General features: G+C 46.5%; 1 protein-coding gene across 6 annotated transcripts; it reads left to right on the top strand.

The window, feature by feature from the left end:
• The first annotated feature begins 40,661 nt into the window (after nt 1-40,661).
• Nucleotides 40,662-68,529, top strand: IWS1 (interacts with SUPT6H, CTD assembly factor 1). 6 transcript variants are annotated; one of them, XM_044289805.1, is made up of 15 exons: nt 40,662-40,869; nt 42,358-42,470; nt 42,571-42,919; nt 42,959-44,650; nt 45,358-45,550; nt 47,955-48,012; nt 48,810-48,910; nt 51,758-51,908; nt 52,421-52,503; nt 53,985-54,114; nt 54,202-54,319; nt 56,888-56,999; nt 65,627-65,683; nt 67,215-67,326; nt 68,092-68,529. In XM_044289805.1, the coding sequence occupies exons 1-15, from the start codon at nt 40,836-40,838 to the stop codon at nt 68,215-68,217; spliced, it is 3,429 nt and encodes a 1,142-aa protein (XP_044145740.1). In that variant the 5' UTR covers nt 40,662-40,835; the 3' UTR covers nt 68,218-68,529. The 6 variants fall into 6 exon arrangements, with proteins under 6 accessions (XP_044145740.1, XP_044145743.1, XP_044145742.1 ...); XM_044289808.1 differs by having other exon boundaries at nt 42,571-43,075; nt 43,514-44,650; XM_044289807.1 differs by having other exon boundaries at nt 42,571-43,114; nt 43,514-44,650.
• Nucleotides 68,530-72,089: the final 3,560 nt, after the last annotated feature.

Raw genomic sequence — 72,089 nt, 5'->3', positions numbered from 1 at the left:
AAAAAGATTTGATTTAAAAAAAAAGTCTAAGTAATTATTACTATTGATTTTTCAAAAATATGTTTTAATTTTAAAAGTGTCACTTACCCTAAGGGCCGGATGCGTTCAGAGTGCGTTCAGTGAAACTCGCACTATTTTGCAAGCAAGTTCAGTCAGTTTTGTCTGCGATTGCGTTTAGTTGTTTGTTTTTTTCCGCGTGGGTGCAATGCGTTTTGATGCGTTTTTCACGCGCGTGATAAAAAACTGAAGGCTCGTGTACACAGACCTATTGAAATGATTGGGTCAGGATTCAGTGTGGGTGCTATGCGTTCACGTCACACATTGCACCCGCACGGAAAACTCGCTCGTGTGAAAGGGACCTAAAGGGAATATTTCAGCTCCTTATGCTGCCTGAGTGAAGACAGCATATGGTAGAGAGGACTCCTACTCTAATGACCCCGGTTGGCAGAAGTAACAATCTGGGCTGTTTTACCCCTTAGGTGCCACTGTCAATAGCAAATGTGGCATCTAAGTGATTACAGAGGAGGCAGACTCCTGTGCATGATTTCTGCATCCAATCACTGTCCCCAGTCGTAGGCCAGTGCAGTATGTTGAAAAGCAGCGTCAGGAGGACTGGACCAACACTGCAGAGAATGGTGCTGGAGAAAGTATGGGAGCTCACAAGATGTTTGTCACCTTATCTTTTGATATAACTCTATGTTGTGCCATTCCGCTATTATTCCTGCTAGCATTTTATGAAAGAATTGCCAATAGAGCGTTACTAGTTGGTGTTGTGTCCCTGCACTGACACTGTCCAGGGACACACTACTAACTGGTAACAGCCAGTTAGCAATTCAGTAAAAAAACGTCTATTAGGAATAATAGTGGAATTGCACAATGGGTTTAATATATTACTAATTTCCGTTTAAATGGCATTTACAGCACAACACACCTACATATCTAAAGTGTTAAATTACCATCTAATGCAGAGTTCAGTGTAAATAGTTACGTAACTGCACTTTGACATGTGTAACATACTTGTGTAACATTGAGAAAAAAAGAGACAATGCAACAGCACCCTGCATACCAGATAAAGTACAATAATGCCATAGTCACAAAAAATATTATAGTGCTAATACTATGCTTATTTATAAAGTGAGATGCTTGGCAAATGCATTTTGTACAAAACTATCTGAGCCCGTCTGCCGAACGTCAAGGCGATCTCTGTAAGATGGGTCCTAACACTAAATACTATCTGTTATGCGCCATAATGGCCGCCATAAAGTTCAGGAAGTGTTGGATCCACATGCATGCTGGGTCCACTCTGCCTTTTACCATTTTTGGTGCCATAATGGCCTCCGTTACTTACAAGGGATGCAGGTACATGCCGAGCCCACTCCACACCTTTCCTTGTGCCAGACAGCTTCCAATGAATGTAGTGAGAGCAGGCCACAGCTTTAGGCCTCATGCACACGACCGTTGATTGGGTCGGCGGCTTGGATTCACTTCAATGGGGCCGCAAAAGATGAGGACAGCACTCCGTGTGCTGTCCGCATCCGTGGCTCCGTTCAGCGGCCCCGCTAAAAAAATATAACATGTCCTATTCTTGTCCGCGCTTTGCGGACAAGAATAGGCATTTATATTGCCGCCGCCTGTTCCGTTCCGCAAATTGCGGAAGGCAATACAGGTGGCTTCTGTTTTTTGCGGACCTACGGACCGCAAAAAACGGCACGGTTGTGTGCATGAGGCCTTATACTGAGACTAATTAAAATCAGCCTATGGGGCAGACATTGTAAATCACACGGCCTAGCACAGTTATAGCTGTAAATATATTCTGTCTAACATAGGCCTCTTGCACACGACCATACAGCTTTTTCAGTATTTTGCGGTCCGCAAAAATTGGATCTGCAAAAAATACGAATGACGTCCGTGTGCATTCCGTTTTTTAAGGAACGGAACAGCTGGCCCCTGATAGAACATTACTATCCTTGTCTGTTATGCGGACAATAAGGACATATTCTATACTTGAATGGAACGGAAAAACGGAAATACGGAAATGGAAGGCATACAGAGTACCTTCCGTTTTTTTGCGGATTTATTGAAATGAATGGTTCCGTATACGGAATGCAAATAACGGAACATAAACGGAAAAAAGAAATGTTCGTGTGCAACATTTTCTGGAATGTAAAAAAAACTCCATGAAATTCATACACATATGCCTTTGGCCTCATGCACACGACCGTTGTGTGCATCCATGGCCGTTGTGCCGTTTTCCGTTTTTTTTCGCGGACCCATTGACTTTCAATGGGTCCGTGGAAAAATCGGAAAATGCACCGTTTTGCAGCCGAGGCCGTGATCCGTGTATCCTGTCCGTCAAAAAAATATGACCTGTCCTATTTTTTTGACGGACAACGGTTCACGGACCCATTCAAGTCAATGGGTCCGTGAAAGAACACGGATGCACACAAGATTGGCATCCGTGTCCGTGATCCGTGGCCGTAGGTTGCTTTCATACAGACGGATCCGAAGATCCGTCTGCATAAAAGCTTTTTCTGATCTAAGTTTTCACTTCGTGAAAACTCATTTCCGACAGTATATTCTAACACAGAAGCGTTCCCATGGTGATGGGGACGCTTCTAGTTAGAATACACTGCAAACTTTGTACAAGACTGCCCCCTACTGCCTGGCAGCACCCGATCTCTTACAGGGGGATATGATAGCACAATTAACCCCTTCAGGCACCTAAAGGGGTTAATTGTACTATCATATTCCCCTGTAAGAGATCAGGGCTGCCAGGCAGCAGGGGGCAGACCACCCCCCCTCCCCAGTTTGAATATCGTTGGTGGCACAGTGTGCCAACCACCATCGGCCCCCCTCCCTCCCTCTATTGTATTAAATCGTTGGTGGCACAGTGTGCCAACCACCATCGCCCCCCCCCTCCCTCCCCCCCTCTATAGCAGTAACATTGGTGGCAGTGTGCGTTCTCAACAGTAGAAGATTCATACTTACCTGCTTGCTGCTGCGATGTCTGTGTCCGGCCGGGAGCTCCTCCTACTGGTAAGTGACAGTTCTTTAGCAATGCACCGCACAGACCTTTCACTTACCAGTAGGAGGAGCTCCCGGCCGGACACAGACATCGCAGCAGCAAGCAGGTAAAGTATGAATCTTCTACTGTTGAGACCGCACACTGCCACCAATGTTACTGCTATAGAGGGGGGGGGGGCGATGGTGGTTGGCACACTGTGCCACCAACGATTTAATACAATAGAGGGAGGGAGGGGGGCCGATGGTGGTTGGCACACTGTGCCACCAACGATTTAATACAATAGAGGGAGGGAGGGGGGCCGATGGTGGTTGGCACACTGTGCCACCAACGATATTCAAACTGGGGAGGGGGGGGGCTGCCCCCTGCTGCCTGGCAGCCCTGATCTCTTACAGGGGAATATGCCGCACCTAAAGGGGTTAATTGTGCTATCATATCCCCCAGTAAGAGATCGGGTGCTGCCAGGCAGCAGGGGGCAGTCTTGTACAAAGTTTGTAGTGTATTCTAACCTGAAGCGTCCCCATCACCATGGGAACGCCTCTGTGTTAGAATATACTGTCGGATCTGAGGTTCACGAAGTAGCTCATATCCGACAGTATATTCTAACATAGAGGCGTTCCCATGGTGATGGGGACGCTTCAAGTTAAAATATACCATCGGATTGGAGAAAACTCCAATCCGATGGTATAAAAGAACTCCAGACTTTACATTGAAAGTCAATGGGGACGGATCCGTTTGAAATGGCACCATATTGTGTCAACATCAAACGGATCCGTCCCCATTGACTTGCATTGAAATTCAGGACGGATCCGTTTGGCTCCGCACGGCCAGGCGGACACCAAAACGACTTTTTTTTCATGTCCGTGGATCCTCCAAAAATCAAGGAAGACCCATGGACGAAAAAACGGTCACGGATCACGGACCCACGGACCCCGTTTTTGCGAACCGTGAAAAAAAACGGTCGTGTGCATGAGGCCTTTTTGACATGTTTTAAGACATTTATATTCTATAGAGGAAAAATACCAACGAAATACATTTTTTGTACCATGTTTCATATTTTCCTACTGAATTTCATCAAATATCTAGCTGCAGAGTTGTTTTTTATTTTAGTTTTTTTTTTCAAAAAATGAAAAATATGAAAAGATGCTGAATAAATGCAGTGTTTTAGCTAATAACATTATGGCCCACATCTACTGAGCTCTGCGCCCCTGTGATAAGTGTGGTAGAGGTGCAGAGGCATGGACCCCGAAGCTCACAGAAGAGCTAATGTGTGTGTCTCCGCGGGCTTCCAATCCGTGCCTCCGCTCCACAAAATATAGGACATGTCTTATCTTTTGCCGTATATTGACCCATTTAAGTCAAAGGGCCCACACTGCATTACAGAGTTCACACAGGCAGTGCCCATGTTTGCAGTCCGAAAAATGGGGCCTTAAAGGGATTTTTCATAATGAAATTTTTTCGGAGGGAACTTTAAGATGAGTATTGTTTTTTCAATATTTTAAGCCACTGTTAGCCTGCAGCCACCAATTTATTTCATGATGGAAAACCTCTTTAGGCCTTATGCAGCCGGCCGTGTGCACCACGCATCACGGACCCATTCACTTTAATGGGTCCGCAATTCCGGAGATGCGGAACGGAGTCACAGAACACCGGAAGCACTACGGAATATCTTTCTGTTGTTCCGCACCGCAAATAAATATGACATGTCATATTTTTTTGTGGTGCGGATAGACCACGGACCCATTCAAGTTGAATGGGTCCGGCCCGCTGCACGGATGTTGCTCGTGCATTGGGGCCTGCAATTGCGGTCCCCAATGCACGGAATGGCCGCACAATGGCTGTGTGCATGAGGCCTTAAAAGAAGTGCTAGATAGGAGACCTAATAGACATATTTAAGCATATCTATGTGCATGTTTTTTTCAGCATCATCAATAAAGAATTTTAATAGATTTTGTCTCATTGACAAGGATTATGTCCTGCCTGCATTTTGTCCCTACGGAAAAGTTTCAGTAACTAAACAAAACAAATAATTATGCAATTATTTGTTACCTTAACGGGTGTTCCTGGTAATCAGCTGTAATCTGTGTGGAAATCTGGCAGTAAATGCTCAATATAGCTGCAGCACCACCACAGGGAAAGTTAAGCATTGCACAGCACCCATAGAAACATACACTTCAGTGGGTTTCTGTGTATTGCAGGGCATGACTCCAGAGTGAGAGACAATCTTGCGCTCTATTCTGGCCAAGAGAGTAGGATCCTGAAAAGAAGTACCCCTCTAGTAACTCAGAATTCCCTAAGGCCTCTTTCACACGGGCGTCGCGGGAAAATGGGCGATTTTTCCGCACGAGTGCAAAGTGTTTTTTTTTTTGCATGCGCGTGAGAAAAATCGGCATGTTTGGTACCCAGACCCGAACCCGGACTTCTTCACAGAAGTTCGGGTTTGGTGTTCTGTAGATTTTATTATTTTCCCTTATAACATGGTTATAAGGGAAAATAATAGCATTCTTAATACAGAATGTTTAGTAAAATGTCCATTGAGGGGTTAAAAATAATAAACAAATTTAACTCACCCCATCCACTTGGTCACGTAGCTGATCTGTTCTTTCTTCAGGACCTGGCTAAAGGACCTTTAATGATGTCACTGCCCTCATCACATGGTCCATCACTAAGGTGATGGAGAATGTGATGGATCATTTGATGGACCATGTGATGAGTGCAGTGACATCATCAAAGGTCCTTTAGCCAGGTCCTGAAGAAAGAAGAGGAGATCAGCTATGTGACCAAGTGGATAGGGTGAGTTAAATTTGTTTATTATAGGAGCCACTGGCGCTATATACTGGTCACAGCTGCAGTGCCACCGCACTCCCGTAAGGTGCTCTAAATCTCTATGCACATACTAAAATAATACCAAGGGCACCACGCTTAAACTCACCTAACACAAAGCCCCTTTCCTACTAACCTTAACTACAAAACACTGTGATTATTCCTGTGTCATACAAGCCTACCTTACTCTAGGCACTGGGATCGCTGCACTGGATGTTTCGGTGGTCCGGTGTGCTATACACGCAGTTGTAGGCGCTGGTGCATAGGATGCTTTCTGCGCAGGGGATCTGTGTCTTCAGGTAAGCTGTTAGTCCTGGAGTCTGCCCCGGCCGGTAGCAGAACTTCCAAAAAAGTTCCTTCGCTCACACTCACAACTTAGCGTGTGACGTCACCACTTCAGAGCTACGGATTGCCGTTAGTCCCACAATACTGTGGGACTAATACTGTGGGACTAACGGCAATCCGTAGCTCTGAAGTGGTGACGTCACCCGCTCAGTTGCGGTGTTTCGTAGTTAAGGTTAGTAGGAAAGGGGCTTTGTGTTAGGTGAGTTTAAGCGCGGTGCCCCTGGTATTATTTTAGTATGTAAATTTGTTTATTATTTTTTAACCCCTCCATCCCTAATTTACTTAGCATTCTGTATTAAGAATGCTATTATTTTCTCTTGCTTGCGGATGCTTGCGATTTTCACGCAGCCCCATTCACTTCTATGGGGCCTGTGTTGCGTGAAAAACGCACAATATAGAGCATGCTGCAATTTTCACGCAACGCAAAAGTGATGCGTGAAATTCACCACTCGTGCACAGCCCCATAGAAATGAATGGGTCCGGATTCAGTGCAGGTGCAATGCGTTCACCTCATGCATTGAAACCGCGCGGCCGAAAACTCGCCCTTGTGAAAGAGGCCTAATAGTCTGTATAAAAATGTTTTATTTTTAAATTGGAAAACTCCTTTAGGAAATAGGTCAAAGGGCAAAAAGATCAGTAATGCACCTGGGAGACACAAGCAAATAAGTAGAGACACGTTCTACACCTTTGGGGATATTTGTTTCTAAAATGAATGAATTTTACCTAATATATTTTTGTAATAGGGTTTTGTTGCTTTGTTTGGCTTTTGCAGCTTCTATGTATCACAGTACATAAGTAGCAGAATGCTGTTTACAGTCAAACCCATCAGTCTAATGGCTCATGTGGTCATAAATCATATTAGAAGATTGTACAGGAGAGGAGAAAGCGGGCCTGGATACCAGAATATCAAAAATCTGGTGGAAGCCAAATGAAAGCAAAATTTGTAATAAAACCTCATTACAAAAATGATGTTTAGGCAACAATTATTGCAACAAAAATGCCTCCAAAGATATCCATAGCCTTTCACTATAGTTTTGAGCATTAAAATATTGATTATGCTGTTGTACTTGCCATATAGAAGCTCCATGGTGGTAGTGGAATCAGTTCTACTGTAGCAATCTCTGTTAATTCACCTATAAATGACATAAAAAAACATTAGCAATGCAAAGTAAAGCTAATACATGGCAATGATAATAAAAAAAGGTTCGGGACTATTGTTCTACATCTATTGACATCATAAGCAAGTGGATATGACCAGGTTACAACAGAATTTAATGACCTTGTGATATCTTCTCTGCAACTCCAAAGTTTTATTCTAGTTGCAAAAATGTACCAAACTATTTATATCATTGTTTGTTAAAGCGGACCTGTCACCACTCTTGACATGCCTATTTTGGCAGCTACAGTACGTGCATTCCTAATGTAATACCAATTCTGGAGCATCTATTCTTTTGACTTTTATGTTGTACAATTCCTGTGTTATTTCTACTGGAAGTTATGAATGAATTGCTAGCAGCCTGAAGTAAGGGTACAGAGGGGTGGTAACCAGTGTGGGGGAGGGGGGGGGGGGTGTACCTGCACAGTATGAGAATGGCAGCACTGATTGGATAGAGTGAGACTGTGCAGAAACCCCCCCCCCCCCCCCAACTGGTTACCACCACTCTGTACCCTTACTGCAGACTGCTAGCATTTAATTTATAACTTCTAGCAGAAATAACACAGCAATGGTACATATAGGAACATATAGCCATAAGACTAGATGCTCCAGAATTACATAAGACTAGATGCTCCATCATTACATGAGGAATGCATGAAGATAGTAAAACAAGCATGACAGGAGTGGTGACAGGTCCTATCTAAAGCGGTTTTCCTCTTATCCCCCGCCAATCAGCTTTTTGAGAAGGCAGCGGTGCTCCTATCAGTGCTGCAGCCTTCTCTCTGCTTTTCCTAGTGACGTCATATTCATCGATCACATGGCCTACGAGCAGATCAGCTGATCAAGTGAATGGGGCTGAGCTACAATACCAAGCACTGCCACTATACAATATACGTTGCTGTGCTTGGTGAGCTGCGAGAAGGCATTGGCCCTCACGGGAGTGCAACTGCCTTCTCAAAAAAGCTGATCAGCAGGGGTCCCGGGTGTCTGACTCCTACCAGATACTGAGGACCTATCTAGAGGATAGACCATCGGTAAAAAAAAATCTTGGAAAACCCTTTTAATTTCTGAAATTCAAGGGGCTTGTGCTCTTATTGCAATCAGTCACTCTAAAGCTATTCTCAGTGTCCCTAAGCAACCCTATTAACACTCCAGCCATAATATAGACGCTTGCAACAAAGGCTTTGTTAGGATTAGGGCTTCCAGTCTTAACAGCGCCATCCCAGCTATGGCAGATCTGTTTTGAACAGATCTCAACGAATTTTATAAGTAATGCTAATGTCACTCAGGTTTTTCCGATATTTTTGATGGCAAGAGTACTGCTGCTGTCATCACTATTCTTGCCATCAAAAAGGCCGGGAAAACACTTATTTGTACCTCTTCCAGGCTACTATAGCAGTGTGCATTTTTTGGAGATCCGGTGACGTACCTGGCTCTCCATGGGGCTGCCAGGAAGCCTGGTGACGTCACTGGCACTGATGGGTGAGATTTAGCACTGCCCTAGACAGTAAAACGGCTAGGGCAGCGCTAAAGCCCGCCCATCAGAGCCGGTGACGTCACCGAACATACTGCCGGGCAGAAGCTTCCGCCTGGCAGTGTGTTATGATAAATAAAAGATTGCTTGCCCTGCACAATCCAGCGCACGGCAAGGGAGCGCATCAGAACATGAGATGCTAACATCAGGAGGGCTGCCTGGGTAAAAATAAGGGTATGTCCGGGTTCAGCTCTGAACCCGGACAACCCCTTAATAGCAGTTTAATGTGAGAGGTTATCAGAGGCCATTTAGAGAAACTTCTGACTTCTTTGCCAAAACCATGAAAGGATGAATTCTGCCCCGCAGGAGTGATCTTTGACAGATTACTTGTTTTCTGCAGAAGCTGTGGTAATACAATTATATAGCAGGACTTGAGTACACCATGAGGCAGCAAGCCCTAAAATCTGCACAGTTTTTAATCACGTAGTATAAGGAAGAAATTTGCTCCACATATCACACCTTGATAAAGTTTCGGGATACAAAGTCTTTCACAACAGAAAGTGACTGTGGTACTAGATCATACATGAGCCTTATGACAAAACATTAGTGACTTGTGGTATCATTTCATCAAAGAAGTGTCAACTTTACATGTTGCAGAATACGGTAAGTCTTCCAATTGTTGAGCTATTGGTAAAAATCACTGAGAATTGCTAGTTACCAGTGTGACATGTAGATTAAACACCCCAAGTGGAGACAGTTCTGAGTAACACAATAAGCAACCAACCTTTTCATTCGGAAAACCTTCTGTTCTATGTGAAGGAGTTATTCTACCATGATTAGACTCTCAGATGTAAACCTACAACCGCTTACATGTCTGAAAAAAATGTCCATTATTTGTCAGAATACCAAATCTGAATTCTGGAATGAGGTACTACAATTATATATCAGAAAAAAATAAATGAAAAAATACACTATTTTATATTGTAAGTATATTTCATACTTACTGGATTATACTGATGCCATCTGTTAAAAAAATTCAGAAGAAAGAAACTATGTACAATCATGTAGCACATAACTGGGAAAGTCCATTGATATTTTCGTTCTTGCAGTTCTTGATAAAAGGTCTTAGTAATTTCCAGGGTAACTGAGGCTTCTTGACACTCGAGATGAAAACAGGTCAGTGTTCCCTACTGAGCAATCCCATTATGTTCTCACATACTTACAGCACTTCACCCCTCCCAGTGTCTGCTAGAAAGGGATTAGCTACTGCGCTGACACATATTTATGGTTGTGATTAGAATTTGCCTTAGTTTTGGGTTTACTAAATATAAGATTGGGATAAACATGAACTATTTTCCTGAACACTGAACACTTTGCATCTCTCAGAGCTGGGAGAAATCTCACATGCACCAAAAATTCCCAAATTATAGAATAAAAGGTCATATTATACCGCCATACACATATATGTTATAAAAAGGGGACATGTGGCACGTTGTCAATGCGCATTCACACAGGTTTGCATTAAGCATTCATTAAAAAAAATGCATGAAATAAATAATTGTAACAAATCAGAGCCAAGCAGTGCTTTAGTGATAAACGGCATTTATTTATATCTTAAAGGAAACCTGTCACCTGGATTTTGTGTATAGATCTGAGGACATGGGCTGCTAGATGGCCTCTAGCACATCTGCACTACCCAGTCCCCATAGCGCTGTGTGCTTTTATTGTGTAAAAAAACCCGATTTGATCCATATGCAAATTAGGCCTCATGCACACAAAAGTTTTTTTTCTTCCGTTTACTGTCCGTTTTTGCGTTCCGTATACGGTCCATATACGGAACCATTCATTTCAATGGTTCCGCATAAAAAAGGGAATGTACTCCGTATGCATTCTGTTTCCGTATTTCCATTCCGTTGAAAGATAGAACATGTCCTATTATTGCCCGCAAATCACGTTCCGTGGCTTCATTCAAGTCAATGGGTCCGCAAATAAAAGGAACACATACGGAAATGCATCTGTATGTCTTCTGTATCCGTTCTGTTTTTGCGGAACCATTTATTGAGAATTGTAAGCCAGCCCAATTTTTGCTATGTAATTACTGTATACTGTATATGCCATACGGAAAAACGGAACGTTTCCGTTCTGTTTTTCCGTATGGCATATACAGTATACAGTAATTACACAGAAAAAATTGGGCTGGGCATAACATTTTCAATAGATGGTTCCGCAAAAAAAAGGAAATACGGAAACGGAATGCATACGGAGTACATTCAGTTTTTTTGGGCGGAACCATTGAAATGATTGGTTCCGTAAAACGGACAAAACGGTAGTGTGAAAAAGGCCTGATATGAGTCCTGTCCCTGAGATGAGTCCAGCTTGAAGGAGCCCAGCACCGCCCCGCATCCTCAGAATCTCATTCTTGCTCCCCGACGTCAGAAAGCCAGAGCGCCGTAATCTCGCGATGTGCGAGCTAGCGCATGTGCAGTTCCTTTCCTGAGGCTGATACCAGCACAGGGAAGGAACACTATGACGACACTGTGCATGCGCTAGCTCGGTGACAGGTTCCATTTAAAGGCTTTGGACACCTTTTTTTTTATATTATTGCATTCTATTTTTATTTTTTGGGGGGGAAGTTTCGTATTTATTTTTTTATTTAATATTATCAGTCCTTTTCTCTGTACAGCTGCCAATTTACAGTGAGTCCCATCAAACAGCAGCTCTGAATTAGGATTGTTACATTTTTTAAAACTTTTTTCTAAATTTTGTAGGCCCCCAAGAGCCTAACAACATGCAATTGTCAGACTGACTGCCACTTCTGGTTAGCAATCAAATTAAAGAGGAGCTTTGACCTGGATATTTATAATCTAATTATTATACTACCTTATAGTGTGTCCCCCAGTGATGTCTTGGCATATTTTCTTTTTTGTATAGAACCCCCCCCCCCTCGTTTGTCTGCTGTGGTCTCCATATCTTTTGGCGCCTCATATGCTAATGAGGCGACTTGGTTATACTAGGCGTGGACTTGAAGTTCTCCTGGGCGCGGTCATCTTCTCCCTGGCTGCGAGCGCATCCAATCAGAGGGCCCCGAGAGATTCTCGTGAGAACTTCAGCTCCTTCTCCCTGGCTAAGAGCAGGGCGCTCTGATTGGATGCGCTCGCAGCCAGGGAGAAGATAACCGCGCCCAGGAGAACTTCAAGTCCACGCCTAGTATAACCAAGTTGCCTCATTAGCATATGAGCCGCCAAAAGATACAGGGACCACAGCGGATTCTTTAGAAAAAAATAAATGTCAAGACATCCCTGGGGGACGCACTATAAGGTAGTATAATTAGATTATAGATGTCCAGGTGAAAGGTCCTCTTTAAATGCGTTGATAACTAGAAGATTCAGTATATTCCAATGTCGTGCTGCCACCTGCAGGCCTACACTGGAATATACCTATGAATGCATCTGAGCCTCAAGCAGGCTCCTGTTTTTCACAACAAATGGCTCCCCCAATTGCCACGTGGGGAAGCTGTTAGAAGCCCGAAAGCACAGTGCAGCTTTTTTTTCCACAGCATTTTCCACTGCAGAATCAGTTTCCCATTGAATTGAATGGAGAGATTGTCATGCAGGAAATCCATTCAAGTCAATGGGTCCACAAAAAAAAGGAACACATACGGAAATGCATCCGCATGTCTTCCGTTTCCGTTCCGTTTTTTCTGAACCATCTATTGAAAATGTTATGCCCAGCCCCATTTTTTCTATGTAATTACTGTATACTGTATATGCCATACGGAAAAACGGAACGGAACAACGGAACGGAAACGGAACCACAACGGAAGCAAAAAAACGGAACAACGGATCCGTGAAAAACAGACCGCAAAACACTGAAATGGACATACTGTAGTGTGAAAGAGGCCTAAGGCTCCATTCACACGTCCGCAACCTGTTTTGCGGATACACGGAGCCACGGATCCGCAAAACACGGAAAGCGGAAATGTGGGTTCCGCATTTTGCGGACCGCACATTGCTGACACTAATAGAATATGCCTGTTCTTGTCCTCAATTGCGAACAAGAATAGGACATGTTCTATTTTTTTGCGGAAACGGAAGCACGGATGCGGAAGTGCAGATCCGCAAATGTAGATGCGGACAGCACATTCCGGCCCTATTAAAAATGAATGGGTCTGCACCAGTTCCGCAAAATTGCGGAACAGATGCGGATCCATTTTGCGGACGTGTGACTGGACCCTAAGCCTCATTCACACGTCCGCGTCCGTGCTCAAATCAGTGAGCAGGTGGTCAGTGATGCATCCGTGAAGCTGTACGTGAAGGATCCGTGTTGGCTCCGTGTGTCAGTTTTTTGTTGTCCGTGTGCCATCCGTGTTTCTCTGACAGTGAACAGCTGAAAAATAATTTTCAAAGCATCTCTTCCTAATGATCCGTGAAACACGGATGAAACATGGATAGAATCCGCGTTGCATCTGTGGCTTTCACAGACCCATAGACTGTAATGAACGTGATCGATCCGTGAACACGGACAAAATAGAGCATGCATCCATGCTAAAAACAGGGATCCACAGACCGTGCTAAAACACTGATGTCTGAATACACACATTAAAATCGATGGGGATGCGTGCTGCCCACGGAGAACACGTACAGCACATGTCGGTAGGACACTGACATGTGAATGAGGCTTAAAGGGGTTATCCAATATTATACAACAGCCCCACCATGTGCCGGGCCCCTCAGAGGGAATATACTTACCCCACTCCCTGCGCTGCTCCTGGTCCCCGCACCGCTGCTGTTGCTTCTCCCTGTACACCGATGAAAACAACCGGCGATACGAGGGAGGCTCCCCCCCGACCCCGCCTGCCATTGGCTGCTCCCCCCGACACCAGATGTTTTTATCCATGTACAGGGAGAAGCAGCAGCGGCGGTGCGGGGACCAGGAGCGGCGCAGGAAGCGGGGAGTGGGGAAAGTATATTCCCTCTGAGGGGCCCGGCACATGGGGGGCTGTTTATGACATTGGATAACCCCTTTAACACATCACAAGAATGGACAATCTTCAGCCCCATAGTATAACATGGGAAAATCTTGAGGTTGTGGACTTTCTGGCAGAAAATTCTGCCACATGTGAGTGCACCCTTATTGCAAGTGTTTTAGGCTACATGCACACGACCGTGACGTGACGGTGCACTTTTAAAAAATGTCATTTGGAGGGTTTGCTGCCAGCATTGTGCCTCTGGATTATTTACATGGTTCTGTACTGCACAGTACAAAACTTTTACTAGTGGCCATGTTGGGTATTATAGCTCTGTCTCCTTTAGACTCCCTGCAGACGTTACGGATTATGTGAGGTTTTACCATCTGGATTTTTGTGCAGAAAAAAACGTAATGTAATACAGTACCAGCAAAGTGTATGAGATTAGACATCATTCGCTCTGTGGATGTTTTCCGTAAAGAAAAAAAGACCTGCAGTGCAGATTTCCAATTCCACAGCATGTCAATTCTGTTTTGCGGTTTTAGCTGTGGATTTCACTCTTTTCAATGGTGAGATCTGAGGCAAGACCGCATCTAAGGCTGGGTTCACATCACGTTTTTGCCATCCGTTTAATGTATACAAAAAACGTATATGTTAAACGGATGCCATACCCTGGCAACTGGCACTATAGAGTTCCATTGTAAAAAAAAAAAAAAAGTAACATCTATCTTTTTTTTTAACGGAGTCTGCAGGCTGGAGAAGCCTGGTGTGCTACACTTTTGTATCCCTTTTGTTTCCCAATGTATACAGCAATCGGATGGCAAAAACGTGATGTCCACACACTCTCATCTGCAGAAGCGACACGTATCGCAACACAAAAATATGTGCGACTTGCTTGCACAACTGTTTTAAAACTGTGATTTGGCTGTGAAAACACAGGCAAGTAACATGTGAGATCTGTGTGTCGCAGGCGACTTCCATTAAAGTCCATGATGAAAAAGATGCACATGGCGTGCAACACAAAATCAGGCATATCTGGATTTTTTTCAACTGTTGCAGTTACAGCATGTCTGCCGCGTGTGGCATTGGCACACTATTGATAAGCATTACATGAAATGTCGGATGACACGTCATAGAATCTAATTGGTTGCTATGGGCAACTAAGCCAGTTTTTTATTTACTGCCCCCATAGCTTCATGGGACAATATTTTCACCTGAGTAAAACTATACAAGCCGTTGTCAGCTTTTTTACTTCTTGTCCACATCACCCTCCACAGAGCACTGTCATCTTCTGTCCCCTCCTCTAATAGAAGCCCATGAGACTTTCTGACTCCTTGCCCCCACAGAGCCCCTGCCACCTGCTTCAATACTCCCTCATCTAAGGCATACCAACATTCAAAGGGAGTTTATGTTTAAAGGGAGTCTGTCACCTACATAACATGTTTTAAAGGGAACCAGTCACCAGGATTTTGGGTATAGAGCTGAGGACATGGGTTGCTAGATGGCCGCTAGCACATCAGCAATACCCAGTCCCCATAGCTCTGTGTGCTTTTATTGTGTAAAAAAAACTATTTGATACATATGCAAATTAACATAAAAGAGTCATATCTTACTTGTGTGACCAGAGAAGAGTCATATTTTTCAAGCTCTGACTCATCTCAGGTTAATTTGCATATGTATCAAATAGTTTTTTACACAATAAAAGCACACAGAGCTATGGGGACTGGGTATTGCGGATGTGCTAGCGGCCATCTAGCAACCCATGTCCTCAGTGCTATACCCAAAATCCAGATGACAGGTTCCCTTTAAACTGATGATATAGCTCTGTGGGAGGCAGATCCATAACACAGATGGTAGCCATGTTTAGTCTTTCAGAGCCTCCAAAGTACCTAAAATGAAGTTTTAAAAATATGCAAATCACCTATCGCAAATGCCGAGGGGCAGAGAGTGTGCTGCAAGTGCCCAGTGCTCCCCGCCTTACTTGCTCCTGACTTCTCCCCTCTGTATCATCCGGCCAGCCCTGTATCCTTGTGGCTCCATTCATAATCTTGTGCCTGTTCGCTTCACCGCCGGGCATGAGCAGTACATTGCCCACTGTGGGCAGAGGCATACTAATATGCCGTGCGCATGCTCCAGTTACGTACACCACGAAAATGACCCGGCAAGGATACAGGGCTGGCCGGACGATACAGAGGGGAGGAGTCAGGAGCAAGTAAGGCGGGGAGCACTGGGCACTTGCAGCACACTCTCCGCCCCTGGGCACTTGCGATAGGTAATTTGCATATTTTTAAAACATCATTTTAGGTACTTTATGGACTCTGAAAAACTAAACATGGCTACCATCAGTGTTATGGATCTGCCTCCCACAGAGCTATATCATCAGTTTAAAACATGTTATGTAGGTGACAGACTCCCTTTAATAAACCAATAACAGCGGCAGTTAGGGGATTTAACCCTTTCAGCCCTGGAGGTTTTCCGTTTTTTTGCGTTTATGTTTTTCACTCCCTGCCTTTCTGGGGCCATAACTTTTTTATTTTTCCATTCACATAGCCGTATGAGGGCTTGTATTTTTGCAGGATAAGTTGCACTTTCTAATTCTACCATTTAATATTGCAAACAATGTAGTGGGGAGCTGGAAAAAAATTCCAAATGGGGTAAAATTAAGAAAAAAAAAAAAGCAATTCCACAACCGGTTTATGGGTTTTGTTTTTACGGCGTTCCCTATACGGTAAAACTGACCAGTTATTTTCATTCTCCAGATCAGTATTAGGCTATATGCACACGACCGTTGTGTGTTTTGCGGTCCACAAAACACGGATGGCGTCCATGTGCGTTCCGCAATTTGCGGAACGGCACGGACAGCCTTTAATATAACTGCCTATACTTGACAAGAATAGGACATGTTATATATTTTTTTGCGGGAGGAAAAGCGACCAAAAAATGGCGAATCATCCATTTTGACATTTTCTGTATGGGTTAAATGTTTTTATATTTTAATAGTACGTATTTTTTTATGATTAGAATTTTTATTTTTTTACTTTTAAAAGTACCCATATGGAACTATAACAACAATTATTGGACTTTCATAGACTTCAATGCACTGATCACGGCATCTGAAGGGTTAAAAGTCGGCAGCCAGCATTATCGCCGGTCGTGGACATTTGCCACTGGTATCTTCTGTATGAAACAGCAAGAGTAGGCGCCATCTTTAAAGTCTCGGCCAGCAATGTACATGTAAGACGCTAGTCGGGAAGGGGTTAAAGAGGACCTGTCAGCATGAAATGCAGTGTAATCTGCAGGCAGCATGTTATAGAACAGAAGGAGCTGAGCAGATTGATATAGAGTTTTATGGGAAAAGGTTCAGTAAAACTTGTAATTTATACATTTAATTCTCTGCTCTTTCTGAGCTCAGTCGTACAGTGGGCCGTCTTATCAGTCACTATATTTCATAGTGATAGGTTCTCTTTAAACACACGTAGAAACATATAGGGTCATTTATCGAACTGGCTCAGTTGCCCATCGCAACCAATCAGATTTCAGCTTTCATTTTCCAAAGGAGCTGTCAAAAAGGAAAGGTGGAATCTGATTGGTTGCTATGGGCAACTAAGCCAGTTCTACTTTACACCAGTTTGATAAATGACCCCAATTAGGCTACTTTCACACTAGCGTTCGGGCGGATCCGTTCTGAACGGATCCGCTCATATTAATGCAGACGGAGGCTCCGTTCAGTACGGATCCGTCTGCATTAATAACTTTAAAAAAATTCGCAAGTGCGCAAGTAGCCTGCGCGGATCCGTTCAGACTTTCAATTTAAAGTCAATGGGGGACGGATCCGCTTGAAGATTGAGTCAATTGGTGACATCTTCAAGCGGATCCGTTCCCATTGACTTACATTGTAAGTCTGAACGGATCCGCACGCCTCCGCACGGCCAGGCGGACACCCGAACGCTGCAAGCAGCGTTCAGCTGTCCGCCTGTCCGTGCGGAGGCGAGCGGAGCGGAGGCTGAACGCCGCCAGACTGATGCAGTCTGAGCAGATCCGCTCCATTCAGACTGCATCAGGGCTGGACGGCTGCGTTCGGGTCCGCTCGTGAGCTCCTTCAAACGGAGCTCACGAGCGGACCGACGAACGCTAGTGTGAAAGTAGCCTAATGTGAACATAGTGGTATTTTTTCCTCCACTAAATTGAGATCCACTTCTGAAGGAGCATGTTATTTCTTAGAAGTGGATTGATAGTGGATTTTGTATTGAAGTCAATGGGGAAGCAGAAAAAAACGCAAGCAGTTTTAGAAGCATTTTGTAGGCTACTTTCACACTGGCATTTTGGCTTTTCGTTTGTGAGATCCGTTCAGGGCTCTCACAAGTGGTCCAAAACGGATCAGTTTTGCCCTAATGCATTCTGAATGGATAAGGATCCGCTCAGAAAGCATCAGTTTGCCTCCGGTCCGTCTCCATTCCGCTTTGGAGGCAGACACCAAAACTCTGCTTGCAGCATTTTGGGGTCCGTCTGACGAAACTGAGCCAAACAGATCCGTTCACAATGCAAGTCAATGGGTATAGATCCGTTTTCTATGAAACAATCTGACACAATAGAAAACGGATCCGTCCTCCATTGACTTTCAATGGTGTTCAAGACGGATCCGTCTTGGCTATGTTACAGATAATACAAACGGATCCATTCTGAACGGATGCAGACGGTTGTATTATTGTAACAGATCTGTCTGTGCAGATCCATGACGGATCCGCACTAAACCCGAGTGTGAAAGTAGCCGTAGTCCGCTGTCAAAAAGGCTTCTGCATTATCCCAACCAAGAGAAATACGGATATGAAAAACAGATAACGGATAATGGATAAGAAAAACGCTGGCAAAACCACTTCTAAATACTCACACGAACGTATTTTCTTTCTGCTTCCGTTCAGTTTTTTTTGCGGACCGTATGCGGAATCATTCAATTCAATGGGTCCGCAAAAACAAAGGTACTCCGTGTGCATTCCGTTTCCGTATTTCCGTTCTGCAAAAAAGTAGGGCATGTCCTATTATTGTCCGCAAATCACAGTCCGAGGCCCTATTCAAGTCAATGGGTCCGCAAAAAATGCGGAACGCACGCGGAACACATCTGTGACGAAACCAACCTCGCCACGGTGTTTTGGAGGGGGCTGGTTGCTAGCTTCTTGCCTCAGGATTATGGCCCATACTAACTTTAAAGAAAACAGGCCGGCCGCACAGCTTAAATCTGTCTTTGGAATTGTGTTTTATGTTATTATGCGTTCAGTTAAATTGTATGTTATGTGAGGGCACCCAGATAGCTAATATTATTGTATTCGTGTATTCTGAGTGCCATTCACCTAATGATATGCACTCAGACTTGAGCTATCTGGGGATATGTTAAATGTCTGTGTTTGCTGTGGGGGTGTGACATTGTGTGTTTGGGTGGTGATTCCTGTCCTGTTGTTCCCACATGTGTATTGGTGTTTTCCCTTTGTCCTGAGACATAATTGGATTGCTCCTCGGGTGTCGCCAGGCAGAGAGGAGGAAACCATGATGCATTGTGGGGATATGTTGTGTCTGTGTATCCTGAATTTCTGCATATCTGTACTGTGTCGCAGTCTCCATTCTGGTCCCCTGGGGGCGTGGCCACCAGATGGGGACCTGCATAAATACGGGCGGGTAGCCCTCAATAAAGTGTTCCTGTTTTATCCTTCATCATGCTGAGACTGGTGTTTGGATAACTGATCAAACTGGGGGATTGCTATACGCTGAAGATTTGCTATACTCCCCTGGCATAACTACTAGCTCTTGTAAGAGCTGTTCCTGCTCTCTGGCGGTAGGAGAGGTTCACCCACTGGAGCCTGGAGCCTTGTCGTAGGTCCAGCGTGGGTGGAGGACGGTGAGACCCCAACCAAGCTGCGGTGGTTCGTGGGGTCTGCAGGGCGTACGGTGTCAAGTGGAGTGCTTGGAGTCCTCGGAAAGCACTAGGAGCATCTATCGACGGAGGTACCCGGTCGGGGTGCTAGGAAATCCGTTACATTGGTGGCAAGCAGTGGGATGGCGTCCTAGTGTGAGGAGAAGCAGCTCGGAGACACCGTTCGTGGAGTATATTGAGGGCAACGCTAGTATCCGTACAGCGCCCCTGGCTACAGCAGGATGGAATCGGCTAGTCTTCGAACAGCGTTCCACTACGAGGAGGATGATGACCCGGACTGGAGGGATGCAGTCCGGAAAGGCGTCTGGCACGAGGCCCTGGAAGATGTACAGCGTCGGCGGGGCGAGTGTCTCCCCAGTGAGGAGCAGCAGTTGCGGATGCGAGTGGCCCTGCGAATGCCCCTTCTGGGAGAGGAGCCCCTGAATGAGTGGGTGACAGAACTGGAGAGCCTGGTATGGAAGGAGCTTTGGCTAGATGACGCCTACCAGGCACTCTGGTGGTATGTGATTCGGCACTCTCCCTGGATGGCTGAGCACGACAGACCCGAGGGTGAGGATTATGATGGCCCTGGCCTGTTGTTTGAGGCCTTCGCAGAACCGGAGTTCGGAGATGCTGGAGGGTCCCGGTTCTGGGATATCTATGACTACAGAGAGGCTATGCATGATTGGGCTACAGCGAGAGAGGTGAGACAAGACCTGGCATCTCTAGTCACAAAGGAGTGGGAGCTGGAGCAGGACTACCAATACTTCTTCAGCTCAATTCGGTCCCAATATACACTGCCAGAGAGCTGGGTGGCAGTCCCAGACCTACAACCCTACAGCTGGGAAGACCCGACTGAAGTATCCCCTGCTTCAGTACCAGCTACAGAGGTAGGGGTCCTCATAGACTGGTCCTGTGAGGAACCACAACAGGCAGGTGGAGAAGGGACCGAGGGCTCTCCACCGGGATGCTGGGATGCTGGCCCAGACCCTCAGCGGCAGCCGGAGTTGCCAGGTGTGGACGCAGGTGATCCTGACTCGCAAATGTTGAGGGACCTCACAGACTGGTCCTGGGAGGACCCACAGATGGCAGGTGGAGATGGGACCGAGGTCTCTCTACTGGCCCTACAGGGATGCTGGGCCGCCTGCCCAGATCTCCAGCGGCAGTACATATCACAGGGAGAGGAGACAACCGGTCTCTCTTCCCAGCGGCAACCTGAGTTCCAGGGGGAGGAGATGCGGGGTCCCTCTGCCTTACAGCAACCAGAGTCCTGGGGAGGAGAGGCAACCGGCCTCACCTTCCACCAACAGCCGGAGATACCAGGAAAAGGGGAACACAAGCCCCTCTGCATGGGCGCAGAAGAGACCGCGGGCTCGGTGCCAGTCCTACAGGGATGCTGGACAGTCGGTCCAGATCCCCATCCATCTCCGCAGGGATACCAGGAGGAGGAGGTAAGCGAGCCCTCCCCTTCCCAGCTACTTCCCAACAGAGTTCTGGGGGCAGGGGATGAGCCTGTGCTACCCACTGATTTCTTCCCAGTGGAAGAGCTGGCATCAGGGCAGAGCGCCGTCGGCCTCTGCCCTCCTCTATCCTCTTCTTCAGAGCCGGACTCCCCACAAGCGACCCCAGCGGAAGAGCTGGCATCTGGGCAGAGCGCAGTCGGCCTCTGCCCACCAAGTACCTACAGCTCCAAGCTGGAGAACCACAAGGCAGCAAGGAGTCGCAGATGCCCGCTCAACAGCTGGGGACATACGGAACAGAGCCAGGCCCCAAAATTCAACAGGTCCAGTATGGGGTTGTGGTTGGACTGCCAGACTAACTCAGGTACTGACCGTGAGGTCAGGTATCTGGTTAGTCTTCCCTGGAAGGGGGAGATGTGTGACGAAACCAACCTCGCCACGGTGTTTTGGAGGGGGCTGGTTGCTAGCTTCTTGCCTCAGGATTATGGCCCATACTAACTTTAAAGAAAACAGGCCGGCCGCACAGCTTAAATCTGTCTTTGGAATTGTGTTTTATGTTATTATGCGTTCAGTTAAATTGTATGTTATGTGAGGGCACCCAGATAGCTAATATTATTGTATTCGTGTATTCTGAGTGCCATTCACCTAATGATATGCACTCAGACTTGAGCTATCTGGGGATATGTTAAATGTCTGTGTTTGCTGTGGGGGTGTGACATTGTGTGTTTGGGTGGTGATTCCTGTCCTGTTGTTCCCACATGTGTATTGGTGTTTTCCCTTTGTCCTGAGACATAATTGGATTGCTCCTCGGGTGTCGCCAGGCAGAGAGGAGGAAACCATGATGCATTGTGGGGATATGTTGTGTCTGTGTATCCTGAATTTCTGCATATCTGTACTGTGTCGCAGTCTCCATTCTGGTCCCCTGGGGGCGTGGCCACCAGATGGGGACCTGCATAAATACGGGCGGGTAGCCCTCAATAAAGTGTTCCTGTTTTATCCTTCATCATGCTGAGACTGGTGTTTGGATAACTGATCAAACTGGGGGATTGCTATACGCTGAAGATTTGCTATACTCCCCTGGCATAACTACTAGCTCTTGTAAGAGCTGTTCCTGCTCTCTGGCGGTAGGAGAGGTTCACCCACTGGAGCCTGGAGCCTTGTCGTAGGTCCAGCGTGGGTGGAGGACGGTGAGACCCCAACCAAGCTGCGGTGGTTCGTGGGGTCTGCAGGGCGTACGGTGTCAAGTGGAGTGCTTGGAGTCCTCGGAAAGCACTAGGAGCATCTATCGACGGAGGTACCCGGTCGGGGTGCTAGGAAATCCGTTACATACATCCGTATGTCATCTGTATTTCGCTGATCCATACTGTAGAAATGCTATGCCCAGCCCATATTGCTCATGTGTTTGGTGATTAATAAGTTACTGTTTCCGTTTCCGATCCGAAAAAAACTGATCACATACGAAAACCATACATATATAAAGCAATGGTCGTGTGCATGAGCCCAAACACTCTTCTAAGACTACTTTCACACCAGCCAGTGGCATACCTACCATATAGGTTGACTACGCAGCTGCTATGGGGCCCGTGAGGAAGAGGGGCCCGCAGTGGAGGAGAGGCCCCGCCCCCTAATTGCTCTTGTCTATCTTTCTAAAGCTAAAGGACCTTTGATGATATTATCACAAGTTCTGTAAGGGAACTGCACAGTGTAAAGTGTAGTTCCCAGGTTAGAACAGTGCATCTGCCAGGACCTATGATGACATCATCTTCAACATCACAGGTCCTGCCGGATCTAGCAAAGGAACTGCACAAAAAATGGTGGAGTTCCTAGGTTTGAAAGGTACATCTGCCAGGACCTGTGATGACATCATCACAGGTCCTATAGCCCCTAACAGCTGGTTCATACAGACTGGAATGGAGTGGTAAGAGGAGGTCCTCCACTTCTCATCCTTTACCCCCGCCCGCACCCTGTTTTTACTCATTGCTCACTCATGTATAATAATTCAGACAGTTACAGTGACCACTACCTCATGTACCTGACACACAGTGACCATAATATATAACTGACCACATATGTCTGTAAACACTGCATCTACAGTATTATACCTTGTATGTCTCACATCAATACACTGCTGTCTGTGTGTGTGTATATATATATATATATATATATATACACATACATACACACTGCATATATTACACAGTATTATAGATGCAATATGTACAGATATATTGTATATACAGCAGTGTACCTCACATATCAGTACACTGCTGTATATACTATATACCTATACACACTGCATATATTATACCTCGTACCTCACATATCAGTACTCTGCTGTATATATTATAAATATATACACACTGCATCTATTATACCTCGCACCTCACAAAACAGTACACTCCTGTATATACTATACATCTGTACACACTGCATCTATATACCTGTTTTGTGTGACAGGGCTGTTTTGTAATCCCAATCCAGCCCTGATGGCATAAATTATAAAACGCAGCAGCAAGCATAGTTCATGGAACAAAGAGAGAGGCCTGGAATCGGTAGTGGGAGGGGCTATAAAAGGGAAATGGGGGCCCAATTTAGATTCTTGCTATGGGGCCCAGTGATTTCTATGTACGCTCCTGACACCAGCGTTTTTGCTGGATCCGTCATGGATCAGCAAAAACGCTTCTGTTCTGATAATACAACCATCTGTAATGAACGGATCCGGTTGTATTATATTTAACATGACCAAGACGGATCCGTCATGAACTCCATTAAAAGTGAATGGGGGACGGATCAGTTTTCTATTGTGTCAGAGAAAACGGATCCGTCCTCATTGACTTACATTGTGAGTCAGAATGGATCCGTCTTGCTCCGCACCATATTGCGGACAGAAAAATACTGCTTGCACCGTTATTCTGTCCGCGATGGGGACGCAACCAAACGGAACAGAATGCATTGTGGTGCACTCCATTTTGTCCCTATTGACATTGAATGGGGACAAAACGGAAGCGTTTTCCTCCGCTATTGATATCCTATGACAGGTCTCAATAGCGTTAAGAGAAAGCGCAAGTGTGAAAGTAGCCTAAGGCTAGGGCTACACAACGGCATGTGGTGCGACACATAGGGCACAACTACACGTGTCGTGCGAAATTTTTTATAATGATAGTCTATGGTGTCACACTGCGACACGACAGTAGCAAAAAATCCATCCCAGATGCGCGACACATGTTGCAGTGTAGTTGTGCCCTATGTGTCGCACGTTGTTGTGTAGCCCTAGCCTTAAAGGGTTTCTACCACTTCGGTGTCACATATTTAGCTGTCAGACACTAGCGATCCGCTAGTGTCTGCTCTGCCCAACCATCCTAATATAATTGCTTTTGGGGCAGCCGTTTTGCTAAAAAAAGAACTTTTATTAATATGCTAATGAGCCTCTAGGTGCTATGGGGGCGTCATTAGCACCTAGAGGCTCCGTCTACCTTCAGAAACTGCCGCCGCCCAGCGCGTCCCTCCAGCCCGCCCATCTCCTCCTGAATGCGATCCTCCTTGTGAGCGCCTGTATTCAGCGCATGCGCAGTGAATGTCTGACAGCTTCCCTGCTCAGACATCTCCACTGCGCCTGTTCCTCGGAGCACTATGGCGTCATCGCGCAGGCGCAGTGGAGATGTCTGAGCAAGGAAGCGGTCAGACATTCACTGCGCATGCGCAGAATACATACGCTAACAAGGAGGATCGCATTCAGGAGGAGATGGGCGGGCTGGAGGGACGCGCTCGGCGGCGGCAGTTTCTGAAGGTAGACGGAGCCTCTAGGTGCTAATGACGCCCCCATAGCACCTAGAGGCTCATTAGCATATTAATACAAGTTCTTTTTTTTAGCAAAACGGCTGCCCCAAAAGCAATTATATTAGGATGGTTGGGCAGAGCAGACACTAGCGGATCGCTAGTGTCTGACAGCTAAATATGTGCAACGAAGTGGTAGAAACCCTTTAACCCCTTAAGGACACAGGGCGTACCGGTACGCCCTATTTCCCGAGTCCTTAAGGACCAAGGGCGTACCGGTACGTCCTGACTTAAAATCGGCATTCCGGCGCCGCGGGGGTTAATCGGAACGGGATTTCGGCTGAAATCATTCAGCCGGCATCCCGTAACAACGCAGGGGGGGGTCATTTGACCCCCCCGTATCGGCGATCGCAGAAAACCGCAGGTCAATTCAGACCTGCGGTTTTCTGCGTTTCCGGTCCATTCGGGTGTCCGGTGACCCGATGAACCGGAAAAAGACTGCGATCGGTGGCGTAATTATACACCACCAATCGCAGTCCGAGGATTTGAGGAGGCGGTGCTGGCCCTGGTGCTGAACACTGCTGTCCAGGGTGCTGATTGGAGCAGGGGAGAGAGGCGCGAGATTCAAACTTCCTGCGCTCCTCTCTCCCCTCCTCTTCCTGTTCTGCACGAGCACCCGGCAGCATCGTCCAGCACCAGCTCCTGTGTCCCCCTAATCGCCATCCATCACCCTCCTGCACCCATCGCCACCCAGGTAGGTTAGGGTCAGTGAGGGAGAGGCATCGTTAGGCAGGGAAAGAAGGGAAAAGTTAGTTAGGAAAAAAAAAAAAAAAAAAAAACTTTTAACTTTTACACAAAACTTTTTTTGATCCATCTAACAGACCCCAGACCCCCCCCTGCCACTTGCCCCCCCCTACCAGCCCCCCACCACCACCAGCCCCCCCTCCACCCATCCCCCCACCACTCCCCCCAACCCCCCCCCCCCACCACCACCACTAGCCCCCTCACCACCACTTTTTTTCTGCGTTCGCTGACTGGTCGGCACTTTTTAGCGTCCGTCCACTGTTAGCGCATCGCCTGCCCCACCGCTGATCAGCGTTGTACCGCTAATCAGCAACTTTTTTTTTTTCCTAACACTTGCCCTTTTTTCCTTTTTTTAGTACGCGAACACCCGTTGCCCCCACACACACGCACATATAATAAAGTTTTACACACACGCACACCTACACGCACACACACCCATGGCCCGCCGGGTGTTCTCGGCCGAGGAGGCATATGCCCAGATTGCCTCCGACTCCGAGAGCCCCAGTGAGGATGAGGATGACCCCACATTCCTCTTATCATCAGCATCCTCCTCATCATCATCGGATGACGATGAGCCACCAAGGCGGCGGAGACGCCGCCAGGCGGAGCCAGGGGCCGCACATGCTAGGGATCCTGTGGCCCACCCTAGTACGAGCCGCCCTGGGGTTCGTACTGGTTTCCCGGCCCACCAAATAAGTTCACCGGAGACCCCTGCCGATGAACTTAGCTGGTGTCCCCCAGTGGACTTTGAGCCTGAGATTCCGGATTTCGCTGGCAATCCTGGAATCCAGATTCCCACAGTGGGGTTTACTGAAATTGACTATTTTAGTTTTTTTTTCAGTAACCCACTGGTGAATTTGATGGTGGAGCAGACGAATCTGTACGCCCAACAGTTCGTCGCTCAAAACCCAGGCTCAGTTTTGGCTAGACCCGGTGGCTGGACGCCGGTCAGTGCAGCCGAAATGAGGACATTTTGGGGCCTCGTGCTGCATATGGGTCTAGTCCAAAAACCCAGTGTCAGGCAATACTGGAGTGGGGACGTCCTGTACCAGACCCCACTGTACAGTATGGTCATGACACGCTCCCGGTTTGAGGCCATCCGGAAATGTCTGCATTATTCCGATAATGCAGCATGTCCACCCCGAGGTGATCCTGCCTATGACCGGCTGTATAAGATACGGCCTGTCATCGATCACTTTGGGGCCACATTTCAGCAGGCCTACGTACCTGGAAGGGAGGTCGCGGTTGATGAGTCGCTCATTGCGTTCAAGGGGAGACTCAGTTTCCGCCAATATATTCCCACAAAGCGAGCGAGGTATGGCGTGAAGCTATACAAAATTTGTGAGAGTACCTCAGGGTACACTTACAAATTTCGTGTGTACGAGGGGCGAGATTCCCGTATTCAACCCCCAGAATGTCCCCCCACTCTGGGTGTTAGCGGGAAACTCGTGTGGGACCTTATGTACCCACTGCTGGATAATGGTTACCACTAGAGTTGAGCGAACACCTGGATGTTCGGGTTCGAGAAGTTCGGCCGAACATCCCGGAAATGTTCGGGTTCGGGATCCGAACCCGATCCGAACTTCGTCCCGAACCCGAACCCCATTGAAGTCAATGGGGACCCGAACTTTTCGGCACTAAAAAGGCTGTAAAACAGCCCAGGAAAGAGCTAGAGGGCTGCAAAAGGCAGCAACATGTAGGTAAATCCCCTGCAAACAAATGTGGATAGGGAAATGAATTAAATTAAAAATTAAATAAATAAAAATTAACCAAAATCAATTGGAGAGAGGTTCCATAGCAGAGAATCTGGCTTCCCGTCACCCACCACTGGAACAGTCCATTCTCAGATATTTAGGCCCCGGCACCCAGGCAGAGGAGAGAGGTCCCGTAACAGAGAATCTGTCTTCATGTCAGCAGAGAATTAGTCTGCATGTCATAGCAGAGAATGAGGCTTCACGTCAGCCACCACTGCAACAGTCCATTGGCATATATTTAGGCCCAGCACCCAGGCAGAGGAGGGAGGTCCCGTAACAGAGAATCTGTCTTCATGTCAGCAGAGAATTAGTCTGCATGTCATAGCAGAGAATGAGGCTTCACGTCAGCCACCACTGCAACAGTCCATTGGCATATATTTAGGCCCAGCACACACACAGGCAGAGGAGAGAGGTCCCGTAACAGAGAATCTGGCTTCATGTCAGCAGAGAATCAGTCTGCATGTCATAGCAGAGAATGAGGCTTCACGTCAGCCACCACTGCAACAGTCCATTGGCATATATTTAGGCCCAGCACACACACAGGCAGAGGAGAGAGGTCCCGTAACAGAGGATCTGGCTTCATGTCAGCAGAGAATCAGTCTGCATGTCATAGCAGAGAATCAGGCTTCACGTCAGCCACCACTGCAACAGTCCATTGTCATAAATTTAGGCCCAGCACCCAGGCAGAGGAGAGAGGTCCCGTAACAGACAATCTGGCTTCATGTCAGCAGAGAATTAGTCTGCATGTCATAGCAGAGAATGAGGCTTCACGTCAGCCACCACTGCAACAGTCCATTGGCATATATTTAGGCCCAGCACACACACAGGCAGAGGAGAGAGGTCCCGTAACAGAGAATCTGTCTTCATGTCAGCAGAGAATTAGTCTGCATGTCATAGCAGAGAATCAGGCTTCACGTCAGCCACCACTGCAACAGTCCATTGGCATATATTTAGGCCCAGCACCCAGGCAGAGGAGGGAGGTCCCGTAACAGAGAATCTGTCTTCATGTCAGCAGAGAATTAGTCTGCATGTCATAGCAGAGAATGAGGCTTCACGTCAGCCACCACTGCAACAGTCCATTGGCATATATTTAGGCCTAGCACACAGGCAGAGGAGAGGTTCATTCAACTTTGGGTAGCATCGCAATATAATGGTAAAATGAAAATAAAAATAGGATTGAATGAGGAAGTGCCCTGGAGTCCAATAATATATGGTTATGGGGAGGTAGTTAATGTCTAATCTGGACAAGGGACGGACAGGTCCTGTGGGATCCATGCCTGGTTCATTTTTATGAACGTCAGCTTGTCCACATTGGCTGTAGACAGGCGGCTGCGTTTGTCTGTAATGACGCCCCCTGCCGTGCTGAATACACGTTCAGACAAAACGCTGGCTGCCGGGCAGGCCAGCACCTCCAAGGCATAAAAGGCTAGCTCTGGCCACGTGGACAATTTAGAGACCCAGAAGTTGAATGGGGCCGAACCATCAGTCAGTACGTGGAGGGGTGTGCACACGTACTGTTCCACCATGTTAGTGAAATGTTGCCTCCTGCTAACACGTTGCGTATCAGGTGGTGGTGCAGTTAGCTGTGGCGTGTTGACAAAAGTTTTCCACATCTCTGCCATGCTAACCCTGCCCTCAGAGGAGCTGGCCGTGACACAGCTGCCTTGGCGACCTCTTGCTCCTCCTCTGCCTTGGCCTTGGGCTTCCACTTGTTCCCCTGTGACATTTGGGAATGCTCTCAGTAGCGCGTCTACCAACGTGCGCTTGTACTCGCGCATCTTCCTATCACGCTCCAGTGCAGGAAGTAAGGTGGGCACATTGTCTTTGTAGCGTGGATCCAGCAGGGTGGCAACCCAGTAGTCCGCACAGGTTAAAATGTGGGCAACTCTGCTGTCGTTGCGCAGGCACTGCAGCATGTAGTCGCTCATGTGTGCCAGGCTGCCCAGGGATAAGGACAAGCTGTCCTCTGTGGGAGGCGTATCGTCATCGTCCTGCCTTTCCCCCCAGCCACGCACCAGTGATGGACCCGAGCTGCGTTGGGTGCCACCCCGCTGTGACCATGCTTCATCCTCATCCTCCTCCACCTCCTCCTCATCCTCGTCCTCCTCGTCCTCCAGTAGTGGGCCCTGGCTGGCCACATTTGTACCTGGCCTCTGCTGTTGCCAAAAACCTCCCTCTGAGTCACTTCGAAGAGACTGGCCTGAAAGTGCTAAAAATGACCCCTCTTCCTCCTCCTCCTCCTCCTCCTCCTGGGCCACCTCCTCTTCCATCATCGCCCTAAGTGTTTTCTCAAGGAGACATAGAAGTGGTATTGTAACGCTGATAACGGTGTCATCGCCACTGGCCATGTTGGTGGAGTACTCGAAACAGCGCAACAGGGCACACAGGTCTCGCATGGAGGCCCAGTCATTGGTGGTGAAGTGGTGCTGTTCTGTAGTGCGACTGACCCGTGCGTGCTGCAGCTGAAACTCCACTATGGCCTGCTGCTGCTCGCACAGTCTGTCCAGCATGTGCAAGGTGGAGTTCCACCTGGTGGGCACGTCGCATATGAGGCGGTGAGCGGGAAGGCCGAAGTTACGCTGTAGCGCAGACAGGCGAGCAGCAGCAGGATGTGAACGCCGGAAGCGCGAACAGACGGCCCGCACTTTATGCAGCAGCTCTGACATGTCGGGGTAGTTGTGAATGAACTTCTGCACCACCAAATTCAGCACATGCGCCAAGCAAGGGATGTGCGTCAAATTGGCTAGTCCCAGAGCTGCAACGAGATTTCGCCCATTATCACACACCACCAGGCCGGGCTTGAGGCTCACCGGCAGCAACCACTCGTCGGTCTGTTGTTCTATACCCCGCCACAACTCCTGTGCGGTGTGGGGCCTGTCCCCCAAACATATGAGTTTCAGAATGGCCTGCTGACGTTTACCCCGGGCTGTGCTGAAGTTGGTGGTGAAGGTGTGTGGCTGACTGGATGAGCAGGTGGAAGAAGAGGAGGAGGAAGCCGAGAAGGAGGAGGTGGCAACAGGAGGCAAAGAATGTTGCCCTGCGATCCTTGGCGGCGGAAGGACGTGCGCCAAACAGCTCTCCGCCTGGGGCCCAGCTGCCACTACATTTACCCAGTGTGCAGTTAGGGAGATATAGCGTCCCTGGCCGTGCTTACTGGTCCACGTATCTGTGGTTAGGTGGACCTTGCCACAGATGGCGTTGCGCAGTGCACACTTGATTTTATCGGATACTTGGTTGTGCAGGGAAGGCACGGCTCTCTTGGAGAAGTAGTGCCGGCTGGGAACAACATACTGTGGGACAGCAAGCGACATGAGCTGTTTGAAGCTGTCTGTGTCCACCAGCCTAAATGACAGCATTTCATAGGCCAGTAGTTTAGAAATGCTGGCATTCAGGGCCAGGGATCGAGGGTGGCTAGGTGGGAATTTACGCTTTCTATCAAATGTTTGTGAGATGGAGAGCTGAACGCTGGCGTGTGACATGGTTGAGACGCTTGGTGACGGAGGTGGTGGTGGTGGTGTTGGTGGTACATCCCCTGTTTGCTGGGCGGCAGGTGCCAACGTTCCTCCAGAGGCGGAGGAAGAGGCCGAGGCGGCAGCAGCAGAAGAGGCCGAGGCGGCAGCAGCAGAAGAGGTAGCAGGGGGAGCCTGAGTTACTTCCTTGGTTTTAAGGTGTTTACTCCATTGCAGTTCATGCTTTGCATGCAGGTGCCTGGTCATGCAGGTTGTGCTCAGGTTCAGAACGTTAATGCCTCGCTTCAGGCTCTGATGGCACAGCGTGCAAACCACTCGGGTCTTGTCGTCAGCACATTGTTTGAAGAAGTGCCATGCCAGGGAACTCCTTGAAGCTGCCTTTGGGGTGCTCGGTCCCAGATGGCGGCGGTCAGTAGCAGGCGGAGTCTCTTGGCGGCGGGTGTTCTGCTTTTGCCCACTGCTCCCTCTTTTGCTACGCTGTTGGCTCGGTCTCACCACTGCCTCTTCCTCCGAACTGTGAAAGTCAGTGGCACGACCTTCATTCCATGTGGGGTCTAGGACCTCATCGTCCCCTGCATCGTCTTCCACCCAGTCTTGATCCCTGACCTCCTGTTCAGTCTGCACACTGCAGAAAGACGCAGCAGTTGGCACCTGTGTTTCGTCATCATCAGAGACATGCTGAGGTGGTATTCCCATGTCCTCATCATCAGGAAACATAAGTGGTTGTGCGTCAGTGCATTCTATGTCTTTCACCGCTGGGGAAGGGCTAGGTGGATGCCCTTGGGAAACCCTGCCAGCGGAGTCTTCAAACAGCATAAGAGACTGCTGCATAACTTGAGGCTGAGACAGTTTCCCTGGTATGCATGGGGGTGATGTGACAGACTGATGGGGTTGGTTTTCAGGCGCCATCTGTGCGCTTTCTGCAGAAGACTGGGTGGGAGATAATGTGAACGTGCTGGATCCACTGTCGGCCACCCAATTGACTAATGCCTGTACCTGCTCAGGCCTTACCATCCTTAGAACGGCATTGGGCCCCACCATATATCGCTGTAAATTCTGGCGGCTACTGGGACCTGAGGTAGTTGGTACACTAGGACGTGTGGATGTGGCAGAACGGCCACGTCCTCTCCCAGCACCAGAGGGTCCACTAACACCACCACGACCATGTCCACGTCCGCGTCCCTTACTAGATGTTTTTCTCATTGTTATGGTTCACCACAACAACAAATATATTATTTGGCCCAATGTATTGTATTCAAATTCAGCGGGATATAAATTTGAGGCCTAGTATTTAGGCGCTGGGTGACCGGTATGGATTTAGTGACAGAATTAGACTTGGAAATGCACAGAAGCGTGTGTGTGAAGTTATTCTGAATGACCCTATGTGCACCTTGAATATTATATACCCTTTTAGGGATAGATTTCAAATAGCTCTGATATAGCAGAAACCACTAAATTATGAAATTGCTAAATTGGGAATTGTATTTCAACCCAGAACAAAAAATGTGCTTTGACGGACACTAAATAACTTTCCCAGCCACAACAGGACAGCGTTAACGAGAGATTTAGCAGGATATAAATTTGAGGCCTAGTATTTAGGCGCTGGGTGACAGGTATGGGTTTAGTGACAGAATTAGACTTGGAAATACACAGTAGCGGGTGTGTGTGAAGTTATTCTGAATGACCCAATGTGCACCTTGAATATTATATACCCTTTTAGGGATAGATTTCAAATAGCTCTGATATAGCAGAAACCACTAAATTATGAAATTGCTAAATTGGGAATTGTATTTCAACCCAGAACAAGAAATGTGCTTGAACGGACACTAAATAACTCGCCCAGCTACAGCACTAAGGACAGATTTAGCGGGATATAAATTTGAGGCCTAGTATTTAGGCGCTGGGTGACAGGTATGGGTTTAGTGCCAGAATTAGACTTGGAAATACACAGTAGCGGGTGTGTGTGAAGTTATTCTGAATGACCCAATGTGCACCTTGAATATTATATACCCTTTTAGGGATAGATTTCAAATAGCTCTGATATAGCAGAAACCACTAAATTATGAAATTGCTAAATTGGGAATTGTATTTCAACCCAGAACAAGAAATGTGCTTGAACGGACACTAAATAACTCGCCCAGCTACAGCACTAAGGACAGATTTAGCGGGATATAAATTTGAGGCCTAGTATTTAGGCGCTGGGTGACAGGTATGGGTTTAGTGCCAGAATTAGACTTGGAAATACACAGTAGCGGGTGTGTGTGAAGTTATTCTGAATGACCCAATGTGCACCTTGAATATTATATACCCTTTTAGGGATAGATTTCAAATAGCTCTGATATAGCAGAAACCACTAAATTATGAAATTGCTAAATTGGGAATTGTATTTCAACCCAGAACAAGAAATGTGCTTGAACGGACACTAAATAACTTGCCCAGCTACAGCACTAAGGACAGATTTAGCGGGATATAAATTTGAGGCCTAGTATTTAGGCGCTGGGTGACAGGTATGGGTTTAGTGCCAGAATTAGACTTGGAAATACACAGTAGCGGGTGTGTGTGAAGTTATTCTGAATGACCCAATGTGCACCTTGAATATTATATACCCTTTTAGGGATAGATTTCAAATAGCTCTGATATAGCAGAAACCACTAAATTATGAAATTGCTAAATTGGGAATTGTATTTCAACCCAGAACAAGAAATGTGCTTGAACGGACACTAAATAACTTGCCCAGCTACAGCACTAAGGACAGATTTAGCGGGATATAAATTTGAGGCCTAGTATTTAGGCGCTGGGTGACAGGTATGGGTTTAGTGCCAGAATTAGACTTGGAAATACACAGTAGCGGGTGTGTGTGAAGTTATTCTGAATGACCCAATGTGCACCTTGAATATTATATACCCTTTTAGGGATAGATTTCAAATAGCTCTGATATAGCAGAAACCACTAAATTATGAAATTGCTAAATTGGGAATTGTATTTCAACCCAGAACAAGAAATGTGCTTGAACGGACACTAAATAACTCGCCCAGCTACAGCACTAAGGACAGATTTAGCGGGATATAAATTTGAGGCCTAGTATTTAGGCGCTGGGTGACAGGTATGGGTTTAGTGCCAGAATTAGACTTGGAAATACACAGTAGCGGGTGTGTGTGAAGTTATTCTGAATGACCCAATGTGCACCTTGAATATTATATACCCTTTTAGGGATAGATTTCAAATAGCTCTGATATAGCAGAAACCACTAAATTATGAAATTGCTAAATTGGGAATTGTATTTCAACCCAGAACAAGAAATGTGCTTGAACGGACACTAAATAACTCGCCCAGCTACAGCACTAGGGACAGATTTAGCTGGATATAAATTTGAGGCCTAGTATTTAGGCGCTGCGTGACAGGTATGGGTTTAGTGACAGAATTAGACTTGGAAATACACAGTAGCGGGTGTGTGTGAAGTTATTCTGAATGACCCAATGTGCACCTTGAATATTATATACCCTTTTAGGGATAGATTTCAAATAGCTCTGATATAGCAGAAACCACTAAATTATGAAATTGCTAAATTGGGAATTGTATTTCAACCCAGAACAAGAAATGTGCTTGAACGGACACTAAATAACTCGCCCAGCTACAGCACTAGGGACAGATTTAGCTGGATATAAATTTGAGGCCTAGTATTTAGGCGCTGGGTGACCGGTATGGATTTAGTGACAGAATTAGACTGGGATATGGCCAAAAAATAAACAGACTATTGCTGGTTAAATGCACTTGGTGTGACAGCTTCACCCTGATGTAGGCTTTAGCCAAAAAACAACCACACCATTGAGGGTTAAATGCACTTGGTGACAGGCGCAGCTTGCCCCTGATTTAGTATATGGCCAAAAAATGAACAGACTATTGCTGGTTAAATGCACTTGGTGTGACAGCTTCACCCTGATGTAGGCTTTAGCCAAAAAACAACCACACCATTGAGGGTTAAATGCACTTGGTGACAGGCGCAGCTTGCCCCTGATTTTGTATATGGCCAAAAAATGAACAGACTATTGCTGGTTAAATGCACTTGGTGTGACAGCTTCACCCTGATGTAGGCTTTAGCCAAAAAACAACCACACCATTGAGGGTTAAATGCACTTGGTCGCAGCTTGTGCTGGCGCACCACAAGACACAAAATGGCCGCCGATCACCCCAGAAAAATGTGACTGACAAACGGTCTGTGCAGCCTAAAAACAGTGAGCAATTGAGGATCAGCAGCTCAATGATCCACAGCTGCAGATCGATCAGTTAATCAAGTCCTTTGGAGGAGTTAATCTGCCTAATCTCGCCCTACTGTCGCAGCCGCAACCTCTCCCTACGCTAATCAGAGCAGAGTGACGGGCGGCGCTATGTGACTCCAGCTTAAATAGAGGCTGGGTCACATGGTGCTCTGGCAAATCACAGCCATGCCAATAGTAGGCATGGCTGTGATGGCCTCTTGGGGCAAGTAGTATGACGCTTGTTGATTGGCTGCTTTGCAGCCTTTCAAAAAGCGCCAAGAAAGCGTCACAAAAGCGCGAAGAAAGCGACGAGCACCGAACCCGAACCCGGACTTTTACGAAAATGTCCGGGTTCGGGTCCGTGTCACGGACACCCCAAAATTCGGTACGAACCCGAACTATACAGTTCGAGTTCGCTCATCCCTAGTTACCACTTGTACGTGGATAACTTTTATACCAGCATTCCCTTGTTCAGGTCCCTTGCCGCCAGATCTACGTTCGCTTGTGGGACCGTGCGGAAAAATCAGCGCGGCCTCCCTGCCTACCCCCTCCAGGTACCTATCCCCAGGGGTGAGACCCGTGCACTTACCAGTGGAAACCTGTTGCTGGTCAGGTATAAGGACAAGAGGGATGTCCTTATGCTGTCCACAATCCACGGTAACGGCACCACCCCAGTCCCTGTGCGAGGTACCGCGGCAACGGTCCTCAAGCCCGATTGTATCGTCGACTACAATCGGTATATGGGAGGAGTTGATCTCTCGGATCAAGTCCTCACGCCATATAACGCCATGCGCAAAACCCGGGCATGGTACAAAAAAGTTGCGGTCTACTTGGTGCAGGTTGCCATGTACAACTCTTTTGTACTATCCCGAAGCGCTGGCAGCACAGGGACATTCCTCCAATTCTATGAGGCAGTCCTCAAGGACCTGATCTTTTCGGACCGGGAAAGAGCAGGCCGGAGTACCTCGGGAACTGGAGGCGCCCGGATCGTCCCTGGCCAACACTTTCCAGGTGTGGTCCCCCATACTGGAAAGAAGGGACGAACCCAAAAAAAGTGCAGAGTGTGTCGCAGGAGGGGGATACGGAAGGACACCACCACTCAGTGCGACACGTGCCCCGATCATCCGGGCCTCTGCGTTATCGATTGCTTCAGGGAGTATCACACTTCCATGGAGTACTAAATTTTTATAATCCCCAACAGTTCACTAGAGAACATAAAACACTATGGCTCTCAGACTTTGGAGACACGAAAACTATTTTTCTTTCCCCCAAAAATATTAGTTTTAGTGCAGGCATCCTCAAACTGCGGCCCTCCAGATGTTGTAAAACTATAACTCCCAGCATGCCCAGACAACCTACAGCCATCAGCAGGGCATGGTGGGAATTGTAGTTTTACAACATCTGGAGGGCCGCAGTTTTAGGATGCCTGCTTAGTGTCTCCAAAGTCTGAGAGCCATACATATTGGGCATCGTCGCGTGCGTAAAAGTCGTCGCTATAAAAATAACTTTTGACCAAACGCCTCGGATGAACGGTGTTAAAAATATAAAATAAAAACGGTGCCAAAACACCTATTTTTGGGCAAAATTTCAATTTAAATCCATTTTGCCGGTAATAAAGCAAGGGTTAACAGCCAAACAAAACTAAATATTTATTGCCCCGATTCTGTCGTTTGCAGAAACACCCCATATGTGGTCGTAAATGGCTATATAGCCGCACGGCAGGGCATAGAACGAAGGGAACGCCATACGGTTTCTGGAAGGCAGATTTTGATGGACAGTTTTTTTTTTGACACCATGTCCCATTAGAAGCCCCCCCTGATGTAGCCCAGACTAGAAACTCCAAAAAAGTGACCCCATCTAAGAAACTACACCCCTCAAGGTATTCAAAAGTTACTTTACAAACTATGTTAACCCTTTAGGTGTTCCACAAAACTAAATAGCGAATGTAGAAACAATTTTAGATTTTAATTTTTTTGTTACATTGCCTCAAAAAAGAGTAATATAGAGCAACCAAATATCAAATTTACCCCAAAAATAGTCCCAAAACAACAACCACCTTATCCCGTAGTTTCCTAGATGGGGTCACTTTTATGGAGTTTCTACTCTAGGGGTGCATCAGGGGGCTTGAAAGGGTACATGGTGTAAATAAACCAGTCCAGCAAAATCTGCCTTCCAAAAACCATATGGCGTTCCCCTTCTTCTATGTCCTGCCGTTTAGCCAAATAGTAGTTTACCACCACATATGGGGTGTTTCTGCAAACTACAGAATCAGGGCAACCCATTTTGAGTGTTGTTTGGCAGTTAACCCTTGTTTTACTCCTAGAAAAAATTGATTATATTGGAAAATTTTCCAAAAAATTGAAATTTCATAATTGTTTCTCCATCTGCCATTAACTCTTGTGGAACACCTAAAGGGTTAACAAAGTTTGTAAACCCAGTTTTGAATACCTTGAGGGGTGTACTTTCTTAGATGGAGTCACTTTTTTGAAATTTCTATTCTAGGGGTGCAACAGGGGGCTTCAAATGGGACATGGTATAAACAAAACCAGTCCTGCAAAATCTGCCTTCCAAAACCCATATGGTGTTCCCCTCCTTCTATGTGCTACCGTTCGGCCAAACAGTAGTTTACGACCACATATGGGGTGTTTTTGCAAACTACAGAATCAGGGCAACCCATTTTGAGTGTTGTTTGGCAGTTAACCCTTGTTTTACTCCTAGAAAAAATTGATTATATTGGAAAATTTTCCAAAAAATTGAAATTTCATAATTGTTTCTCCATCTGCCATTAACTCTTGTGGAACACCTAAAGGGTTAACAAAGTTTGTAAACCCAGTTTTGAATACCTTGAGGGGTGTACTTTCTTAGATGGAGTCACTTTTTTGAAATTTCTATTCTAGGGGTGCAACAGGGGGCTTCAAATGGGACATGGTATAAACAAAACCAGTCCTGCAAAATCTGCCTTCCAAAACCCATATGGTGTTCCCCTCCTTCTATGTGCTACCGTTCGGCCAAACAGTAGTTTACGACCACATATGGGGTGTTTTTGCAAACTACAGAATCAGGGCAACCCATTTTGAGTGTTGTTTGGCAGTTAACCCTTGTTTTACTCCTAGAAAAAATTGATTATATTGGAAAATTTTCCAAAAAATTGAAATTTCATAATTGTTTCTCCATCTGCCATTAACTCTTGTGGAACACCTAAAGGGTTAACAAAGTTTGTAAACCCAGTTTTGAATACCTTGAGGGGTGTACTTTCTTAGATGGAGTCACTTTTTTGAAATTTCTATTCTAGGGGTGCAACAGGGGGCTTCAAATGGGACATGGTATAAACAAAACCAGTCCTGCAAAATCTGCCTTCCAAAACCCATATGGTGTTCCCCTCCTTCTATGTGCTACCGTTCGGCCAAACAGTAGTTTACGACCACATATGGGGTGTTTTTGCAAACTACAGAATCAGGGCAACCCATTTTGAGTGTTGTTTGGCAGTTAACCCTTGTTTTACTCCTAGAGAAAATTGATTATATTGGAAAATTTTCCAAAAAATTGAAATTTCATAATTGTTTCTCCATCTGCCATTAACTCTTGTGGAACACCTAAAGGGTTAACAAAGTTTGTAAACCCAGTTTTGAATACCTTGAGGGGTGTACTTTCTTAGATGGAGTCACTTTTTTGAAATTTCTATTCTAGGGGTGCAACAGGGGGCTTCAAATGGGACATGGTATAAACAAAACCAGTCCTGCAAAATCTGCCTTCCAAAACCCATATGGTGTTCCCCTCCTTCTATGTGCTACCGTTCGGCCAAACAGTAGTTTACGACCACATATGGGGTGTTTTTGCAAACTACAGAATCAGGGCAACCCATTTTGAGTGTTGTTTGGCAGTTAACCCTTGTTTTACTCCTAGAAAAAATTGATTATATTGGAAAATTTTCCAAAAAATTGAAATTTCATAATTGTTTCTCCATCTGCCATTAACTCTTGTGGAACACCTAAAGGGTTAACAAAGTTTGTAAACCCAGTTTTGAATACCTTGAGGGGTGTACTTTCTTAGATGGAGTCACTTTTTTGAAATTTCTATTCTAGGGGTGCAACAGGGGGCTTCAAATGGGACATGGTATAAACAAAACCAGTCCTGCAAAATCTGCCTTCCAAAACCCATATGGTGTTCCCCTCCTTCTATGTGCTACCGTTCGGCCAAACAGTAGTTTACGACCACATATGGGGTGTTTTTGGAAACTACAGAATCAGGGCAACCCATTTTGAGTGTTGTTTGGCAGTTAACCCTTATTTTACTCCTGGAAAAAATTTATTATATTGGAAAATTTTCCAAAAAATAGAAATTTCAAAATTGTTTCTCCATCTGCCATTAACTCTTGTGGAACACCTAAAGGGTTAATAAAGTTTGAAAAAACAGTTTTGAATACCTTGAGGGGTGTAGTTTCTAGAATGGGGTCATTTTTGGGAGGTTTCTATTATCTAAGCCTCACAATATGACTTCAAACCTGAACTGGTCCATAAAAAGTGGGATTTTGAAGATTTCTCAAAAATTTCAAAATTTGCTTCTAAACTTCTAAGCCTTGTAACATCCCCAAAAAATAAAATATCATTCCCAAAATGCTACAAACATGAAGTAGACATATGGGGAATGTAAAGTCATCACAATTTTTGGGGGTATTACTATGTATTACAGAAGTAGAGAAACTGAAACTTTGAAATTTGCTAATTTTTCAAAATTTTTGGTAAAAAATGTATTTTTTTATGCAAAAAAAATAACTTTTTTGACCCAATTTTAGCAGTGTCATGAAGTACAATATGTGACGAAAAAACAATCTCAGAACGGCCTGGGTAAGTCAAAGCGTTTGAAAGTTATGAGCACTTAAAGTGACACTGGTCAGATTTGCAAAAAATGGCCCGGTCCTTAAGGTGAAAATGAGGCCGGTCCTTAAGGGGTTAATGCAGTTCCTTTTTATACAAGTGAAACATATTTAACATGCTTCACCTGGTGGGGAAAAAAAATACACCAAAGTGCCAGGTGTGAACGCACCCTAAAGGGGGTCCTTGTGAAGACAACTCTTGTTCGTTCTTGTTAGGACATACAGACACTATTGCCTCAATTGGGAACTCCTCTCTATAATTCAGAATGGAGAGCTGCATCCACCTCTCAATTTTTTATATACATATATATATATATATATATATATATATAACACGTTACACTTTTATGTTACATGTAGAATTGGCAGCCTTGTTATAGATCAGGGTGTACACTATGTGAACTTCAATTTGTATAGGTTTACACAGTATAATGTTACTAACAGCAGCTGCTGCTGCTACCACCACTATGACTATACTAAGCCCCACTTTCTCTTCACAAGGACAACTTCCGCTCATGTGATTTCCCGCCCTTTACATCTTAGGATCACGTGGTTACAGCGTGACGCATTTGCGCCGCCTCTTCCAGGTAGTGACCCGTCTCCAGGCGGCTCTGTGGGCGCATGCGCAACCCGGTTTGTGTGCGGCCTAGTGATTTTTTCCTACTACACTGTACGGTAAACGGGAAGTGGCGGGGACGGTAATTACGTCCCTTCACGAAACGAGTCGGAATCTCGGCTTGTCAAAGAAGACAAGCCATGGAGGCGGACTACTACAGCCCGGAGAACTCGGGTAAGCTGGAGAGTGAGTGAGGAGTCCCCTGGCAGCAGCCTGTAATCATGGTGCTCCTCCTGAGGTGTTGTGTGATCAGGTGTAGCCCTACGGCTCAGTGATGTCCTCATGTGAGGGATCTGCAGTCTCCTCACAGGTAGGAGATATGCATCACAGCTGTGTGCTGCTGCCAGCTTGTCCCATGCTTGCAGAAATTAGTTATTGATATGGGCACTAGTGATTATCAGTTATTGGTATAACCAGTTTACTGGGTGCCCCTGCCGCAGGCTGTACCAGTCTACAGGAACCGTGGAGCGGACCCGCTGTGCTGGATCTGTCCTATCATGATCCCAGTACTGTCCAGTATGGTAGAACTGCCATTGGCCGCTCAGGATGGACCTCTTGACGTAGATGTGAACAGACCTATTCACGCGTCTGATTGTCTGAGGATGTTGACCTCCATTTTAGGGCCCTTTAGTGGGTACGTAAGTCACGTGGGTCCCCTGACCTCACCATGTGACTTTTATCATGGGTAAAACGCTAATATAAGTCCCTTTCTAATGAACTTTATTTATCGATAATAGCTCTTGTCCTTGGAATCTTGAGTTTTGCTTCATTTTATACAATGCCCGTTTCTAGAGGTTACATGCACCATTGCAATGCAGCAGCGGTGCCTGCGCAAGCATCATAAACAGACCGCCAGCCAGGATACAGGAGTGAGCACGCATGCGCAGTAGCTCCCATCTCCAGCCACCTCCTATTTACTTTAGCGGATACTGCACTTCCTGGCTACCTTGTATCTCCTTCAAGGCTGCTAATGAATCATTAGCAGCATCGGGAGCGCACACACAAGGGCGGGGATTAGTGTCTCTTGCCTGTGCTGCCAGTCAGACTTGCAGGCACTAACTCCTGGAGCGCAGAAAGTCCTGGCCTCAAGCAAAGAAGTGAGACAACCCCTTTAAGAAAGGGAGGAGTATCACAATTAGAGATGAGCGAACTTCTGTTTTAAGTTCGGCGTCTAAAGTTCGGCTTCCGGTTAGCGGAGAATCCCGATCTGGATCCGGATATGGATTCCGACTTCCGTTGTGGTCCGTGGTAGCGGAATCAATAATCGGCCATTATTGATTCTGCTACCACGGACCACAACGGAAGTCGGAATCCATATCGGGAACCATATCGGGATTCTCCGCTAACCGGAAGCCGAACTTTAGACGCCGAACTTAAAACAGAAGTTCGCTCATCACTAATCACAATATAAATGACCTAATGATCTCTCCCCTGGATTGTGAGTGACATCTAATGTATCTATATTCCATGATTTTCTCAGTCATATGGTACTTTCTTCTATCAGTGATGCTCAGACATCCACCGGGAATTTAATCCTCCAGTAGCACCTCTCCCCGGTCACTTTCATTGCACCTAGAAATAAAGTAAGTGATTGAGTAAGATGTGTACTATGAAATCACTGACCCTTCTAACTAATTAGTGGGGTTATCCCTTTACTTGCAGATGATGGGGGTGCAACCCCAGTACAAGATGAGCGAGAGTCTGGCTCTGACGATGAAGGAAATGATCATGAGCAGCACGGATCAGGAGGTGAAAGTCCAGGGAATAGATATGAGGTATGGAAATGAAATGTATGCTCCTGCCATAGCTAATAGCTGTTAGTTTGTTGTTCTTTGTAAAAAATTAGAATGCTTTTTTTTTTTCCCCACTGCACAGAATGACGACAGTGATGCTGAAGAAGCAAACAAAGATGGAGGCAGCGGTTCAGAAAACGAAGCCAATGATTCAGATGATGATGAGCGGAGACCACGCAACTCCAGTGACGTGGAGAATGATAGTTTTAATCACAATGCTAGTGACTCTGAAACTGAAGTGGCTCATAATCATGTTGCCAGTGATTCAGAGGATGAGGCACCCCGGCAAAAAGATACTGATGATGATGGCACTCCTGTTAAAGGTGTAGTAAGTGACTCTGAAGAAGATGTACGGTCTAGACATTCAGCCAGTGATTCAGATGAGGATAGACCTACTAAAAGAAAGGGAAACAGGAATGATGACTCGGAAGATGAAGCCCCTGCCAAGCGTGCGGGCAGTGACTCGGAAGATGAAGCCCCTGCCAAGCGTGCGGGCAGTGACTCGGAAGATGAAGCCCCTGCCAAGCGTGCGGGCAGTGACTCGGAAGATGAAGCCCCTGCCAAGCGTGCGGGCAGTGACTCGGAAGATGAAGCCCCTGCCAAGCGTGCGGGCAGTGACTCGGAAGATGAAGCCCCTGCCAAGCGTGCGGGCAGTGACTCGGAAGACGAAGCCCCTGCCAAGCGTGCGGGCAGTGACTCGGAAGACGAAGCCCCTGCCAAGCGTGCGGGCAGTGACTCGGAAGACGAAGCCCCTGCCAAGCGTGCGGGCAGTGACTCGGAAGACGAAGCCCCTGCCAAGCGTGCGGGCAGTGACTCGGAAGACGAAGCCCCTGCCAAGCGTGCGGGCAGTGACTCGGAAGATGAAGCCCCTGCCAAGCGTGCGGGCAGTGACTCGGAAGATGAAGCTCCTGCCAAGCGCGTGGGCAGTGACTCTGAGGATGAGACCCCTGCTAAGTGCGTGGGCAGTGACTCGGAGGATGAAGTCCGTAAGAAGCGCAAGAAGCGTGTGGACAGTGACTCGGAAGATGAAGCCCCTGCCAAGCGTGCGGGCAGTGACTCGGAAGATGAAGCCCCTGCCAAGCGTGCGGGCAGTGACTCGGAAGATGAAGCCCCTGCCAAGCGTGCGGGCAGTGACTCGGAAGATGAAGCCCCTGCCAAGCGTGCGGGCAGTGACTCGGAAGATGAAGCCCCTGCCAAGCGTGCGGGCAGTGACTCGGAAGATGAAGCCCCTGCCAAGCGTGCGGGCAGTGACTCGGAAGATGAAGCCCCTGCCAAGCGTGCGGGCAGTGACTCGGAAGATGAAGCCCCTGCCAAGCGTGCGGGCAGTGACTCGGAGGATGAAGTCCGTAAGAAGCGCAAGAAGCGTGCGGGCAGTGACTCTGAGGATGAGGCCCCTGCCAAGCGCGTGGGCAGTGACTCGGAGGATGAAGTCCGTAAGAAGCGCAAGAAGCGTGTGGACAGTGACTCGGAAGATGAAGCCCCTGCCAAGCGTGTGGGTAGTGACTCGGAGGATGAAGCCCCTGCCAAGCGTGTGGGCAGTGACTTGGAGGATAAAGTCCGTAAGAAGCGCAAGAAGCGTGTAGCCAGTGACTCAGAAGATGAGGTTGCTAACAAGCGTGCAGCCAGCTCTGGAGATGAAGCTCCTGGCAAACGTGTGGCCAGTGACTCTGAGGATGAGAGACCTGTTAAGCGCCCTGCTAGGCGTGCTGTCAGTGGATCAGATGATGACTCCTCTAAAAAAAAGGCTGGTGGGTCAGAAGATGAAGCCCCTGCTAAACAAAAAATTGTTGACTCAGATGATGAAGTTACTACTAAGCGTGCGGTTAGTGACTCGGATGATGAACGTCCTTCTAAACCAGTGCACAGTGACTCTGATGAGGATACAACTGCAAAACCTGCAGAAAATAATTCAGAGGATGAATTTCCTAGGATGAAAAGTAAAATTGTGTCATCAGATGATAGTGATGATGAAGTGAAAAGAAAAATGACTAAGAGAAAGAAGAAAAGAACACCACGCCGAAGTTCAGGGAGTGATGATAGTGCAAGTGAGAGTGCCAAGAAGAAGACCGCTTCGGACAGTGAGGAAGAAAATGATGAGAAAATTTCAAAGAGGAAAACTATTCTTTCTGACAGTGAAGATGAAGAGACATCCGATAAACCAGGTATTAAACACAGAGCAATGTCCTACTACTGCAATATTTTTTTTTTTACCTGTATTTCATTATGAACTCGGTTATGAATATTGTGCTCCTCAGAATAGGAGAATTGGTTGTTAAATGACCAGTTTTGTTAAAAAAAAGAAAAATCCATGATTTATTGCATAACTAAAAATGGTAAAACACATGGTGTAAGTACCGATCTTAAAGGGGTTGTCCAGGTTCAGAGCTGAACCTGGACATACCTCCATTTTCACCCAGGCAGCCCCCCTGACATGAGCATCGGAGCAGTTCATGCTCCGATGCTCTCCTTTGCCCTGCGCTAAATCGCGCAGGGCAAAGGCATTTTTCTGAGTTCCGGTGACGAACCGGGCTCACCATGGGGCTGACAGGCAGCCCGGTGATGCCAGTAAAACGGCTAGGGCAGAGCCAAAGCCCGCCCCTCAGAGCCGGTGACGTCACCGAACACGCCGCTGGGCGGAAGTTACCGCCCGGCAGTGTGTTATTGAAAAAACAAGAGCCTGTGCCCTGCGCGATCTAGCGCAGGGCACAGGAGCGCATCGGAGGGCTGCCGGGGTGAAAATAACGGTATGTCCGGGTTCAGCTCTGAACCCGGACAACCCCTTTAAGCTGTGAAATCAACTTCATTAATGTTGCGATTGTGAAACACAATTTTGTGCACTGTCCATAATCATTTTACTTATTTAATGCAGCCAATAAAAAGAGTCGAATCCTCTCAGATGGTGATGGTTCTGACAGTGACGCATCCTCCAAGAAAACGACTAAAAAAAAGAAGGCAATGTCATCTGACAGTGAAGCCGAGGATGAGACGAAATCTAAGGGCGAGCCAAAAGTTGCGGAGAAGAAGCTCTTTGGAAGTGACAGTGAATCTGGAAATGATGAAGAGTAAGCAGTAATAACTATGAATTTTTAGGATGCCTATACATGATGCATCTGTGGCAGGGTTAGAGCATGCAGTTTACCTCCAGTTGCTGTGCTTTACCTGTACTTGTCATGGTTTTAGGTTGCAAGTACAGATGAAGTGCAGCAATTGGCAGTAATATGCCTGCGTTTTTGCAGCTGGACCTAAACATGTACGGCTCACCCTAATAGTTTCAAGCCAAATGGCGCTCATTCCTTTTCTGGGCCTTGCTGTGTGCCCAAACATCTCCATTGTGTGTTAATTCCTGTGAAACACCTAAAGGGTTAACAAACTTCTTAAATGACAGTTTGCATACTTTGAGGGTGCCGTTTTTAAAGTGGGGTGATTTATAGGAAGTTTGTAATATATAAGCCACTTCATAACTTTAACTGGTGCCTATAAAAATGGGATTTGCAATTTTTTTTTTGTTAAACTTGTAAGCCTTTTAACATCTCCAAAGAATTAAAAGAACTGAAGTGATTCCAACATAACATTTGGTAAATATTAATTATTCTGTCAGGCTTAAAAGCAGAGAGATTCAAATTTTGAAAACTGAAAATTTAGTTCAATTGGAATTTTTTAATAAAAAAAATATATATATATCTGCAATATTGCAAATGGCCCCATTTATTGAGGAATCTTTTGGAACCCCTCTTAGGCTCACCTCTTTAGGATAAAAGGTTATTTTTACTTCGAGCTGTATTATTCCTGGCATTTAGGAAAATAGATCTTTCCAATAAACGTATCCTGTCGCTCTTATATTTTGTAGCTGGGTAGGGAGCTCGCTTGTGACAGACTTCCTTTTAATGGGGTTCTACGGGTCCAGAGCTGAACCCCGACATATCCACATTTTCACCCAGGCAGCCCCCATGACTTGAGCATTGGAGCAGTTCATGCTCCGATGCTCTCCTTTGCCCTGCGGAAAAATCGTGCAAGGCAAAGGCATTTTCTGGAGTTCCAGTGATGAACCGGGCTGCTAAAGCCCACCCATCAGAGCCGCTGACGTCACCGAACACACTGCTCGGCGGAAGCCTCCGCCCGGCAGTGTGTTATTGTAAATAAAAGATGGCTTGCCCTGCACGATCCAGCGCACGGCAAGGGAGCGCATTGGAGAATGAAATGCTAACATCAGGAGGGCTGCCTGGGTGAAATTATGGGTATGTCTGGGTTCAGCCCCTTTTAGGGCTCTTTTACACCTGCGTTCTTTTCTTCCGGCATAGAGTTCCGTCGTCGGGGCTCTATGCCGGAAGAATCCTGATCAGGATTATCCCCATGCATTCTGAATGGAGAGAAATCCGTTCAGGATGTCTTCAGTTCAGGACCGGAACGTTTTTTGGCCGGAGAAAATACCGCAGCATGCTGCGCTTTTTGCTCCGGCCAAAAATCCTGAACACTTGCCGCAAGGCCGGATCCGGAATTAATGCCCATTGAAAGGCATTAATCAGGATCCGGCCTTAAGCTAAACGTTGTTTCGGCGCATTGCCGGATCCGACGTTTAGCTTTTTCTGAATGGTCACCATGGCTGCCAGGACGCTAAAGTCCTGGCAGCCATGGTAAAGTGTAGTGGGGAGCGAGGGAGCAGTATACTTACCGTCCGTGCGGCTCCCGGGGCGCTCCAGAGTGACGTCAGGGCGCCCCAAGCGCATGGATCACGTGATCGCATGGCACGTCATCCATGCGCATGGGGCGCTCTGACGTCATTCTGGAGCGCCCCGGGAGCCGCATGGACGATAAGTATACTGCTCCCCCGCTCCCAACTACTACTATGGCAACCAGGACTTTAATAGCGTCCTGGCTGCCATAGTAACACTGAACGCATTCAAACGTCTTCAAATGCTTTCAGTTCACTCGGTTTTTCCGGATCTGGCGTGTAATTCCGGCAAATGGAGTACACGACCAATCCGGACAACGCAAGTGTGAAAGTGACCTTAAATTGGCTTTCTGAACTACGGCAGAAAATAAAATAAAACTTTGCTAAGTAAAAAAATCTGCTTCTGTTCAGAAGTCATGGCCACGTAAAATGCTGCTGCAGTGACATGTTGTCTGTTTAATGTCAGACAGGTTGCTGGTTCAAAAATATTAACTGGCATTTTAATACACTTTCAAGGGTACCTAAACCTTCACACAAATCATGGAAGTTGCAGCATAATTTTTCAGAGTGATCTGCATTTTCTGCTTGCATCGCTTTGCTTCTCCAACATGCATAGTACTGTTCCTATATACTTTCTATTTATCCATACTCTGCATGCTGCAAATAGAGAGCTGATGGAAGCAGAAGGTACAGATCACTTTGAAAAGCTCCACTGCACCTTCCATGCTATGCACAAAGATTTAGGTGTCCTTAAATTATTCCAGAAAGGCTAACAGGTTTTCTTTTATTTTTTGCAGAAATCTAATTGCAGACATTTTTGGAGAGTCTGGTGATGAAGAGGAGGAGGAGTTTACAGTAAGAAAACGTTTTACATAATTTCTGAATATTTTTCGCTCCATAAAACGCACCTAGGATATAAAGGAGGAAAATAAGAAAAAAATGATCAGACCTCAGATCATACCCACAAGGTCTATAAGTCCTCTTTATCAGATACACCTTGGGTCACACTCCCATCATACCCCCATTCCTCCTCAGATTGGAACCCCTAGCTCCATTAGCCCAACAAAAATTAATGAACTTGCTTGCTCTCCTGCTCCACCCCGCGCTGACACTCACTGTTTCCTGGTCCTTTGCCGGCCTAGCGCCGCACTGTGACCCGATGTTACACGGCGTCGGGTCACAGTGTACGCCTACGTGCACTACATCCTGACCACTGTACATAGTCGGGACACATGCCCTGTGGTCGCCCAGAAGAGACCAGGTAGCGGTGAGTACAGCCAGCGCAGCGATACATTCGCCGCTCCTCAGCCTTATTGACCACTTCCATAATGTAAGTGCTCATTAGTATTTGCTCCATAAGATCCATAGCAATTTCCCTTGAAAGCGAAATCCAAGAAACCGTAATAGTTTTACTGTTTCATTTTTAATTTTACTTAAACCCCCTTTCCAAAAATATATTATATGTGCAACAAAATGATTAGTCTTGTCTAATAAAAAAATAAAATGCCTATTTCGATAGATATATTAAGGCTCTTTCATCGCAATGATGGAAGAATTCACACATGTTCTACTAAGTAATATAGATGTGCTTTAATGTTGTGGTATAGGTGACATAGTTGACCTTTACATGTACGATCTTCTTCTTTACACAGGGTTTTAACCAAGAGGACCTGGAAGGATCAAAGCCAGGAGCGCCCAAGCCAGCAGCAGAGGAAGATTCTGACTCTGACGTTGATGTAAAATCTGGTAAAATGTAAGAATTTTTTTATTCTGCGCTGCCTTGGGAAGTTAATCTTTTATCTAATATGTAGTGCACAAATCTGATGCAAGATCTGTTTCAAGCAAGTGTAAAACAAGCCGTAGTCTGCCTTAAACATTCATTTAAAACATCTTTAAGCAAATTTTACTATGAGCTCACAAGATACCAGTGGGAAATGTAGTATTCTTTTTACTCCGTGTTGAAGTGCCACCATTTATTAAAGGATTTGTCAGTAGTAAAATTGTAAAAGGCAATACAAGGTATTAAAGGGTTTTTCCAAGATTTTGATACTGATGACCTTTCTGGATAGGTCATCAGTATCTGATCGGTGGGGTGGTGGACCCCCGCCTATCAGCTGTTTGAGAATGCATTGGCACACTTGAGAGTGCTGCGGCCTACTCGCAGCTTACCAAGCACAGCGCCATACATTATATAGCACTGAAGTGAATGGGGTTGAGACAGATACCAAGCACAGCCACTTTACAACGTACGGGGCTGTGCTTGGTAAGCTGCAAGAAGACCGCAGCGCTCGCAGGATAGGTCATCAGTATTAAAATCTCAGAAATCCCCTTTAAAATAATTAGTTATGCTCCCCTTCACCTTTGTTCCAGGACCAGGCTCTGATCCTTCCAGCCAGGCTTTGTTACAATTGCTGCGTCAGCTATCTCATGCCTTAAATCAATGAGGCCTGTGATGCAGCGGTCAGATGCAGTATACTGGATGCCATGGTGCAGCCAAAAACATGACTTCTGCTGCAGTGGCGAGGATCAGAGTTTTGGAATGGGGACTTTTCTACTACTATTTTAAAAGATTATCATAATTTTGTGATATCAGAAAACCTCTTAAAAGTGAGTCTGTCACCCACTTTGAGCTTTTTAGATTGCTCATATAGTGTTATAAAACAGTTGCTCACCATTAAAATAGTAACTGTGTTGTGACAGACTCCCTATAAAGCAGTTGCCTAGTGACTAAAACCCGTTGACAGTGGGTTACAAAAATAAAAAGGCCATACTTGCCTCACTGTTCCAGAACTGCCTGAATCTTCCACTTCTTAATGTGCAGGAAATGCCAACTCTGCCAATTTCTGGCTACAGCAGTGACCTGTCTCGGCCAGTAATTTACTGAATGGGCATTTCTTGGTGTATCCTGAGTGTTGACATGTACCAGAAAAACCCTTTTAAAGGCTATGTACACCATTGGAGACAATTTTTGTTTTATTGCATCTTACACATTTTTGGCTAAAAATTTGCGTCTCCCTTTTCATTCCTATGTAGCGGCGGACTAGGAACTTAAATTGGCCTTGGAAAAAAAATAAGTGGTCCCATGTTGTAGCCATGTCCAAATTGACAGAAGGTGGGGCTACATAAGTAGGGAGGGTCAGCAGTACCATAGAGTAAAATACCGTCCCAGGAAACCAAATACCACAGTGCAGCAATTATACCTCCCCAAAAGCTGTCCCTCTGTGGTGGTCATCAATAACTGTCATATTCTGTCCACCTCCTCCAGTTGTCTCTAATTCAGATATGGAGCAGGGAACTTAGGAGGTGAATTCAGGAGGGCATGTGCGGTCGCTGGCCGGGTACATGAGTACCTGATTCTCACAGCGCTAATTACCACTGAGAACTCTTTATGTACCTGGCAAGCGGCAGACAGGAGGGCTTGGACGGCCCGCTGGGCATCAGCCCACCTGGAAATTTCCCTGTGGGGTCTATGGCCAGTCCGCCCCTACTCGTATGGGACTGTTGGTGTCATATAAATAAATAGAGAAGCTGACTTCCTGTCCACGCAGCAGACACTGTCTGGGATCCGCTTTTATCAGTCATATGATATAACTGCCAAAAAGGACGACATGAATATGCCAGCTCAATTTTTAAAAAGAGGGGGCAAAAACAATTAACTGATTGCCTCTTTAAGGGGGTTATCTAAGAAAGAAATGATGACCTATCCTCAGGATGGGTCATCATTATCATCAACGAGGGTCTGAGTCCCGGCAACCCCACGATCAACGTTTCAGGGGCCTTTGTACTCGCTGGAGTTCTGTTGAACGAAGCGGGCTACTGGCAGCTTACCAAGCAGAGTGTATAGCAGCTGTGCTTGGTATTCCAGCTCAGCCCTATTCACTTCAATGGGACTGAGCTGCAACTAGGCCACATGACCGATGTACGGTGACATCACATGGCCTAGGAACAGACTGCCGTGCTTACAGAGTGCATGCCTATTCTAACAGCTGATCTGGTATTGATGACCTATCCTGTGGTTAGGTCATCAGTATTATTTGCCTGATACTCCCTTTCAATTTTTCCAGGATTGTACCATGATTTGGGACCATAAACGTTGTTATTACTACTTCTAATGCTGTAGAATTTGGATAGCACCCAAATGCAAATATTAAAGAGGGTCTTTCACCGCTCCCGACATGCTTGTTTTAATAGATTAATGCATTCCCCATGCAATACCAATTCTGGAGCATCTATTCTTATGACTGTTGTACTATTCCTTTTATTATTTCCACTAGAAGTTATGAATGAAATACTAGCAGTCTGCAGTAAGGGTACAGAGGGGTGGTAACAAGTTGGGGGGGTGTACCTGCACAGACTCACTCTAGCCAATCGGTGCTGCCATTTTCAGACTGTGCAGGGACACACACTCCTCTCCCCAACTTGTTACCACCCCTCTGTACCCTTACTGCAGACTGCTAGTAATTCATTCATAACTTCTAGTAGAAACATTATTAAAACAGGCATGTCGGGAGTGGTGAAAGGTCCTCTTTAATGTTTTCAGTGTTTAACAATGTAATGTATAGTGTTTCAGCCTTACACTTACACTATTTTCTTCTTTCAGGATGGATTTCAAATCTGACTTTGAAATTATGTTAGAGAAGAAGAAGAGCATGAGTGCTAAGAGGCGAAGGAATCGGGATGGTGGCACTTTCATAAGTGATGCAGATGATGTAGTGAATGCCATGATAATGAAAATGAATGAAGCAGCAGAGGTAACTTTTTACAACTGGCTCTTTATTCTCCCTTCATTGTTTATGCTGTAATATGCTGTGCTCTGGACTAAGTCAGTAGCAAATAATTGAAAACTGCATACTCTGGGTATGACTTTATTTTTATTTTTTCTCCATGGGCTTTTCAAAAGGACTTGGTAAAACACTAGGGGGAAAAAACCGCCTGTTAAAAAATGTAATAGAAACAAAAACTTCCAAGTACACGTGTTTTAAAAAAAAGTTTTTTAAATGTTTAACAATGCTAAAATAGTGTGTGTGAAGTAGGCTTAAGAGCAATGCTGCTTATGTTGATCTAACCCATCTCTACAGCCACAAACAGACTTTATAGGTCAGTTATGTCTTCACATCTGGAAAACACACTTTAACTGAAACCAAAGGCATCAATCTCCTCTTTATCTCATTATGATAGGAATACTGGAAAGGTTCATTTGAATGTGAAATCCCAAAGTGTTACTATATTCCCGGAAAGAAACTATTTTACTCTTTCTTTGTAGGAAGATAGAACGCTGAACACAAGCAAGAAGCCAGCATTGAAGAAATTAACATTGCTCCCCACTGTAGTGATGCATCTAAAAAAGTAAGAACCATATCCTTTACAGACTTGGGATGGGATCCAAAGTACCCATGTATAAGCAGCATAAGTACTGCTGCAGATCTATGGACCACTGCAGGGAAAATATTAAACCTGCTTTTCTGTGTGTTACTGGCCTGTCAGCCACATAAAGTGCCTTTACTAACATTCTCCAAGTGACTTTGTGTTTAAGCAGTCCTACCAGAATACATAAAGGCACCCCTAAATCTGCCCAGCAAAGCTAAACAGTGAGTTAGGCAAATCCGGATATGTCAACCTATTATATGTGGTTCAGAGGCTGAAAAAAATGAAGTTTTAGAAATTTCTAATGAAGTAGCTCTTCACATTGCATATTTTATAAATTGCCATCAGAATGATGGCTTTATTGCCTTAAAGGGGTTGTCTGGGATAATTAAAATATTGGACAAACCCTACATTTGCTTAAAATAAACAACCATGATATATCTGCCTGTTTCTCCAGTGATGTTCTCTGCTGCATTGGTCTGGTACTCCTGCTGCATTTTTTTAATAGCCAAAAGCAGCAGTGCCATGCCATATCCAGGCACATAAGCAAATTGTGGCAGGAGTACCGGACCAGTGCGGAACGGGTGAGTATATTGTGTTTTTTTATTTTATTTTAAGACATCAAGGGTTGTCCAAGGTTTTTTATGTCAGACAACCCCTTTAATGTCTATTGATTTGTAGGGTATTGCTTGTAACTTTCCAGACATGTTTTCTCACTGTTGAATAGTTTATATTTGAAGGGGTATCATGTTATAACACAGGATAGGGATAACTATCAGATCAGTTGGGGTCCTACTGCCGGTACCCCCACCGATCACAAGAACAGGGGACCACAGTGTGGAGCACTGAACTTGGCCATCTCTGAAATGAATGGAGCTGCTCCATCTATTTCAGGGGGCTCCGCATGGTACCTTACTCGTGTTCTTGTGATCAGTGAGGGTCCCAGCGGTAGAACACCCACCAATCTGATAGTTATAGCCTATCCACAGTAACCTAAAGGGATTTTGAGTATTTAATGCTTCTTTGTTTGTTTTTACACTGCTAGCCGGAGGCTTCCGCCCAGCAGTGTTCCCGGTGACGTCACCAGCACCTATGGTTGGGCTTTAGCCATTAGTGTTGGTGACCTCACCGGGCTCACTGCTGGGCAGAAACCTCCGCCTAGAAGTCCCTATGGAAATCCCAGTAGGTCACCGGATCTCCCAAAAATTTCTTTGCCCTGCCCTATTCAGAGGTGGTTAAAGGAAATGCTCCGATGCTCATATATCAGGGGGCCGCAGAGGTGGAGAGACGGGTTTCTCAGGATAGACATTGGGGACGTATTGCTTGAAGAAGAAATATGATCATGTGTGTAAAATCAAGTAGTAGATTTGCAAAAATTCAAGTAAATTAAGTAAAATCTTTGTCCTCATTAACTGCAAAAATAAGAATAAAACGTATATAATGTGTTTTTCATCCTACAACAGACAAGATTTGAAAGAGACGTTTATTGATAGCGGCGTCATGTCTGCCATAAAAGAATGGCTTTCTCCCCTTCCTGACCGCAGCTTGCCTGCGCTAAAGATCAGAGAGGAACTTCTTAAGATACTTCAAGAGGTAAGAATGCTTGAGCACACTGAAACTTTCCTGCCTGTATATTTCACCTGCATTATATTAAGTATGCATTATTTTTTTCCCCCCCAGCTGCCCAGTGTGAGTCAGGAGACGCTAAAACACAGTGGCATTGGCAGAGCTGTCATGTACCTATACAAACATCCTAAAGAGTCCAGGCCGAATAAGGATATTGCTGGCAAGCTGATAAGTATGTGTATTACATTCTCTCTTCTAATTTGTCGGGGATATAAAGCAAATGTAAAAAAAAAAAAATTGATCAAAATAATTATTCAAAGGATATTGATCTGCGAGGTGGACATATAAACACCTCAAAGGAGTTCTATCGAGAACCCAATTATTTTGTGCAATCAGTAAGAACAGGGTACAAGCGTCTATGCAAAAAATATTAATTATTTATTATACAATCAAAAATTAATGTAAATTTCAAGGATATGCAGTACCCAAAATTGACCACTAGATGGTGCCAACAGAAAAATGTATCAGGGCTCTATTCTATTTAACCAGCACAAAAATGTTATGCAATACTGCTTTAAATTATGAGATATATCAATCAATTGATTATGCACAGAAATTAAATCAAGAAAATGACAGATACGAGCCCTTGCTCTGCTAACTATGACCAATCTCAAATTGTATTAGTAGTATTGCAATAAAGTTTATACATTTATCGGCTTGATATCAAACTAGGGAATATAAAGATTCCCAACAGAGCAGTTTTCTCCGAATTCAATATTGGATCCTCTATTCAGCTATATGCATCGTAACTGAACAGTGCCAATATTGATGTAGCACCTTAACACTATAGCCACACAAAATGGGAATTTTGGCTAGATATCAAGCGAATTAATTTATCAATACCACACGCGCATAAAAATCAAACATTACCCTTGATTGTAGATGATAGACAGACAGAGTCTAGGGGAAGTCGGCTCTCAAGAGTTTTCCTGATAATCAAGATCCTTCTCCAGGCTCTTTCTTTGTTTCCTCTTTTCTTTGTTTCTTTCCCTTTTTTTTTTTTTTTTTTTTTTTTCCCCCTTCTCTTTGGTATGTGGTTTCTATCATTGTTGGATAGGTGTGTACATTGTTAAGGAATGTGAAGTTATAACACTACCCAGAATGCACTTTTGCTACTGGTGTAGTGTTACCTACTCATACCTAGGTGGCAATCTTGTATAAGCATCAAACCATTAAGGGTTAACTCGTACATGCCTGACATCTTCAACACTACACATACCTGACATCTGGAAGCCTTATCTCAGAGCTGAGGGACAAACTTTGATACATGAACCAAGTATAATATAGACTCGGGGGACTTCCTCTGAACGAAGTCTCATTCCCAGAAGTCCATATAAAAATAGTGATTATAAACAAACATTGCTCTTAAAGGCAATGAGTATCCATCATAGCTAGACTAAGTAGATATAACTGTTTATACTTCTAAAAAAAAGGCACAACAAATTGTATGTAATGTCATGCATGTGTATGAAAGAAAAACAAAGGATTTATAGAAATGATGATTTTCTGGTCTAATTTTTACATTTCTTCAAATTTTTTTTTTATCTTTTGACATATTATAACATAGGTTTTACTGGATACCATGGCATAACATAGATGTAATGTGCACCATCCTTTGTAATGGAGGACAGGAGATGCAAGTTTTGGTGCTCTTAGTCTTGGAGATGAAACTGTTTGCTTAGTATTATTATTTAGCTTTAATCATATCTGCTTATTTAAGACAAGTTTAACGTCTAATTTCCATACTACAATTAAAAGATTTTTCCTAGATTTTGATGGCCTATCCCCAGAATAGGTCATGAATATTAGATTGGCGGGTGCCCAACTCTGGCACCACAGTACATCAGTAGCCATGTGAATGATGAATGTGACCTCACAGGCCTAGGAAGAGGCCACATTCCTCAGTAGAGTACCGCTGCCTCTTCAAACAGCTTATTGGCGGCGAACACAGGAGTCATACCCCCACCAATCAGATGTTGATAACCTATCCTGAGGATATGCCATCAATATTTAAAATCCAGGATAGCTCCACTAAAACAAAGTTAGGCCTCATGCACACGACCTTATGTATTTTGAGCTCCGCAAACCACAGACCCGCAAATAAAGATACCAGCCATGTGCATCCTGCAAATTTCCTCGGATCCAATTGTCAAAATGCCTATTTGTGTCCGCAAAATGGACAAAAATAGGACATGTTCTATTCCTTTATGGGGTAGACATACGGCTGCAGACAGCGTATACGGCTATAGATTTCAGACCATGCCTGCCATTCATTTGATATGCCATTCACATATAGTGGAAATATATGCCCAGCTGGAGGTTCCCCGGAGGCTTTTAAAGCCAGACCAGCACCAACCTCTGTTTATAAAGGCTGTATTAGACAGGCAGAATCTGCCGGCAATTGTCAGGAGGGAAGTGTTCCTTCCTTGCAATTGCCTTCTTGTCAGCAGTGGAGACACTGCTATTACATGCAGTGATCTCCTCCCAGTTATGGGGAGGAGCAATCGCTAATGCCATCAATTGCCCCCATACTGAATAATTGTTTAACGGCACCAGATTATGATCAGACACCATGATCTGCCCCCGGCAGACTATAATTTTTAAACCTGTTGAATTTGATCTGTCTTATTTCACCATAATCTTTGCAGCATTTATAGAAGAGAAACTTTGAAGTAGGTTTTTTCAAATAAATTACAGATTCATTGATTCTATTGCTCCATTATGATTCTAACACCTATAGATGAATGGTCACGACCTATTTTTGGGTTGACCTCCAACTACAAGGGGATGACAAGAGAAGAGAGAGAACAAAGAGATCTGGAACAGATGCCACAGCGAAGAAGGTTGAGCAGGTATGTTCAATACAAAGACATGTGGACTGCGGGTGTACAGGGCTTTAAAACAGGAATGGGAATTCACATGTTTTATACTGAAAGATTGAGATGTAGTACTCTTACACATTCTTGCACAGTTTTAAATATGTAAACTATTAAAAAAGGTAGTACTGTCTTTAACCCATTCAGATCTGGGCAATTTTCCTTTTTTTTTTTTTTTTTTTTATACTTCCAGCCTTCCCAGAGCTATACATTTATTTTTATTTCTCGCCCATTTTCCTTGGGGGACACAGACCTTGGGTATAGCTCAGCTCCCTAGGAGGCGTGACACCAAGTAAAACTGTTAAGCCCCTCCTCCATCAGCTATACCCTCAGCCTGGAGATAGAGGCTACCAGTTTTAGCTTAGTGTCCAAGGAGGCAAGACACCCCCTGCTACTGCAGGGCTGTTTTCTCCTTGTCGTTTTTAATTTTTCTCTAATTTTGTTATTTTATTTTTGTTTTTTCCTAGGGATACCAGAGACGCATTGGACCTCTCTGTTCTCCCGGGGTTGAGCTGCACCAGTGCCAACGTATTTGCGCTGCTGCCTCCCCCACTGAAGCAATAGGAGGATCTGGGCAGCACCGGCTCCCCTACATCCCGCCAGCTAGGGGGTCGCCCGCACGCCAAGCCCCTCTCCCAGCTTCCTGCCACTGCGGTGCCAGTGGCTGAAGGGGCGACCCTGCTGGAAGGAACTGAGGGTGAAGACAGGTAAGATGGCTTTCCCAGCCCATTCCCTGTCCCTGTTTGCACTGGGTTCGGGGGGGCACCCGTGGTCGACCGCTTCCTGCGCTTCTCATTGAGCGCTCTGTAAGATCTCCCCATCTGCCTGCTTTCACATCCCGCCCGATCCCGCACCTTCCCCCCACGCTGTTTAGAGCCGGCTTACTCTCTCATCTGATTGCCTCCCCGCCGCCGCCCGCTCCGTGCCGTGATCGGGGGGGGGGCTTGGGCCGGCATCGGCGTTTTCGGTTCGGCGGGACGAGGGTCAGGTGACCCACCTTGCGTGTTGTATCGCCGCGCTCATGGGGCCTGCGGGCCTTTATTTTACAGCATATGCCTGAGAATCTCGGGCGGCATGGGGTGCGTGTGTTTTTTCGCGCGCGCGCGTCATTGGGGGCGGAGTTTCGCTCTGAAACATTCAAGCGTGGAGGGGGCGGAGCTTGTTCCCGCGCCTCTGCTCAAGCTTGCCGCGTTTCCTCACTCCGGACTGAAGTTGAGACACGTGGGAGACTCCTGGTGGGACGCACGCTGGTTTTCTGCTATTGCTGCCTCCCGCGGCTGCTGATCTGGACCTTCACTCCTAGGGAACTGACCTGACGTTCTTCTGAGGCACTGGTAGGACAGTTAACCCTCTCCTAACCCTACTGGTCATAGCCGCTGCAATCCCTTGTGGTCCCTGTATCAAGGTACGACCACTTGTCAGCATGTCTGATCCCACGGGTGCCCCCAAACCCTGGTACCATGCCTGTACCGCCTGCAAGGAACTTTTTCCGAGTGGGCAATCTGAGCCGCATTGCCTTGCATGTCAGGCCTTGGTGCAGGGCCCGCTTCCGGCTGCGCCCCCTGTTGTCTCTGAACCCCCTGACTGGGCTAGGTCTCTGGCGGTGGAGAGCCTTACACACGTAGTGGGCCGTCTCGTGGATAGACCGCCTCTCCCGCAGGCTGCCGAAATCCCTGTCGCACCCGCTGGGAATTCCGTTTCTGCCGCCCCCACTGATTCCCTGCCTCCCAGTGAATCTTCCAGGGCCCGGCGTACTCAGAAACGTTCAAGGGTTGAGCGCACATCTTCTCCTGATGTTTCGCTCTCTCCGCCATGCGTGCGAGCTCAGTCAAGCCTATCCTCTCAAAGGGATACGCCTTCTGAGGGAGAACTGGCGGATTCGGATGTGGACATGGAGTCAGAGCTCCCGTCAAAATTGTCATCCGCGGTGGGGCATCTTATCACTAGTATCCGCGATACCTTTCAGATACACGATGACCCCCCCAGCTCTGAGCAGGCCGGCGTGCCTTTTCTCTGACCCAGGCAGGCCTCCAAGGTCTTTCCCATACATGCAGATTTTTCTTCTGTGGTATCCAAGGCTTGGACTCGGCCCAACGTCCGCTTTGTTACATCAAAAAAGCTGGACATTTGTTATCCCTTTCCTGCGGAGTCTGTGACCACCTGGACATCTCTGCCCAAGGTTGATCCTCCGGTGGCTCGCCTGTCCAAAAGCACTGCTATTCCTGTACAGGACGGATCTTCCCTCCAGTCCGCTGAGGACCGTCGTACGGAATCCCTCTCCAAGGCAATATTCTCTGCCTCTGGTTCGGCCCTTAGACCGGTTTTTGCCTCCGCCTGGGTTGGCAAAGCGCTCTCTGAATGGGGTTTGCAGCTGGAGCAGGAGTTGGGGTCGGACGTTCCTGTTCAGGACCTCCGTTCCTTAGCCCAGCTAATTATCCAGGCTGGAAAATTTATCTGTGAGGCCTCCCTTGATGCGGGGGCCCTCATTGCCCGTTCCTCTGCCCTGGCGGTTTCTGTCAGGAGGGAACTCTGGCTGAAGGTTTGGGCGGCGGACGCCGCTTCCAAACGCTCCTTGGCCGGCCTACCGTTCACGGGTTCCCGCTTGTTCGGGACCCGCCTGGACGAACTTATATCAGAGGCCACGGGTGGGAAAAGTACTCACCTTCCCCAGTCCAGGCCAAAGGGCGTCCCACGGGGTCGCGCGGGTTCGTCCCGCTTTCGGTCCTTTCGTAAGCCCTCCGGATCTAGACCCGGGGCCGGTTCTTCTTCCTCTGGCCCAACCCAGGATAGACGCAAGAAGCCGTTTTTTCGGGCGCAACCTACCTGGCGCAAGACCCAGCCTGCACGGGCTCCCACAGGCCAGCAGCCCTCTGCCTGAAGGTGCGCCCCCACCCACCCGGGTGGGGGGCCGCCTTCTCCTTTTCAGGAACGTTTGGCGGAACCACATCTCAGACGCATGGGCGCTCGAGATTGTATCTTGCGGGTACAAGATTGAATTTGCGTCCATTCCGCCAGACCGTTTCTTCCGGTCCCGTCCTCCGCGGGACCCCGTACGAGCGGCCTCTTTCTTCGCGGCCGTTCGCTCACTAATGGACAAGGGTGTCATCGCCCCGGTGCCTCCGACGGAAAGGTTCAGGGGGTTCTACTCGAACCTCTTTGTGGTCCCCAAGAAGGAAGGCTCGGTGCGACCGATCTTGGACCTAAAGCGCCTGAACCGCTTCCTCCGCCTGCAGAGATTCCGGATGGAGTCTCTCCGGTCCGCAGTGGCCTCCCTGGAAAAGGGGGATTTCATGGCCTCCATCGACGTTCAGGATGCATACCTCCACGTTCCGGTTGCTCCATGTCATCACCGCTTCCTACGCTTCGCGGTGGGGGACGATCACTTCCAGTTCGTTGCCCTTCCCTTTGGTCTAGCAACGGCTCCTCGGGTGTTCACCAAGGTCCTGGCCCCTGTCTTGGCCCTTCTACGTTCAAGAAGTGTTTTTCTTCTTCCGTACTTGGACGACATCTTGGTCAAGGCACCCTCCTTTTCACAGGCATCCGGCAGTGTGGATCTCACTCTGGAGACCCTGACGCGGTTTGGTTGGATTATCAACCACCCCAAGTCTTCCCTTACCCCCTCCAGACGACTGATCTTCCTGGGGATGCTCCTGGATACGGAACTGGCAGAGGTCCGCCTTCCGTCGGACAAGCGTCTGGCCCTTCGCGGGTCGGTTCGCAGCCTTCTCAGTCATCACCGGCCTTCCCTCAGATCCAGCATGCGGTTGCTGGGGAAGATGGTTGCCTGTTTCGAAGCGGTGCCGTTCGCACAATTCCGTTCCCGCACCTTTCAGAGGGCGATTCTGTCGGCCTGGGACAAATCACCGAGGAGTCTGGACAGGGCCTTCCTTCTGCCTCCCCTGGCTCGGGCTTCCCTCAACTGGTGGTTGCATATCCCTCTAAGGGGGAGGTCCTTCCTTCCACTGAACTGGCTGGTGATTACCACCGATGCCAGCTTACGGGGGTGGGGGGGGGTTTCCCCTCCCCGATCCGTCCAGGGCGTTTGGTCTCTATCGGAGTCCAGACTTCCGATCAACATTCTGGAGCTGAGGGCGGTTCTTTTGTCCCTCAGACACTGGACCCATCTACTGAGGGGCCACCCTGTTCGGATCCAATCGGACAATGCCACGGCGGTGGCGTACATAAACCATCAGGGAGGCACCCGCAGCGCTGCGGCGATGCAAGAGGTGTCCCTCATTCTCCTCTGGGCGGAGAAGCACGTGCCAGCCTTGTCTGCGATTTACATCCCGGGGGTAGACAACTGGGCGGCAGATTTCCTCAGCCGGTCCACCATCGATCCGGGAGAATGGTCTCTGCACCCAGAGGTGTTCGAGGCGCTTTGTCTTCGCTGGGGTCGCCCCGACGTGGACCTCATGGCCGCCAAATTCAACCGCAAGGTTCCCCTATACCTAGCCAGGGCACGGGACCCGGAGGCATACGGCGCCGACGCGCTTGTCCTTCCGTGGCGCCAATTCTCCCTTCTGTACGTCTTTCCTCCTCTTCCCCTCCTGCCACGGGTTCTTCGGAGGATCGCGGCAGAGGGCGTTCCCGCGATTCTGATCGCCCCGGATTGGCCCCGTCGGTCCTGGTACGCCGACCTAATGTTGCTGTTGGCAGACGCTCCGTGGCCACTGCCCTCCAGGGAGGACCTTCTCTCTCAGGGTCCGATCTTCCACGAGCATTTAGGCTCGCTACGTTTGACGGCGTGGCTGTTGAGACCGCCGTCTTAACGCGACGGGGTTTCTCCGCGGACGTAGTCCGCACCATGATCCGTGCTCGTGAACCCGTATCTTCGAGGATCTACTATCGGGTTTGGAGGTCCTATCTGGGGTTCTGTGAGTCCCGGAGCGTCCCACCTCTCCGGTTTTCTCTTCCCACGATCCTGTCCTTCCTCCAGTCGGGCCTGGTCCTGGGGCTGGGCCTCAGTTCTCTGAAGGGACAGATTTCGGCGCTGTCTATTCTTCTCCAGCGTCCCCTGGCCCCTCTGGGGCCGATTAAGACCTTTTTGCAAGGGGTGGCTCACTCTGTTCCGCCGTACCGCCCTCCGGTTCCTTCCTGGGACCTGAATGTGGTGCTCTCGGCGCTTCAATCTGCCCCCTTCGAGCCCTTGCGGGAGGTCTCCCTTCGCCTTCTGTCCTGCAAGGTCATCTTTCTTGTGGCCATCACGTCTCTCCGGCGGGTGTCGGAGTTAGCGGCTCTTTCTTGCTCCGAACCTTTCCTGATCTTCCACCAGGATAAGGTTGTGCTCCGGCCATTCCCGGCCTTCCTGCCAAAGGTGGTTTCCGCCTTTCACATCAATGAGGACATCGTCCTTCCGTCGCTCTGTCCCTCTCCTTCCCACTCCAGAGAACGGGAACTGCACCGTCTGGATGTGGTCAGGGCGTTGAGGATTTACTTGGAGGTCACCGAATCCTTCCGGCGCACGGATTCCCTGTTTGTGGTTCCGGAGGGTTCGCGCAAGGGTTTGGCGGTCTCCAAGGTGGCCATTGCCCGTTTCATTAAACTGGCGGTGTCTGAGGCTTATCGAGCCAAGGGCAGGGCTCCGCCTTTCGGCGTCACTGCTCATTCCACCAGAGCAGTCGGGGCTTCCTGGGCGCAGAGGCATCGAGCCTCGGCTGAGCAGTTGTGCAAAGCGGCCACTTGGTCCTCTCTGCACACTTTCACCAGGTTCTATAGAGTGCATACGCACGCGTCAGCGGATGCTGCTTTGGGCCGCCTGGTTTTGCAGGCTGCGGTTTCCTGATGCTCCGGTGGTCCGCCTTGGGTTGTAGTCCCTCCCTTCTTGGACTGCTCTTGAACGTCCCAAGGTCTGTGTCCCCCAAGGAAAATGGGCGAGAAAAGGAGATTTTTGTATAACTTACCAGTTAAATCTCTTTCTCGCTCTTCCTTGGGGGACACAGCACCCACCCTTCTGTGTTTTGGTTCTAGGGTTAGGGCTGGCGCCCCGTTGGGTTGTTGGCTGTTGTTTGCATTGTTGGTTGTTATCCTTTCACTACTTGGACACGCAACTGGTAGCCTCTATCTCCAGGCTGAGGGTATAGCTGATGGAGGAGGGGCTTAACAGTTTTACTTAGTGTCACGCCTCCTAGGGAGCTGAGCTATACCCAAGGTCTGTGTCCCCCAAGGAAGAGCGAGAAAGAGATTTAACTGGCAAGTTATACAAAAATCTCCTTTTTTCCATTCACATAGCCATAAGTTTTACTTGCTAATGGCGCAGTTTATCCTTGCTTACAATGTAGTGGGAAGCTTGTAAAAAAAAAAAAGTTTTATGGGCTTTGTTTTTACAGCGCTTCCTATGCGGTAAAACTGACCTGTTACCTTCATTCTCTGGATCAGTATGATTGCAACTATACCATATTTAACCCCTTAGTGACCACGCCTGTTTGGGCCTTAATGACCTAGCCAAATTTTGGAAATCTGACTTGTCATTTTAGCTTAGAATAACTTTGTAACATCAAAGTTCTCCCGCTATGCCCTCCGGTATCTTGGTTCACTAAGTTATAGTAGGCGGGGATTTCAGTCACTAAGTTATAGTAGGCGGAGTCTGCCCTTGTTCTGCTGTAGCGCTGGCCAATCTCAGCGCAGAGCTCACAGCCTGGGAGGTTATTTTCTCCCAGGCTGTGAGCTCTGCGATGCGATTGGCCAGCGCTACAGCAGAACAAGGGCAGACTACGCCTACTATAACTTAGTGACCGAAGATGGGGGACCCGATCGGGGCATAATTTGAACTTTTCTCTCCTCTCCTGAGGAGAAGAGACCTTAATGTGAGCGGCGGCGGACGGCTTTCAGTCTGCGCATGCGCCGTGCCGCCGCCATCTCTCTTGGGGGGAAAGGGGGGGTGGGGTGTGAGGATCGGGACCCAGCTTAGGGCCAGAAGCGCTGGGGGACCCGATCACTGCACCGGTAACTTTCTCCTTCCTCTGAGGGAGAAAGTTTAGTGCGGGCAGCTCCGCTGCTGGCATTTTATGTGATCACCGTGATGAAGTGTATCACGACGATCGTGTGATCAGAGACCCTCCGGTAGCTGCGGGCACGGAGCTACAGCGCTTGATTTTATCGCTAACTTGGGCTGAAGTGCCGCTGTAAAAAGGCGGCGCCTCAGCCCGAGGCCCCTTAGTGACCGCCGTAAAAACACGCACAGGTGGTCACTAAGGGGTTAAATAGTTTTTCTTGCATTTCTAAAAACTTTGGGGGAAAAAAAACTTTTTTTTTTTCTTTGAATCACTATATTAAGACTCGCATTACTTTTTTTTTTTTTTTTGTATGGTTATGGAGCTGTGTATTTTGAGGGCCTTTTTTTCTTTTTTTCCCAGCATGTGTATGATCACTTGTTAATCAATGATTATAGTTTTATTTTTATTTTTTTGAGGTGAGGTGACAAAATGGCGAATCGTTGATTTACATTTTTTTTTATTTTTTATTATGCCTTTTGCCGTATCGCATAATTTTTATATTTTAATAGCATAGGCGTTTTTGAATGCAGCGATGCCTATGATGTGTGTTTTTTTTTTTTTTATGTTTCCCGTTTCATTTTAGGGTAAGTGGAGTGATTTGAATTTATTTTTATTTATTTTTTTTTACTATTTTAAATATTTTTTTATTCAAAAATGGGAAATTCTTTGTGGGGTGAACTTGGGAAAAATAAAATGCAAGTGTACCTTTTTTGGGGGGGTTTATTTTTATGGCCTTCACTGTTTTAAATATATGATCCTTTTTTATGGGTCAGTACGATTGCAATGATGCTACCGTTATGTAGTTTCATTATGTCTTACTGCTTAAAAAAAAAAAATATATATATATATATATATTATAATATACTATCCTTTTGAAAACCATTTTTCTTTTGGATTGCCATATTCTGACATCCTAACCTAATAAATAAAATATGAGGGAGTGTTCTAAGTTCTTCTATTGTATTTATATTGTGGTTTTTTTTTTATGGGGCTAGGTGACTAGAAAGTGGGTCTTGCAAAAGGATCCGCAGCACTCGCCAATGTAGTGAATCCAGTGTTGATTTATTCACGGAGCAGCATGGTAGAGCGATGTTTCGACCTTCATCGGTCTTTCTCAAGATGAAGGTCGAAACGTCGCTCTACCATGCTGCTCCGTGAATAAATGACCACTTGATTCACTACATTGGCGAGTGCTGCGGATCTTTTTGCAATTCTCTAGATATTGGGACCATAAGCCTAGATCCCTATCTGCGTGCACCACCTTCACCTTAAAGGTACCTTTTAATAGCCTTTCCTTCTATGTAGTGCTGCCAAAATCATTGTGTATAATAGAAAGTGCGTCTGCCATTTTTATTTTGTTTTCCAATACAATGATAAATTTAATATTTTATCAGACACTTTCAGATCCAATTACCGGTATGTTTATTTTTATATGTAAAGGTGGCAAAGATGGTTCATTTTATATATATTTTTTGTTACTTTTAGTTTCTAGTCCCCTTAAGATCCATTAATAATGTAAACCATAATACCTCAGCTCCTGAGCCCACTCTATACACTCCTTAGCTACCAATGACATACATGTTTTTCATTCTTGTTTATCCTTACTTTTAGCTCGGGGGGGCAGACACCACGCAGGGACCTGGAAAAAGTGTTGACTGGAGAAGAGAAGTAAGTAGTGTTTAAAATTAATGTGCCTCATTTGAACCATATATGTTTTAAAGAGGTTGTCCAGAAATGTACTACTGATGGTCTAGCCTCAGGATAAACCATCAATATCTGATCGGCTGGGGACTGACTTGCTGCACCCCACCGTCAGCTGTTCTGCAGTAGTACTGGTGCTGTAACTACACAACTTTTTACTGTGTAATGAACAGTGCTGACTACTGCAGTGCATCTCCCATTGCAGTGAATAGGATCAGCGCAGCAGTAACCAGTTCCATCAAAGTTGTGTACCTTTGGCACTGGAGCTACCTCGAAACAGCTTAATGGGGTTGTCTGCTTTATACTATTGACCTCTCCTCAGGATAGCTAATTAGTATCAGAAAGGCGGGAGGCCAACACCCCGGTCGATCAGCTATTTGAACAGAAGGCAGTGCTCTTCTCTGTTTACCTGCTCGCCGCAGCAACTGCAGTGTCAAGCATAGTAGTTACAAGTATGGCATCCCCGTTCAATAGGATGGATTCATCCTATTTACTTGAACAGACGAATCCGTCCCATTGAAGCGAATGGGGACACTATATTTGTAATCTTTAATAAATTTTTATTGAAGTATAAGTTTTCAAACTGAGCAGTTTACATTAGTTCACTTTTACAACAACAGAAAACAAGGGAGGAGGTGTCCAATAATACATCCAATACAACAAATGTCAGTCGAGGCATAAGCCCACTCGGGGCCAGAAGGGTGACACATCAAATATGTGAGCACATTGATTATAAAGAAGACTTGCAGATACAATGACGTAACTTGGGGGAGGGGGGGACTACTACATACATGCAGGTAAGGGAGATGCAAATTTGCTGGAAAGCCATATGACCCACTGGTTATGGGCACGTATTCGGGCGTTAGCAGTGGGAGCGAAAACTAACTCACAGTGCATATGTTGGTTAAATGATTAAATCACCCCAGCTAGAGGTGGCGTGTGAGGCAATTTCCATTGTCGAGCGATAATGTTGCACATCTTGAGTGCAGCTCGCGCCACTACCCACCTCACTCTGGGTGCTACCTTTACCAGATCCATCCCTAATATGGAGAGCGCAGGTGTAAGGGTAAGATTTACCTGGGAGACTTCTTTGATAATAGCCGGGGACGCTATACTTGTAATTACACTGCTCACCATTGCAATTGCTGTGGCGAGCAGGTAAACAGAGGAGAGAAGGCAGCACTCGTATGGATGCTGCCTTGTGTTCCAACAGCTGATTGGTGGGTGTGCTGGGTGTCAGCCCCCCGCCGATCTGATATTGATATCCTATCTTAAAGCGGACAACCACTTTAAGATAGATTATTAATAAAATTCTGGCATAACCCTTTAATGTGGAATTCTCACACTATCAGACCAAGCTTGTACATTGTTGTTGCCTCCCTGTTTACTGCACACGTGCAGAGTCTCTTGCTATTTTTATGTGGCACACACAAAATGCATGTTATATGCTGGAGCATTGGATGTTGTACATATTTACAATCATGATCTTTTCCTTTAGGGCATTACGTCCAGGTGACCCTGGTTTTTGTGCACGAGCTAGAGTTCCTCTGCCCTCTAACAAGGATTATGTTGTTCGTCCAAAATGGAATGTGGAGATGGAATCTTCCCGGGTACGTTGTAGGCAGCATTTGATCATCTCTGCACTGACAATTTTGCGTTGAAATTCGTGGACAGAAATCATTCTCTTTAGGGCAACGTGTTTTCATTTTTCCTTTCTTCGCTACCATTCTTTTACATTTTATGTTTCCTGTTTTCTCCTTACTTTAGTTCTTCTTTTTCTCCATTCTGTCACTTGATACTTTTATTCAGTTTGGTCTTCGTAAAGGCTTAACTCGTTTGGAAAAGCACAAAAGACGATTTGCTGAACAGAGAAGGCTCACTAAAAGCAGTCATGCCATCAAATTCAGCATTGAGGGCAACAGAATGCCCTTGTGATATTGGCTCTATTTTTTCTGAGGTATACTCCATTATGCTTTGCCCCAGTGTGAAGACAACAGGTGCTCTGCATGAACGATTTGCTTCACTGCATCTCTAACATTTGCCCTAAGACAAGGCATGTTTTTAAGAATCCAAAACAGATTTACCCTTTTAAGAGTTACCGATTATTGTTTCTTTTGTTGAAAAGCAAAAATACATGGAATAGACAAAATACCTTTTTCATTGTTTTGAAAGGGTAATCGTGTATTCAGGGGGGAGGGGGGAATAAAATGTGATCTTATGGGATATTTGGATTCATGTCTATAGGGCACTCTTGCGATTTTTGTGTGTGTGTAATAATATTTTTTTTAAATATTATTTTGTTCTAATCATTTGTTTCTTAACACCTCTGTTAACTCTATGTATGCATAATCATTGAATGGCCTTTCTCTTTCCAGGGAAGTGCAAAGAAAGGAGTGAGTCGATTGGACAAACAAATGAGGAAATTCACAGACATCCGTAAGAAGAATCGCTTTGGACACGCTGTTAAAATCAGTATAGAAGGGAATAAGATGCCTTTGTGACACATGCTGCCCTTTTCTCCATGCCAATATTGGGACTTTGCTTTTAATGAACTTGTTCTGTTGCATTCAATGAATTGGACTCTTAAAGAGCCTTTTGCAATAGTTTTAATGTGTTACCCCTTGGCCCTGTAAATGTGTTCTGTGCCCTGCAGGAGACCAGGTTTCTTCAGCTTCCTCATGTTCACACCTCCTCTGAAGACCTACTCTGGTCCTTATTTTTGGATTGTATTTAATGCTCTTTGTACAGATTAATTTCTCTTCGTACCTCAGTATCTGGATTTCGGACAATAAATTCTATCTTGGTTTTTCTAATGAGGTTGTTAAGCTACTCGTGTTCTGGTGAACTAATATTTGAAATCTAGTGATGTATAAGAAAATATAGGGGGAGATTTATCAAACTGGTATAAAGTAGAACTGGCTTAGTTGCCCTTAGCAACCAATCAGATTCCACCTTTGGAAAATAAAAAGGTGGAATCTAATGTGTGCCAAGGGCAACAAAGCCAGTTCTACGTTACACCAGTTTGATAAATCTCCCCCATAGACTGCTTAAATGCTATGCATTTTGACACATTCTCTCATCTCCATTAAATGGCCTGCTTAAAGAGGACCTTTCATGTACTTTTTTTTTTTTTTTTCTTTTTTTTTTTTTTTAGTTTAGATAAATCTCCTACGCTCCGCTGTGCCCCCCTGCAGTTTTTCCGCTCAGCATTGGTACAGGGAGGAGGAGACGCCAGGGTTTCTCAATGGGCGTCTCCTTCTCCCTGGCTGTACCTCGATCCAATCACAGCCAGGGAGAAGGAGAGATTAATATTATTATTTTATTATCATTTTATTTATTTTCTCCCTGGCTGTGAAGCTCTCTGCTGTGATTGAATCGAGGCACAGCCAGGGAGAAGGAGACGCCCATTGAGAAACCCTGGCGTCTCCTCCTCCCTGTACCGATACTCAGTATTAACATACTGAGCGGGAAAACTAAAATAAAAAAACATGAAAGGTCCTCTTTAAGGTTGCCATCTTGTCATAAACAGGAATTATTCCTTTAAAAGAAAGAACGTTGAAACATTTCCTAAAGGAAGGTGTATTCTAAAGCCTCCAAATATATTTTTCATTTGCATCATTGGGGGACATAGCAAAGACCTTGGGTATAGCTGCTGCCGCTATGAGGCTGACACTACATGTTAACTTCTCCCACCAGCTATACCCCCCCTGCGGACACTGACCTAATAAGTTTTAGCTTATTGTCCATAGGAGGCATACAACCTCTAGTTGGGACCGTCCAACCCAGGGCCCCTTCAGGTATTTGTGTGTGTGTGGGGGGGGGGGGGGGGGGGTCGCTCTACGTCTATCAGGACGTTTGATTCGCAGAAGTTTCCAACTCCTGGGTCTGCAAAGTTATCGAATCTGGTTACAAGATAGAGTTCAGGTCGGTTTCCCCAAACAACCCATCTTGTGCTTACAAACCATTGTCTGTAATCTGGGACCTCCTGGGTCAGGGAGTAAACATCCCAGTTCCACCAGAGGAACTTAATCTGTTTTTTTATTTTATTTATTTTTTTGTCAAATCTTTTAATTGTTCAGCAAGGCTGGTACTAGTTCTCAAGAGCCTCAACCGCTTTGTCAAAGCTCAATGCTTCAGGATGGAATCCTTGAAATCAGTAATGGCCTCCATGGAGAAAGGGGATTTTTTTTCCCCTCCCCCACGACAGCACCACTGAGAGATGGCTCCGCCTCCACGGACAGGAAACCTGTAGCATAAAAAGGTGGAGCCACTCTCTCCCACCTCAGTGAGGTTTCCTGTCCCTGGAGCAGGAGACTTGTAGCAAGTTTTCTCCTAGGGACCCATGGCTAGGAAAGCCTAGAGAGCCATGGGTCATACCAGCCTAGACTGGGTGCCGGGTCTTTTTTTACCTTAGGAATGGGGTTGGTCCGGGCCGACCCTTCGTCCAGAGGCTGAGGACTCCGGTCCCTCAAAGGAGTGGGAGCTGCAGCGCAGGAGAGCGGCTGATGGAGCACACGCCAGAGGGCTGCTGTCCCGGGCGCGCACCCCGTGTGGGCTGCAGACTGAGTCAGGCGCGCCGGAGCGCCAAACCGGAAGTCACAGGAATGACGTCAGGTAAGACGTGCGTTCCACAGATGGGTTCCGGTCAGGTGACCGGAAATAAAAGACTGTCAGTTTCGGCGTTCTCGGAGTGCAGACACCATTGAGGTCTGCTGTGAATGTTCACTGCTAACTCTGGGCCATCAGTTTTCTCCTTCTCTAGTGAATAACGTTTTTCAGCAGCGGATCAGAAGAGGGTGAGAGACATGTCCAGACGGTTACAGGCACAGCGCTCCCAGGGAACATGTGGAACTCTCCAAGGAGAGGTGCTGTTCCCTGCGGCATATTGAATGTTATCCTCTATGCCTCCAGGAATATTATGGAAGAGGACAAGAGACCAGAAGAAACAGAATCGGAAAAGCAGACGCCGGTATAAAAGAGCTTCTGAGGGGGTAAGACACAAGGATTTAATGAGGATACTGATATATGTTCTTCATATCTATTATTTGGTTTTTTTAGATGGCACCTAAAAAAGCTGTGTCAAAAAAGAAAAATAAGGAATGTGCATTGTGTAGATGCCCCTTGTCTACTTCGTATACCAAAAAATTATGTCAGGATTGTATTGAGAAGACCCTGGCGGAAGAATCCCCAAATTTCATGAAGGACATTAGGGAGTTGATTAAATCGGAAGTTAAGGAATCCCTTAAAACATCTAAAAAATCAGTAGAGAAGACAGATTCAGAGGTGGAATCTATAGGCGTTAGTGAGGAAAATAGGGATGAGGTCGGAAGATTCATCCTTCGCGGAAGAGGATGCAGGAGAAAAAATTTCTATTCCCTGTAACAGATACGGAAAAATTGCTTAAAACTATTAGGGCTACACTAGAGCTTGAAGACGTCAGGGAGGACAGGTCTATGGCGGACACAGTCTTTGAGGGATTGCGTGAAAAGAAAAGAAGATGTTTCCACTTCATCACCACGACGGCTACAAGGAGATTGACCCCTGACCTCTGTAGGGGCAGGAACAGAGAGAGGGTTTAAATCCCCCCCTCCCACCACCAGCACCAGTGTTTCCTGTCCCTACAGAGGACAGGGGCAGAGAGAGTCTCCCTGCGGGGAGATGAAGATGAAAGCGGAACTTCCTGACACCTACCGGGTGTTCCCCCTGCCCTCCTGCGGTCTTCGTACTAACGCTGGGCAGGGGCGAAGGAGGGAGGCCTCGCTCCATTATTATATGTGAGCCTGCTCCCGGTCGCGATCTCCCGCCGGGCCTGTTTGGCTATCGCCGGGTGCGCGCCTAAGCGCTTCAGGATAACGGCCGTCGTCACTTCCGGGTGCCGGGGGAAGTGACGTCATTCAGAAGCGTCTCCGAGTCAAATTTTCGCGCGCAGCAGCGCCGAATGTCTCAGTGTACCGGCGTACATCGGAGCCAGCGTGCAGTCATGTCGGCTGAACCCCGCTCCCCTGGAGACCCTTCTGTGCCGCCTGTAGTAAGTCCCCTGTGGGGAAGCGCTTCTTCCTTTACCCTGTTACTTGTCTATACACTGTACCAGGTTGCTTGTTCCTCCTCCTCCACATCTCTGGCTTGGGGCTCCTGCTGTTAGCATGTGTACTTACCATAGCTAATAAGGGTTGTTCTCCCCAGGTCACTAAGGAGGCTCAGAAAAAGATCAAAAAACAGTCCAAATGTGTCTCCTGCCTCAAACGGCTACCGGACGACTACCGTAAAAAGCTTTGTAAGGACTGCATATCTAATGTGATCGCCGAGGAACAGCCTTCTTTCCTTAAAGATCTAAGGTCCATGATCCATGAGGAAGTTAAAACCTCCTTATCCC

The sequence above is a fragment of the Bufo gargarizans genome, chromosome 4 (assembly GCF_014858855.1).
Source record: "Bufo gargarizans isolate SCDJY-AF-19 chromosome 4, ASM1485885v1, whole genome shotgun sequence".
Classification (NCBI taxonomy): Eukaryota; Metazoa; Chordata; class Amphibia; order Anura; family Bufonidae; genus Bufo; species Bufo gargarizans.
This window is presented reverse-complemented; position numbering and strand designations above follow the sequence as displayed.

Bases quoted from the DNA above. Each gene is read 5' to 3' on its own strand.
- IWS1 (XM_044289803.1), top strand. From the start codon at position 40,836: ATGGAGGCGGACTACTACAGCCCGGAGAACTCGG. The intron at 51,909-52,420 runs GTAACTTTTTAC...CTTTCTTTGTAG, and splicing joins AAATGAATGAAGCAGCAGAG to GAAGATAGAACGCTGAACAC. The intron at 52,504-53,984 runs GTAAGAACCATA...ATCCTACAACAG, and splicing joins GTAGTGATGCATCTAAAAAA to ACAAGATTTGAAAGAGACGT.